General features: G+C 47.2%; 1 protein-coding gene across 1 annotated transcript; it reads left to right on the top strand.

Moving 5' to 3' along the window:
- Nucleotides 1-30,774: 30,774 nt before the first annotated feature.
- Nucleotides 30,775-46,751, top strand: LOC117872979 (antigen WC1.1-like; the record flags this gene model as incomplete). Its single annotated transcript, XM_034761948.1, has 9 exons — nucleotides 30,775-31,171; nucleotides 31,251-31,565; nucleotides 33,914-34,228; nucleotides 34,797-34,859; nucleotides 34,946-35,260; nucleotides 35,685-35,720; nucleotides 38,938-39,033; nucleotides 45,456-45,539; nucleotides 46,651-46,751. Coding segments are annotated over 9 exons (1,722 nt in total), but the record flags the coding sequence as incomplete, so codon positions are not given.
- Nucleotides 46,752-72,089: the final 25,338 nt, after the last annotated feature.

Here is a 72,089-nt window from a genome sequence, read left to right as displayed (position 1 = left end):
CTCAGAATTGATCAGAGTCCACTTGGAGGTAATCGGCTTGATCCCATCCGTGGCATGTAACTATTCATACTTGGAAGTGGGGGGAGGACCCCGCCCGCTCCCTGTCCTCTGACTTCTCCAACCCCTACGCACACCCCGACCCCTTGACAGCCGCCCCGGGACTCCCACGCCTATCCAACTGCCCCCTGCTCCCTGTCCCCTGACTGCCCCCGGGACCCCCTTCCCCTTCCCCAACCCCCCTGTTTCCCACCCCCTTACCATGCTGCTCAGAGCAGCAGGAGCTCATGCAGGAGCTCACAGCCCCGCCACCCGTGCTGCCTGACAGGATCAGTGCGCCAGAGCGCTGGTGATGTGGTGTGTTGAGGCTGCGTGGGAGCGGAGACAGTGGGGGAGGGGCCGCGGGCTAGCCTCCCAGGCCACTAGCTCAGGGGCCGGGCAGGACGGTCCCACGGGCCGGATGTAGCCACAGTTTGTCCACCTCTGATCTAGCCTGACCAATCTAAGGCAGGCCACAGGACTCCCCTGAATAAATTCCTGTTAGAGTGGAGCCTAACTTTAACAAAAACATCCAATCTTCATTTTAAAATTGTTAACAAAGGAGAATTAACCACAACCCTCGGTAGGTCATACCAATAGTTAATTATCCTCACTATTAAAAAAACAGTGCCTTATTTCTAGCCTGAATTTACTAACCTTCAATTTCTAGCCATTGGATCCTGTTATACCTTTGTCTGCAAATTTAAGAGCCCCTTGCCAAAGTTTTATTCTTCATGTAGGTTCTTGTAGACTGTGATCCAGTCACCCTCTAACATTCTCTTTGATAATCCTTCTTAAATATTGGGCACCAGAACTAGACACAATTTCTCAGGCAGTGGTAGAACAAGTGCCTACTACAGAAGTAATATAACTCTGCTCCTACTCAATATTCCCCTATTTATACATCCAAGGATTGCATTAATTCTTTTGGTCACAGCATCACACTGGGAGATCATGTTCCGCTGATTATCCACCATGAGCCCCAAGTCTTTCTCAGGGTCACTGCTTCCTAGGATAAAGTTCCCCCATCCTATATGCAGGGTCTACGTTCTTTGTTCCTAGATGTATAACTTCACATTTGGCCACATTAAAACACATATTATTTGCTTATGTCCATCTTACTAAGTGATCCAGATCATTCTGTATCAGAGACCTGTCCTACTCACCCAGTCTGTTGTCATCTGCTAACTTTATCAGTGATGACTTTATGTTTTCTTCCAGGTCAGTGATAAAAAAGGTTAAATAACATAAGGTCAAGAACTGATCCCTGTGGGGCCCCACTAGAAACACACCCACTCAATGATAAATCCCTGTTTACAGTTACATTTTGAGACGTGTGTTGACCTGTAACCCCAACCTGATCTGACTCTGCAAGATTAGATTATATCTCACGTATGAAGGCATATTAAAATGCTTGAAGATAGTAAAATAGACGCTTTTGGAGCTGTAATGCAAGAGATGTAAGTAGGTTTACATAAGAATCTGTGTAACAACTAAGGTGGGCTTAACAATAAGCTGAGGCCTGGTGGGCCTGTTAGTAGTTATGATAGCCTATGTAGGAAAGGCGTTAGTATGACTGCTTAACCTAATATTATAGGATTTAACAATAGTTTGCAATATGTATCTTGGGATACACAAAGACACCACAGAAACTGGAAATAATGGATTTCTAGGGGCTTTGTGGGGATTTGGAGAAACCACATTTATGTATTGAAACCATTGGAAAAAGAATGACACAAAAAGAGCTAATGCTAGTACGCGGAACCTAAATTATAGGCCCTTCAATGACAAATATGGGCAGCCGGCTGAGACCTCAATCAAAAATGGTCCCAGATGTGTGGGGGACATAAGGAAAGGGGTATAGAAGATGTTTGTAGATAAAGATATTACCTCACCTGCCTCATCCCTTTTATAAACAGATGGTCAGACCAACGCCTAGCTGAGACATCAGGATGGGGGAAACCAAATCATCACTCCCCATTTCTGGTGCTCTCCACATACTGTTCTCTTCATCTCTAACAGTTGCTATAAGATTGCAAATACGTGAGACTTGGCGATGTTTTGTTTTATATATATATATATATAGAGAGAGAGAGAGAGAGAACCGCTAGTCCAAAATAGGTCTAATGCTTAGACCTAGATATCAGTGATTGCAGCTCTGCACCATGTAACAAGACTCCTAATGGAATCAAAATTAGCTCTATTATTACACAGTGGAGAGAAGCAGGGTCAAGGTAGCACTTGGGGGCCCATACTGCCAGGTACATATACCTGTCCTCAACCTTTGTCAGTTCACTAGCCTTTGGAACCCATGTCCCTTGCCTAGCGAGTGCTACTTAATTGAGGACTCGTCCCACTGTCATAAAATGACAAGTACAGTTCTACTGTTCTTGATTCACATAACCAGGACAACAACACTTTATTACTCCTGCCCCAATAATAAAGAGACTGGGGATTCCATAGCAGCCAAAGTGACCATTTGGGCAAGCAGCCCCATCATGCTAGGCGGGGTGGGTGTTCCCATGCAAACGAGATCAGCCTGTGATGTCCTTTTCCACAGCTCACCACCAGATGTCACGGTACAGCTCCTTCTGACTCTGCATATATATGTGTGTGTGTGTGTGTGTGTGTGTGTGTTTATGTGTGTATGTGTGTTCGTATAATTATGCTTATGCTTGGATTTATTTGGATTTTAAATACATTTAAACAAAGTCTTCCTGTTCCTATTTATGTGATTCATCAGTCTCACTTGATAATAATCTTAGGTAGCTCCCTGAGTAAGGAACCTGTTATTAGTGACCTGTTCAATTTGCACCCTAAACTTATCAAAGACTACACCTGTCAGGTAGCCATTTTTTAATCCATAATCAAGTTGAACCTTATTTATCAACAACATTTGTAATCTCACCAAAAAGGGACATCAGGTTAATTTGACAGGATCCATTTTCCATAAACCCATGTTGTTTGGCATTAATTAAATTATACTCATTTAATTCTCTATTAATTGAGTCCCATATCAGAAGTTCTATTATTTTGCCTGGAACCAATGTCAGTCTCACAGATCTATAATTACCTTCAGGGGTTCTCAAACTGGGGAGGGCGTGACCCCTCAAGAGATCGCAAGGTTATTACATGGAGGGTTGCAAGCTGTTAGCCTCCACCCTCAAACCCCACTTCACCTCCAACATTTATAATAGTGTTGAATATAAAAAAAAATGTGTTTTTAATTGGTGAGGGTGATCACACTCAGAGACATGATGTGTGAAAGGGATCACCAATAGAAAAGTTTGAGAACCACTGACCTAATTCATGCTCTTTACCCTTTTTTAAATATTGGCACAACATTACCTTTCTTCTAGTCTTTTTGGAGTTCGAAGAGTTATTGAAAACCAATATTAATGATTCAAGGAGCTTCCCGGCCACTTCTTTTAAAACTCTTGGTTGCAAGTTATCCAGACCTGATGATTTTAACATGTCTAAAAGTAGCTGCTGTTTAACATTCTTCTGGGTTTCTGCTTCATCATCATCCTCAGGGCCGGCTCCAGAGTTTTTGCCGCCCCAAGTGGCAGGAAAAAAAAAGAAGCCGCGATCGCGATCAGCGGCAATTCGGCGGTAGCTCCACCGTGCTGCTTTCTTCTTCGGCAGCAGGTCCTTCCCTCTGAGAGGGACTGAGGGACCCACCACTGAATTGCTGCTGAAGAGCCCGACGTGCCGCCCCTTCCTCTTGCCCGCCTCAAACACCTGATTGCTGAGCTGGTGCCTAGAGCCGGCCCTGACCATCCTTATCCTCATGTGATACAACTACATCATCTGACTGTCCCAAATACAGAATACAAATATATAGTGAACACATCTGTTTTTCTGCATTGCTACTGACAATTCTACCATTTCCATATAGTAATGGACCAATACCGTTTTTAGGATTCTTTTGTTGCTAGTATGCATTACAATTCCTTCTAATTGTCCTTAATTCTGCTAGCTATAGATTTCTCTTTGTATGCCTTTGCTTCCCTTACCAATTTTCCACAATTCCTGACATCACGTAACCTGTCTATCCACTTGTTATATATATATATAAAATAACAAGTGGATAAATAGTTTACGTGACATAGAAAGATACTTTATTTTTTATAGCGGCCTTCACTTCCCCTCTAAGCCAGGTTGGTTTATTTTTAACTGCTGCAGCCTTCTTCTTTCTTCTTTAAACCCCATGCTAATAAAGCAGGAGATTGATTAATTATTAATTATTATTATTAATAAAATCATTATTACATTTATATTATTGAGGCACCCAAAGGCCCATTCAGGTCACATATATAGACACACTCCCAGCTCCAGAGACTTGACAGTCCAAAAGACTCAAGAACAGATGCAGGATTGGATATGGGAGAAATAACGTAGAAGCAAATTCACATGGTGATGACTGGTGAAATTTCTTGTTTTGTCGTTAGTGTTTGTTTAAGTAGGGGGAGGGCCAAGTGAGGGGGAATGGCAGGATTGGGGCGGGGAGGTTGGTAACAATAAGGAGAGGGAAGGAAGGGGAAGAGGCACAGCCCCACCTCCTCCCCTGCCAAGCTAGTCACTGTCAAGGGTTTTTCCGGAATCACAACAGAGGGAGGGATCTCAAGAAAGGATATGAAGGAGGATCAGGTGTTGGCTGCACAGATTTTTTCAGATAGTTTTCTCCATACAGAAAGGGCAGCATGGAAGAAAATGCAAAGGTAAAGAGTTAAAGATGTTTCCCTTAATCCAAGTATTTGTAACAGTTCTCTTGAGGAAGAACAGGAGGTAGGTCTGGTGTCAGCCAGTCATTATTCTGTGCTATATGCCCTGTGCCTTGTGCCTGTTCCTTTAATTGTCTCTGTCCCAAGAATCAAGGAAACTGGTTTTCAAGGAGCCCTCCCCCTACTGACAGCAGCATGGTGTGTGCAGGACATCCTGCTACTGCAAGAGAGGGTCATGGCCTACTCAGGAAGCCCTAAGATCTGCCACCACCACTAAGGATCATGGTCTAGGCAGGAAACCCCAAGGTCTATTAGTAGAACAACTGTCAATATTACAGGTGGTGCTCGGTAATTTCTCTTGTACAACAGGTGATCTGAGTGACACAACCTGGTTCTAGTGACTTGTCCTTGTCTACAATTGGGCATGTCCTATACTGGGAATTGGTCTTGTAATGATCACCTTTGGCAGAGGAGATTTCTTCCCTAGTTTATAAAATAACCAGCCTCTAATGTCTACCAACTGATGTCTAATACGATATAGAATCTATGAGGGTGAGAAACAGCGCAGATACCTACAGTTTGTACAGCAGTTTTTCTTCCTGCACCGGGGATTGGGGGTTACCTGATGATCTGAGGCTGTGGTAAACCTGACGTCAGGAGGGGGCTCATCACTCATATATGGTGATGTTTGTTGCTTTTGAGTTTTATTGGATGTTTTAGCTACATAAAGTCACAGATAAAACCACTGATAATAACTAAAAAGGCAGATGGGTTTGCTATTGGTTCCTTCCCACAGCTGATGCCAGCCTCTGAATCTATATATTTCCCTTCCACTGCTTTGTTGTCACTTGTCAGACACAGAGGAGCCCTGGCAGGTGCCTAGGTGCAGCCAGTGCAGTGTGAAGAGGGGAAGCAAGTCAGGCTGGCAATGAAGGGACATCTCTCCACTCTGGTGCTGTGGCTTCTTCTCCTCACAATTCAGGACATAGCAGGTAAGTCTTGTCTGTGTTTCACTAGGGGAGCCGGGTTAACTGGAACTAGGTTGGTAACTTTTGCAGTCAGCTTTTTACCATACATGTCTGGCTTGGAGGTTGTGACTTTTCCTTTCGGAATTGGACCTTACCACTGTTACTGAGGCTTTTGTTACCTTCAGATTGGACTATTGCAGTGACCTCTGTGTGCGGCTGCATCTTAAAACCTTTCAGAGAACGAAGCTGGTGCAAATGGCAGCGACTCACTGTGCAGGGCATCTCGCTGGGAGCATGTTACAGCCGTGCTGCAGGGTCTGCACTGGCTGCCCAGCTCTGGGTGAAGGTTAAGGGTTTGATGATTATTTATAAAGTCCTAAATGGCCTGGGACCGGCCTCTCTGATGGATCACCTCTCTCCCTTTGCCGTATGGCCAGAGCTGTGGTTAGCAGGGGTTCCCAAGCTGGTTCCCCCTTTTATAAAGAAGAGGGGTGGCTGTCAGGATGCTCTCTGTGAGGGCTCCAGGACTCTAGAACTTGCTCACCCTTTGGGCCAAAAGAACCCAAATTTGGTGAAATTTTGGGCACACTGCCAAATACACTTGTTTGAGGGGTGGGGGTTGAGAAGGATCCAGGCTGTGTGTCACATAATGAGAAAGGGGTGGGAAGGAGATTCTGTAGCTGTCTGGCTGGCTGAGTTCCTGTTGAAATGGTCACTTAATGCTGCAGGGAGTTGAGTGTGTATCAATGCATCTGGGTGCCTAGAGTCTTGGCTGGGCATCACTTTAGTGTTTTAAATCCCAATAAATACATTGATAATTTGGGATCCAACAGAAATGTCTGTTTGGTCCAGAATCCAACAGCTCCAAGGGCCAAGGCCTGGGTCCTCACTCCCCCATTCACTCACTGAAACCAGTGGAAGTTTTGCAAATGTGAAATGAGCAGGATTTTCCCAAATAAACCCGGAGCTGATTCCTGCCACAGATGGGGTGGGGGTGAGGCAGGGTGCAGTGTGCAATGCCCTGTGTGCATGAGGGTACTGGAAGCTCTGCCAGCAGGAAGATTTATCCTGCAGGAGCCCTTCCTGCCTCCCCAAGGGTTTCTGCTGGAGCAGAGAAGCTTTGAATCCTAGCTGGAGTCTAGAGAAGCCCGACCAGCATAAGCTGCATGGCAGAGGTGCTGTATCAGTGCCTCTCACGACCACACTGGTTTCATTCCCTCAAGGCCGCCCCTGCCCAGTTTCAGAGGGTGTTGCAGGCTCTTTGCCAAGCAGTGTCCCAGCTCCAGTTAGACTTAACACTAGTGGGGAGACCTAGTCCATGTGTTACAGCAGCAAGTGCTGGTGCAACACAGGGAATGAATCTGGCCCAAAGATTCCAAAACTGATTAAAAATAGGATTAAAATTGAATGTGGCTCCCAGATATGATTTAAATAATACAGTGATTGGAACCTGTTAGGCTTGTATTAATAGGATGACAAAGATCCAGGTGATTGGCGGGGGAGCGAACTCCTCAGCAGTACCTGGTTCGTGGGAACCCAATGTGCTGCTGCACCAGCCTGAGAAACTGAAGTTGAAGCTGATAATGAGAAATATCCGTCTAAATTATTGCATTAGAGAAAAGCCTGCCCTAATGTGTATTTCACAGGCAGCTCAGTAACTGTGCGGTGATTAGGGGCCTGAGACCCAGAAAATCCTGAGCAAACCAAACCATCTAGCAGGTTACTTGGAATCTATATTTCAAATTCCCAAGAAGTTCAGATATGATGTGCTGGAGTTAAGCTCATGATACAGCTGTACATGACCGGAAATCAGGGAATTCTGTGCTGACTCCTGGGCGATCAGACTGATATTGCAGGGGATGGACAATTGTTGCTGTGTGAGGGATAAATAACTGCATGATTGTGGGACAGTGTCATATAATGATGCCAAGCACATGTTCAGCTCAATGTATTTTTGTTGGATTTATGAGCAAATGTGCATCATCCCTTAGATATTTTTTATTTTCTATGGGAAATTTGAGTTTGCTTCACATGAGGCAAACACAGTGATGCAGGGGAGTATAGAGGATAGGGGATATCACCATGTGGCTATTTTTCCTTTTCCTCAGTGCCTCAATCCCCCTCCATTAGACCTGAACAGAGGCTAGGTCAGTCTTTGCCAGAAGATGTTGTGCAATGCACCCCATATTCATCACAGTGATATTATTATAATATGATCATGACATAATTATGATGGATTTTATCCAAGATAAGTCATGTGAGATATCATTGGAAAAGTTATGATTTGCTGAATATGATTATCCTATTCATATGCATGTATTCTTTTTTGTATCTGAAGTTATGAATACTGACTATGTATTGTGACAGGATCAGGCCAGATGGCTATAGGATCCTATTGGGATCCAGGAAGTGGGAAGGCGGAAGCCCACCCACTGCTAAAGGACCTCTCCCCAGCTTAGTGGGAGGATCCACAGGTCTGGGATTCCACATAATTGCAGGGGACAACTAAAGATATAATAGGAACAGGAGTGAGGTCACAGGGCTAAACAAAGGGAACCTGACAGGGACACCCAGCAGAGAACTCTGGACAGTGCCCACTGCTCCTCGAAGGTGTCAAGGGAGCCAGCGGATGCTGGCCAGAGGAACTCCGCCCAGATGCCTGAACAGACTGAGGAGCGAAAATAGGCCCCGCAGTCACAGGAAACCCCATCAGCCAACCTCCCTGCCCTGGTTTTGTAAATGGCCATTTTGGCCAGGGCTAGGAGGAGGTTGACAAGGAGGTCCCGTTACTTTGTGGGGCCACAGAGAGGGAGTGCATTGATGAGAAGGTGAGGGGGAAAGTGCAACCAAAAATGTAATAATAAATCTAGGAGGGGCTGCAGCCTGGCCCACTCCAAGTAAACGTGTGCCAGGGTCTTCCTCATGCCGCAGAAAGGGCAGGTGTCCAGGATGGGGGTGAACCGCGCCAAGTACACGCCCGTGCTCACGGCTCCATGAAGGAGCCACCAACTGATATCCCCGGTGGGCCAGCCTATATTCCACCCCGATCCCGAGGCCCTCCGGGGTTCCTCACCTTCCAGAGGTGGCAGGAGGTTCCTCCACTTTGCATTGGGGTGGGACGTGAGAGTGAGGATGTGAAGGGTGTGGAGCACAAGCATGTATAGATGTTTCCTCGGCACGGTCTGGAAACTAACCGGCTGAAAATCGTGCAGCCAGCTCACGGTGAAGGGGCGGGGGGGAGGGGGGCGGTCGGGTCCATGAGCAGAGGCCTGATGAAAAGGTCCGGAGGGCCTGGGGTAGAGGGTGGGCGGGGCATGCCCGCTCACAGGACCCGGTTCAGGTAGGTGCGAGCAACGGGAAGTAAAGTGGCCCTCACCTGCTGAAGTATGCACCAGGGAGTACAAGGTCTGGAGAGCCCCATGCACCGAGCAAGTGTCAGGGGATCCAGCCAGGCTCCCCAGTCGTAGTCCAGGAGGTCTCCAACTCTGGTAACTTCTGCCAGAACCAACTTGTGGCGCGCTGAGGGGGGCTCCGCCACCTGCACATGGAGCTGGGGGTTGTATAGCAGGGGCTCCGCGATGGCCACCACGGACCTGGTCACTGAGAACAGTTTCCAGGCCCTTCAAGCCCTGCCCTCCCTCCTCCAGGGGCAGGTGGAGGACCCCTGCAGAGACCCAGTGCATTCCTGGCCAAAAGAACTCCAGAATCGCCGTCCGGAGGTTGACCAGGAAGTCTGAGGCTGGGACCAGGGTGTTGAGCTGGTACCAGAGCATGGACAGGACTAGTTGATTGAGCACCAGTGCCCTCCCTCGAAGGGAGAGGCACCGGAGTAGTCCTGTCCATTTCTGAAGCCGATCTGTCACCCTGCCCTCTAAACCCTGCCAGTTCTCCAGCAGAGATGGATGCGTGGCAGAAAGGTAAACGCTGAGATAGAGTAGCGGACCCGCGCTCCACCAGATGGCCTGAAGCGCGGGTGGGAGGGAGCTCGCCCGCCACCTGTCCCCGACCACCAGGCCAAAGCTCTTGACCCAGTTGACCCGGGCGGAGGAGGCTGCCAAGTAGATGGCCTGGCAAGCCACCACCTGTGCCAAGTCACCCGGGTCCTGGACCATGAGGAGCACGTCGTTGACATATGCCAACAGGACCAGCCGTAGCTCCGGCTCTCGCAGCACCAACCCCGTCAGCCTCCAACGGAGGAGACAGAGGAAGGACTCGATCGCCAGAGCGTACAGCTGGCCCGAGAGGGGACATCCCTGCCGCACTCCCCACCCAAAGCTGACCGGTTCCGTCAAGGTCCAGTTCAGCCTGACCAGACACTCTGCGGAAGCATACAGCACCTGGAGAAAGCCCACAAACCGGGGTCCGAAGCCTAATGCTCGCAGAGTGCCCAGGAGATACCCGTGGTATCCCTGTCGAATGCCTTCTCCTGATCCAGGGACAGGAGGGCGAACGACAGACCATCCCTAAACCCAAGCTCCAAGAGATCCCGGACCAGATACAGGTTATCAAAGATGGTACGGCCCGGATCAGTGTAGGTCTGGTCTGGGTGGACCACCTCCACCAGCATGGACCCCAGCCGTAGCAAGATGGCCTTCGCTATGACTTTGTAGTCCATGCTGAGGAGCAAGACGGGATGCCAATTCCGTAAGTCATGGAGGTCCCCCTTCTTTGGCAATAAGGTCATTATTCCAAGTTGGGGCACAGAAGTGGTGCAAGCATATGATAGGTGTAGTATGTAAATGTAATTGTTATCCTGAAAGGTGGTAATGGCTGCCATCATGGGGTCTTGGGTCGAAAGTGAATCACAGAGCTCATGAAAGCCAATGCCTGGGCCAAGCACACTCTATTAGGCTCAATAGACAGAACCATCAAAATCCTTTATGTAGTAAAAACATCTGCAGACAGTGGGGGCTACCACACAGGGCACTGGCCACATGATCAGGGCAGAGCTAGCTAGGGATTTCCCTTGTTACCAGTGCAGGGACCAGGATATTGATGTTGGACTACGTCTCTTGGAGGGAGAAGTCAGTGGAAGGAGTTGTGACTGGAATCCTAGAAGGGAGCAAAGAACCAAAGCCGGTTGAAGCTCGCTGGAGGGGCAGACTGGGGATTTCTGAGCTTTGAAACTGTCGGCTGTTGTTAGGTTCAGCTGTATACAGGGAAACAGAACTTTGTGTGCACTTAGCCTTGGGTCCTATCACGAGGGAATGTCACCGAGTTAACCCGATTGAAAAAAGCCTCTTTTTGTCTAGTGCAGACCAGGCCCGAGGGGTTTCCTTTGGGACTGGAATGAACAGAGAGGCATCTAAATAACCTTCCCTATGGATTGCAGCAAAGTGACCATTTTGTATTTGCTTGGCATTGAAGGAGCAGGATGGTCTGACCATGTACTGGTGTGAATTGCACTGTTCTCTGAGCTCCATGGAGGCTCCATAAACATGGAGTTCCCAGATCAGCCACCCACTGCTGCAACCAGCCTGTTCCAGGGGTCACAGTGGAACTCAGCATGTAGCCATAGCTCCTAGGCGTAGTAATAATGCCTGTACTTGCTCCCAGTCTCAGGGACAGTCCTGGGTTCTCAAACCCTGTCCTGGGGGCCAGTTCTCCCAGGCAATATCCGAGGACTGTGTGGCAGGCAGTGGCCCCATCCTCAAAGTCCCTGTGAACTGCCTCTCTCCCAGCAGCCAGCTTTTCCTCTCCACAACCCCCAGAGATGCAAACAGCTGTAGAGACAACTGGGGGCCGGGGGTGGAACTCAGAGCTACTGGGAAAAAAGCAGCTTACAGGGAGTGGGGGCAGAGTCTGCTCCTCACCTGGGGAAGGAGCAGCCTGTACACGCAGGGCAGAGAGGCCAGGTAGAAAGGGGAGAAGAGGAGGGGGAAGAGCCCAGGGGAGGAGGGTGGGAAGAGACCAGTGGAAGAGGGAAATGTGTGGGGCAGGTGGGGAGAGGAAGCTCCGATAGGGCACACAAGGCTGTAATGCCAAGCGCCACAGAAGAAAAATTGTGAAGTTAAAAAAAAATCCATTTTTTCCCATCTGTCTTTGGACTGTAGAACCCCCCTCAACCCCTCTGCCAGGGTGGGGGTGAGAATCGCAGGCTGAAAAGTCACCATTTAATGCACCCAAACTGCATGACTCCCCCTGGCTGCTCAGCTGGAGACTGCGCTTACCCTCCCCTCAACCCTGAGACGGGAACTGCCGCCCATTGCCCAGCGCTGCCTTCGCTCTCCCCTCCTGGTTCAGTTCCTCTGACAGACGAAGGGCTGGCTGGGAAAGAGCTTGACAGCCACTGAGCTAATTAACGCAGCGTGGTTCACACTCACACTCAGACTTCTGTTACTGGTCAGGGGTGAGTTACAGACAGATACTGGAGACCTTCACACTGACATCAACCATTCACATCAGCTATAATGTCACCATAACATGACGGGATTTGTTTAGCCTTTTGCAAACAGCAACACTTCCCTGGCTTCCCCCACCCCATCCCCTCAACTTCTCTGTCGGAGGCTGTGAAGCACTCTCCCCACAATCTAAAGGCCCCTCCTCTTCCCTTGCCTCCCTCCAGCCTCCTGTGCCAGACCCCCTCCTCCTCTCTCCACCCTCCCTACTGCCTCCTACTCCAGTCCCACTGCTCCCTCATGCCCCTCTGCTCCAAACCCCCACCTCCCTGCCCCTTCACTCCCCCACCTCCCTCTTTCTGCCTCCTTTTCCAGACCCCTCCGCATCCCCCAGCTCTCCCTCCTCCACACTCTAGACCCCCTCCTCTCCCTACCTCCTGACCCAACTTTCCAACCCCCTCCCTTCCCATGGTCCCCTACTCCAGACCCTCCACCCTACACTTTCTACTCCTCCTTTCTGCTGACACAGCACCTGCACCCCATTCCCTAACAACCCCTGAATCTGCCTCCTGCCCCCAAGTGCCCTGCTCCCCTCACTCTTCCCATCCTCTTTGCACAGGGTGTCTGCTGCCCATCACAGTCCCTGGGTCCTGTCCAGTCGTCTCAGCCATTCAGGGGAAGTCACATTCCCTGTGGGCTTCAGTCTCATTGAAAACAGTGGGAGGTGGCAGCCAACTTTACTCAGGGCAGCCTCACTCCCACATGTCGACAGACTGTAGGGAGATGGCTGCGTCTCTCTGGCTTCAGCCCCAGTGACAGTGACAGGAGATGGCACCATTTGAAATAAGGGAAACTCCGTGAGTTGGCGCCTTTTATCGTGTTCTCGCAAGACAGGTAAAAACACCCCAAATCGCCAGAGTGGGGATAATACGGTGAAAGCTGCAGCACTGACAGCCCTGAGTGTGAGGCCCTGAGACGGGATCAGTTGGCGCCATCAGGCAGCTCTGGGCATGTCCCATTCTCATGGCTCTGGGCGTGGAACCCTGCTGCCGGGTGCGGACTCTGCTGTGATAATGCTGGGGAGGGGACTCCCTGCTCGCTCTGACCCTGCTCTGTGTCTCTCTTTGAAGGTATCAACGAGCTGAGGCTGGCGGATGGAAGCAGCCCCTGTGCCGGGAGAGTGGAGGTTAAACACCAGGATCAGTGGGGGACAGTGTGTGATTTTATCTGGGACATGGAAGATGCTGAGGTGGTTTGTAAGCAGCTGGGATGTGGATCTGCTGTCAGTGCCCTTGGCCGGGCTCATTTTGGAGCAGGATCTGGACCGACTTGGCTGTATCAAATTGATTGTGATGGTGACGAGTCAGCTCTCTGGGACTGCAGTCATAGAGGATGGGGTGCATTCCAGTGCCCTCATTCTTTTGATACTGGAGTGATCTGCTCAGGTAAGAACTCAGCCAACCTGCCCTGTAGGAAACTCCCTGTGAGGGAGAAGGGACTGAACCCAAAGTGTGTGACATTCCTGGTGCCTCAGAACTGGACTGTGCCCTGCACTGGGGTCAGGGTGGAACTGACCAGTCTCTCCCTGAGCTCCTGTGGGCAGACTGGGGATGAGCAGCTGTGCCATCCTCTGGGCCACTAGCAGGGGCAGCTGGGGCAGTTGTTGTGGGGTGTGGTGGCCCCATTAGCAGGTCTGTGCTGATAGGTGCCTGTGTGCAGCAGCCCAGTGTCTCCCCGGGGCAGCAGCAGCAGTTGTGACCCTGCCTGTGGCTGAGGGAGCTGGGATAGGAGCTGTGGGGTGGGGGCGAGTGCCGCAGACTCTCAGCTGATCCTGGTGTAACTGACTGAGCTGCACCATCCTTATTTCCACTGTTTCTATACCAGAAATACACAAGTGTAGAGAGGAGCTCCTTTGCATAATGGGAGGAGCCAACAGTGGGAGCCTTGCAGCCACATCCCCATTTCCTGCTGGGCCTGTTCTTGTCTCTTCAGGTGTGTGTGTGTGATTTCTGCCATGGTTTCCCAGCCCTGCTCAGGCAAATAGTGCGGCCTGCGCCCCTCCCTGCGTGGCAGCTGCTGGAACCTGTGAGCTGCAAGCTGTGCCCCACGGGGAGAGGCAGGAGGAAGACGGGAGCTGCAGGGATGGGGCTGCTGCTTTCCGGGAGGGGAGACTGAGGGTAACAGGGTGAGTGGGGGGGGGGGGCTGCCTGGAGGATGGGGCATGACTCGAGTGCTAGAGGCAGCCAAAAATGTAAATTGTGCCTCCCCCACCCCCACTATCAGCAGCTATGGGTTGTCTCTGCCTGGGATTGTAAACCGTGAACTTCTGGGCTGTTCCCTGCTGCTTGGGGATTTGGGGAGTATCCAGAGGGTTCAAAGGAACTCGACCGGCTGCCTGGGAACTAGGCACAAGCAGTTCCCAAGGCAAATGCTGAATAAATGCAAAGTAGAAACCAACCTGTCTCAGAAACCCTCACTCCAGCCATCCCACTCCAGTGTACCCAGGGGTGAAAGTAACTTAAAGGACTTACCGGTACTCCAGAGTCCTTGGGGAGTGGGGGGGACTCAACCGGAATAGGTGAGGCCTTTAAATCACCATCCAAGAGGGCTCCCAGCTGCCGCCGCTAGCCCAGGGCCCCGGGCTCTGGCAGAGCTTTAAAGGGCCGGGGCTCCACTGCAGTATCACCGCTGGAGCCCCGCTGCTGCTACCCCATGGCTCCAGCAGCAATTTAAAGGGCCCAGGGCTCAGCCACCACTACCGCCCAGGCCCTTTAACTTGCTGCTGGAGTCCCGCTGCCGCTACCCCAGGGCTCTGGCAGCAGGGCTCTGGGGACGATTTAAAGGGCCTGGAGCGGTAGCTGCGGCTGGAGCTCCGGGCCCTTTAAATCGCCACCTGAGCCCTGCCGCCACTACCCCAGGGCTCCGGCAGCAGGGCTCTGACGGCAATTTAAAGGCCGTCTTAAAGGCTCCCAGGCCCTTTAAATTGCCGCCAGGGGAAGCCAATCCACCCCAATACAGCATACCGGCTCTTGCTTCTTTCCTGTGCTTCTTTATCAGATTTGGGCTGATGGGCTACTTGGCTCTTTATCCACCCAGCCTGCTAGCCTTCTTAGCTAATTACCTCAGTCAGCTTTCTTTGGGGGACTAATTGATGTCTAAGAGATCAGTGTCACACTGTCTGGATGGGCTCATGATTGTGAGTGTCTACCTCAGGGCAGACTGTCAGAAAACAGGGTAGACACTGCAAACTGGTGGTGTGGTCTATAATTAGATTTCACCAGGCCAGTAACAAATGTGAACTCCTGGATTCTTAGGAGCCGACTCTGTGGAAAAAATTAGGACCCACCAACAGCCAAGCTCCCTCCTTCCCCCAAGCGTGCCCCATTCCTGCTCCTCCCCCTCCCCCCTCAGCGCCTCCTGCCTGCCAGCTCAACCTCCCCCTCCCTCCCAGTGCCTCCCAGCCACCACGATCAGCTGTTCTGCAGCATGCTGGAGGTGTTGGGAGGGAGGAGGAGAAGCAGGGATGGGGCGCACTCGGAGGAGGGGTAGAAAGAGGCGGTGTGGAGGGGGCATTTGGGACCGGGTAGAGGGGGGGTTGGACTGGTGGCGGAGCAGGAGTTGAGCACCCCCCGGGACAATTGGAAGCCAGCACCTGTGCCTGGATTACTATAAGAGTCTTGCCATGGAGTCACAGACAGTGCCCTTAGACTCTGCAGTCTATTTTGCCCGCCAGAAAAGCTGGCCTATGCAATAAAATGATTACTTAACACCAAAAATCACACCACATTCAGTTTGCTCCCAGTGCCAAGAGACCAGTCACTTTACCCTAAATCAGTTGGTACCCTAGATCTTACACCAAAGACAACTCTGGTAGCCAATTTGATAGTAAACTAACTAAAGATTTGTTAGCTAAGAAAAGGAAATGAGAATTATTGAGAGGTTAGAGCAGGTAAAATATACGTACAGGTGAGTCACAGTCTATAATTGAAAATGGTAGCAGAGATGTAGTCATCTGCCAGTTTCCCAAAGATCTCTCAAGGCTATCCAGAATAACTCTGGGGATCTCCATCTTTTCGTTCACTTATTCCACCCTGTTAGAATCCAGACAGTCCAGAGATCAAGGCTCTTTCCTTGAATCCAGATCTACAGCTTCTTCTCACAGAAAACAAGCCAACAGGGTCACTATCCATGTGGACTCTTCCTCTGATGACCAAGAGTGAGGAATGCATTTAGAGTGGTTGCCTTCAGTCATCACACACAATGACCACTTGCTTTGAAATTAGCACTTTTCTGTGAAAAATTCTTCATTTGCATTCCACAAGGCTTCTTTCTCCTTTGATGGGTTATTTAGTTACAGGGCTATACACAGTGTAAATGTTTGTTGTTGCATTATAACAGGATACAGATAAGTGAGAATAATGCTAATAACATCCTGTTAGTTTTCTTGAAGATTAAACACTCTTATACATTTACACATTTAATAATCACTTTGATCAATACTAATACACATGCGAATTGGCCTGGCTATCCATTTGTAAGCATTCAACAAGACCTGGGGCTTGGCATGAGCTGGCACCTGGTTTGCCAGCATTACAATCCGAGTGCAGGGTTATCTGTCACTCCTGGCACTCTGTCCCAGGGAGACTGTCTTCCCCTATTGGGCCCAGGCAGTGCAGAAAGGAAACCACCTGAATTGAATGTTGAAGAGACCAGAATCAGACCAGGATAAGAGGAGGAGAGTAGATTGGGACAAGGAGCCTGTGGGGTGGCCGGGGGACAGACAGACATTCTGTGACTGAATACTGGTGGGAAGCGAGAAACTGGGACTGGGAGTGAAAGGGAGAGATGGGAACTGGCTGGGCAAGGAGACTGGTATAGGGAGGAGGAAGAGGGAAGAGACTACAGTATTACTGCCTAGGTAGGGTGAACAGAGCAAGAGTGGGGGTTAGAAACTGTGACTTGCTGAGCAAGGAGATTGGGAGGTGCAGGAGACTGGGACTGACTGGACAAGGAGTCTGGGACTGGGAACCAGTGGTGTGGAACTGGGGGTGGGTGAGGAGAGACAGACCAGATAAGGAGCCAGAGTGTGGGGAGAGTCTAAGGCTAGGTCTATACTACCCGCCTGAATCGGCGGGTAGAAATCGACCTCTCGGGGATCGATTTATCGCATCCCAACGGGACGCGACAATCGATTCCCGAATCGGCACTCTAACTCCACCAGCGGAGGTGGTAGTAAGCGCCGCCGACAAAAAGCCCCAGAAGTCGATTTTGCCGCCGTCCTCACAACGGAGTAAGTCGGCTGCAATACGTCGAATTCAGCTACGCTATTCACGTAGCTGAATTTGCATATCTTAAATCGACTCCCCCCGGTAGTGTAGATGTACCCTAAAACTAAATGGGCAAAGAGACTGGAATAAGCAGTCAGGGTGGGGTGGGGGAGACTGAGAGCTGATCTACATGAACATTTAGTTTGTGGCAAGCTGGGGTGTAAATCTACCCTGCACTGTCTTGCCAGAGTCCACGTGGACTGTGCTGCCGTGCACTAACTGTTCCCTAGTGTGCTTTGATCTACTCCCATTTCACAGCACTAGGGAAAGGTTAGTGCACAACAGCAGGGTCCACACAGACACTCAGTGTGCTGCAGACTAGTGCGGGGTAAATTTACATCCCAGTTTGCCACAAACTAAGTGTTCGTGTAGAGAAGCCTTGATATTGGATAAGGCATCCAGGGAGGGAAACTGGGGCTCCGAGCAGACATGACGACCCAAGGAAAGGGTAAGAGTTAGAAATAGATCAGATGAGGACCCCAGAGGAGAGGGACAGCACAGAGAACGGGGGGAAACTGGGACTTCGCTGGGGAAGCCAGAAGTGAAGTCCAGGACTGGCTTGGCAAGGAGACTGGGACTGGAGATGAGAAGCTTGAGGAGTGGAGACTGGAACTAGGTAGACAAGGAGAATGGGACTGGGACACAGAGCAAGGGATGGGGAAGAGACAGGACTGGGACAGGGACAGCTTGGAGGGGATGGGGCAGAAGGGGCTAGGGGTTGGGGGAACAGGGGAAGAAGAGTCTGTCAACACTAGAGCACAAACCTAGAACCTAGAATGGAATCCCTGAATGTTACCATTCCCCTGCTCTCAGCAAATATTTGTCAAACCCTCCAACAAAATCTTCTGATCCCCCTCTAGTGCTGGTCCACAAAGAGGATGACAACCTACTACTGCTGTCAGTTACTCTATTATCGCAAGTGGCAGAGGTTTCAAACCCTGCTGATGACCAGTGTGGGTATCAATATGATTCACATCTTGGAACTTCAGTTTTTTCAGTGTTTTTTTTTAAAAACCTAGGCAATTATGCACAAAACATTACTTTTAAGGAACATAAAATTGAGCAATAAAAAACAAGAAAAGGGCAGAATTAAAGTTGTCTTTGCAAATTTATTTTGCCCATTTGTACATATGCATTAAGATATAGTCTTTCATTACATGATGACATGCTATTTTCTCCACAGGACCCCCTGCCTCATTCAGTGCACAGGACAGACACTGCCCTGAATCAGGGCTGTGGAGTGAAGGAGGTGGTTGTCTGTAGGTCCCCTGCCTCATTTGTTGCAGAAACTGTAAAGTGTGCAGTGTGTGAGGCAGGGGTTTGCAGAAAGAGAAATATAGCAGTGCAGACTCACCTCTGCAGTGCCTCCTGCTGGTCTCTCAGGGAATTAGCTCAATTTCCAGCCAGAGCACCCTCTGCAGGCTGGTGTCCCACTGCCAACTGGCCCCCGTGTCCCTCCCTGGACTCTGGTGCCCTGTTAGCTGGGGTGCTGCCCCCTGGCAGTAACCCCTTTCTCTCAGGGTATCCCCTTCCCAGGGAACCCCCACCCACTATCCCCACCTCGCCTCAGTATAAGGCTACTGCCAGTCATCCTCTAGCCTCACGCCCTGGGGCAGACTGCAGTATCAGCCTACTCATCACTGGCAAGGTTGGGTTTGGACCTGCTGCCTTGACCTACTCCTGGGCTGCCCTCTGCAACCCCCAGTACCTGTTGGCCTTATGCTAGGCCGCAGCCTGGGGCTTTCCAGGCTCCCCAGCTCCTCTGCCTTTCCCAGCCCTGCTCCACTCAGGTACCCTGTCTCTAGCTCCCTGCAGCCAGGCCCTTCTCCTTCTACAGGCAGAGGGAGACTGCTGAGCTCCTGGCTCCCAGCGTCTTTATACAGCCCAGCTGCGGCCACTTCCCCAATCAGCCCAGCTTTTAGAGCTGCAGCCCTCTCCAGGGCTGCTTTCAGACCTTTCCAGGCAGGAGCGGGTGTCCATCCCGTTACAAGAAAGGAGGGTCTCTTGTTAAAGCAGGTGAATACTGCCCTTGGGAATTAGATTCTATCTCTGCCTCAGTGTTCCTATGTGATGCTTGGCAAGTCACTGAAACCAAAAGTTTCACAGGTGGTCATTAGTTGTGTGTTCCTCATTTTATGGGTGGCCCCCTTGTAACCGTGGGGGTCTGATTTACAGAAGTGCTGAGCACTCGCTGCTGTAAACTGAAGTCAGTGGGAGCTGTGCTGTGTAAGGCTAAGTACTTTGAAAAACCAGGGCCTGGATGTTTCAAGTTGGGCACCAAAACTTAGGGACACTTTTGATAATTTTGGTCATAGTGTCTCTGGACTTCCATTCCCCACATGTAAAATGGAGATAACACTTCCCTACCTCCCAGGGGTGTTGTGAAGAGAAATTAATTAGTCTTTGTAAAGCACTCGTTTAATATAGAAATTAGCACTACAGACAATCTCATGCAGAAATTAATAATTCAGTTTTCAGATTAGGGTTTGGATGACGTGCAGGACATCATGGCCACACATTAAAGAGTGAATATAAAAAGAACTATTGACCATCTACCCATCTGTGAGCACCGTGTGTCCTCTGCACTGAATGAGGGAGGGGTCAAGTGGAAAAAATAGCATCTGATCATGTAATTAAAGATTGTATCATAATGCATAGTCACAAAAGGGACTAATGAAGGTTTCACAGGTAAGTACAAGTCTGGCATTCAGAATGTTTGAGTGCTTCACTTTGCAAATTTTACTTTCTTTTTGATTCATTTCATTATAGGTTATAGGGCCAGAAAGGAGCTTTAGATATTCTAGTCTAACCTCCTAAGTAACACAAGCTATAGCATTTAATGCAGTTACTCCTGTACTGAATCTAATAACTTGTGTGACTAAAGCACATCTTCGAGAAGGCATGCAATTTTGTTCTGAATACTTCAGGAGGTGGAGAATCTTCTGCTTCCTTTGGTAGTTTGTTTCAATATTTCATCACCATCATTCTGAAAAATGTATGCCTTACCTCTAATTTATCTGGCTTTAACTTCCATTCATTGGTTGGTGTTATGCCTTTCTCCACTAGACTGAGAAGGCCTTTAGTATGTAGTGTTTTGTCCCTGCGAAGGTACTTATACACTGCAATCAAGTCACTTCTAGGTCATTGTGATGTTCTCCTGGTGTTATCTGGACTGGTGATCTGCTAGGTCACCCCAATCCTTGACTCTGGGAGCCAGCCTTACCCTGCTCTGCTATGAGAACCCCCACTCCTAGGCTGTTCTCGCACAGCCTCTGGCATGTAAGCTGCTCCTTGGATTGTGCAACCGAATGACACTAGCCATTACCCCCGGTCCCAGACACAACCCTAGGAACCTCCGTCTTGCAGTGTCCAATTATGCCCACTGGATGCTGCAAGCTTATATGAGTTCGTCAATTTAACAAAGAAATTGGTATGTACCAGGCTTGTTATCCCAAGGGGAGTCCCTGACATGCTCCAAACCAAACACACTGCTTCAGGTAGAATAAACAAACAGAAGTATTAACTATAACGATAGATTTTAAGTGATTATAAGTCAAAACATAACAAGTCAGATTTGGGCAAATGAAATAAAAGCAAAACGCATTCTACGCTGATCTTAACACTTTCAGTGTCCTTACAAACTTAGATGCTTCTCACCACAGGCTGGCTGGTTACTCTTCAGCCAGGCTCTCCCCTTTGATCAGCGCTTCAGTCGCTTGGTGTGGTGTCTGTAGATGTAGGTGGAAGAGAGAGGAAGAGCATGGCAAACATCTCTTCCTTTTATCATGTCCTTTCCTCCCTCTTGGCTTTGCCTCCCCCTCCTTCAGAGTCAGGTGAGCATTACGGAGTCTCTCCAAGCAAGGTTGAGCAATTCCCCTGGTGTGGCATGATGCTGGTGAGTCATTGCATTGTAGCTCCTTTGCTGGACAATGGCTGTTGATGGGTTGTTTGCCACCGCACCGAGCGTTGGTTACTTTCCTTGCTGTTGCCTCTGGGGAGCTAATATCTGGCTGATTCCCCCAACTTACAGCATGTTTTAGTGACAACCATACTACACAATTCTCATAACTTCATATGCATTAATGATATACATATATGGATAGAGAAATGACTTTTGGCAGATCATAACCTTTCCCATGATACCTTACAAGGCATGCTTTATACGTAAGATCACGATTATATGAAAGTGAGGAATATGGGGGTTACAGCACATTACCCCAAGGTATAGAATGTCACAGTCATCTTTTTGATAAAATAAACAGATTGACCTCCATAAATCTCTCACTGCAAGGCACATTTTCAAGCCCCCGAATCATTATTGTGGTTTTTCTCTGCACCCTTTCTAATTTTTTAACATCCTTCTTAAAATATGGACACTAAAACTGGATGCAATATTGGTCTCACCAATGGTGTATACAAGGTAAAATCACCTTCCTACTAGAGCTGGTAGGAAATTATCTTGCAAACCAGAATTTCATTGGAAAATACAAGTTTGTTGAACTCAACATTTATCATGGAACTGAGTTCAGTAAACTTTCTCAAAACCACAAGGGGGGTCTGGTGGAAACCAACATGGATCCCTGCTAGCTTCCCTGGTCAGTTCCTGTTAACCCTGTCACGTAGATTGTTCTAGAATTGGAAACTCTGCTCTTTCTAGGGTCTGTACCTCCAGGGCAGCCCTGCCAATGCTTTCAGGCTCTCTGCCATGGGAAAGGAGACTGAAAGCCCTGGGAATCCCAGCTCTAACCAAGGATCAGATCCAGGGTCTGCATAGCAGGGCCTGGAAGTCCTGGATGGGTTCTGGTGTCCCAGGGTCTGCGGTTCCGGGGCAGCCCTGCCTTGCAGAATGGGCTGGATTGGGCTATTTGCCTGCTTAGGCTGCCAGCTGGCCAAGGGGTCTGGAAGCCAGGGGGACCCCAGTCCAGGGCAGGCCACATGATGAACCTGCCCCAGAGCCCCAGCAGTGGCTGTGAGAAATTAACATGCTTGTCCTGGTGCTAACAGTGGTGAAACTGACAAGGATGTCAGTGTCACTCCGCATCTGTTGGGGTTCCTGGGCGCAAATTTCAGGTTGGATACACCATGGGCTGGAGTTTCCAAAACAAAATTTTAGGGTCATTTCCAGTTTACAGGACATTTTAAAATAGTGAAATTTCCTGTACACTAGAAATCCTGTATTTCAGCCAGCAGTACTCATTGCTCCCGTTTATACATCCAAGGATCATCTTAGTCCTTTTAACCACAGCATCACACATTGGGGGCTCAAGTTCAGTTCTTTGTCTAGTATGTCCTCTGCAAAGAGCATGGGCTACATCTGTATTTCTGTGAATATTATGTGTACCTCAGTTCCTTTTATTGCTATTTTCACATTTCCTACCAGGGTTCAAAGGGTATCTCCCGTCTGAGCTCCCCATATGTCCCAGGAAGGCAGATAATGGCTCTAGGGAACCCAGTCACTGGTAATTAACTGACAATACAGGTGTCAAGGCCTTTGAACTTCTTCCTCTGACCAAGCTGAGCATAACCACACCTTGTTGGGGAGGAGCCCCCAAGGTAGAAATCTTAAACAGAGAGCTTGGGAATTGTTAAAAGGAGAGCCCTGATAAACAGAGGGGATGATGCAGGATCTGTAGGGAAGGAGATTGAAACTCGGTCCCCAGAAGCAGGGATACCTGGGATAAGTTATCAGCCCAGTTTTGAGGGAAATGCTGAGCTTTAGGTAAAACATAGGCCTGTAGACCTTCAGTTGCTTTATCCCTTTTCTCTGTGATTGCTGTGTCCCTATGGATAAATAAATAATAGCACTGTCCTGAGTCTGGCACTATTCAATGTTTTTGTTAATGACTTGGATGATGGAGTAGAGAATAAATTGATAAAATTTGTGGATGACATCAAGCTGAGAGGGATCGCAAACTCTTTGGAAGACAGGATTAAAATTCAAAATGATCTTGATAAATTGGAGAATTGGTCTGAAATCAGTAAGTTTCAATTCAATAAAGTGCAAAATACTAGATTTAAGAAGGAAAAATCGAATGCAAAAACACCCCCCCCCCCAAAAAAAAAAAACCCAACAAAATAGGGAATAACTGACTAGGCAGCAGTACTGCACAAAACGATCTGGGAGTTATAGTGGATCACAAATTGAAAAGGTGTGATGCTGTTGCGAAAAAGGGAAATGTCATTCTGGCTTGTATTAACAAGAATGTCATATGTAAGACACAAGTAATGGTGCAAGTATGGTGGTACGGTCCAGTATGCCGTACCAGTAAGATATTTATAGCTGTATGGCATATCAGAAAGACACAGGAGGATCCCACCCCTAGCCCTGTCCCCAGCCCTTCCATATAGCTGCGTCCCCTGAGTCCTCCTGCCTGCGGTCTGTACAGCAGATATGTTTATTGAACACTTCTGCCTTTTCTGCATCATTATTAAAATTTTAACCATCTCTATTTGTAATGTACCTACACCAATGTAAGGATTTGTTTGTTTGTGTGTTCCTAGTATACTTAAAAACTCCTTCTTGTTGTTCATAGTCCTGCCAGTCATGGATGTTACCCTGATGTCTTTAGCTTCCCTTATCAGTTTTCTACATAGCATAGCAATCAATATACATTAGAAGTTATCTAAATCCCCCTTTTCCCATTATTTATACCTTGCCTTTTTAGTACTATTGTGGTTTGGTGGCCAAGTGAAGGCAGCAATGAGCTTTATGTCAGTGAAGCATCCTAACTCCTAAAGGCCCATTTATAATTTTCAACCTTCATTGACTTTCTAGGACACATTAAGCCTCGGCTGGTTGGAGGGGACGGTGCCTGCTCAGGACGTGTGGAGATAATACATGGAAACACTTGGACCACAGTCTGTGATTCACACTTTGATCTCAAAGTTGCCAGCGTTATCTGTAATGAACTTGAGTGTGGAATAGCTGTATCTATCCCAGGAGGAGCTCACTTTGGAGAAGGACAAGGAAAGATCTTGACTGAAGAATTCCAGTGTGTGGGGAATGAGTCTCTCCTGCTCTCCTGTCCCAGGAAATTACAAGAAAATCAGATGTGCTCACACACAAATGATGCTAGTGCCATATGCTCACGTAAGAACTCAGCACAATGTCTTTAAAATTCCAATGATGTGTATTCTAGATTAGGGCCAAGCAATGTACTGATCTCACTGTGTAGGGAGCTGGTTTGGATAGGGTTGGATCAAAAACCCAAACAAGCCAAGATAATGAAAAAGAGATCAATGCCCCCTGACTTTCCTTTCTTTAACTATTTGGTATAAAATAGTTCCAAGGCTCCCTTTCTAAACCCCTTCTCCCTTCGGCACACAGGGTTCCGGCTGGTGAATGGCAGCACAGCATGCTCAGGGAGGGTGGAGATCCAGGTTCTTGGTGTCTGGAGAACCCTCTGTGATTCACGCTGGGATTTACTGGATGCCAATGTTCTCTGTCATCAGCTTGACTGTGGATTCGCTGTATCAGCCCCAGGAGGAGGGTATTTTGGGAAGGGAACTGGCTCTGTCTGGACAGACACATTTCACTGCAAAGGGACTGAAACCCATTTGGGCCATTGCCCTGTTACTGCTCTGGGGGCCTCTCAGTGCTCACACGACAATGATGCCAGTGTGATTTGCTCAGGTAAGTGCAGGAGAAATGCTGGATTAAGGACACCTGCCCGTCAGTGTGTGACACTGCTCCCAGAGCAGGGGAACCTCAGGGCACAGCAAGGGGAGGGGGAGCTAGATTCTAAACCACACATAATGATAGTAAATATATTAAACACAAAATTAAAGTAAATAATATTATTACAGGAAAGCCCTGGATTTTCCAGGAAGAGCTTTAGTCAGCAACTCTGTCCTTATGCAGGGCAGCGGAGCAGGGGCAGCACTTTGCCCCTTGGGTTACATAAATGTCATCAATTCATTGGCCCCATCCTTCTCCAAATCACTGCTAAAGTAATTAGAGGGGGCGCTAGTAGCAACCGCCAATATAGAGGTTGCTTCACAATTTCTATTATAAAATATTCTCGACGGCTTTGAGAAGCTCTCGTGCCTTCATTGTTTGCAGCAGGCCTTTGCAGTTTGGGAAGGGGTCAGTGTGGGGCCAAGAATGTTCCTCCACCTACTCCAGTGAAATTCCTTCCATTTTGGCTGAACTATAAATTGCTGAAAATGACCATTTCCCTTCTCTCACTTGAGTTCCTGAGGGCATTTTTGGTAGCACACCACAGAGAAAGTAGCACCTTATCTCAATTTGTATTTTTTAATTACCTTTTTTCACATCTTTCCAGTTAAAAAAAAAAACACAAAAAATTTCCCCCCTGCTTTATTACACTTTTTAACTTTTTTCTAATGTTTTAAGGTGGAAGAAAAGATGAAACAATAGAAAGGGGAAGGAAGGGGAAAAACCTGTAAACCCAAAAACTGAAAAGGAAAATTGAAGGTTTAATTTTCCAAAAGTTGAAATAAATCAACATTTTAGTTAGAATCTAAACAAAAATTCTCATTCCATTTCCACATGCCAATATCTCGGACCTGTTTAAAAACTGAAATACTGCATTTGAAATACTTGTGGGTTGTCGACAACCTCTAATATTTACCTTACATAAAAATAAAAATAAATCCTTAAACAGTCAAAGCCAAATGCTCAAGAATTAGGAAATAGCAGTGTTAAGGTTACCCATGTAATATTAAGTCAGCTCCCATCCCTCCCTTGTGTGTATAAATTATGATACAATCTAATTTCATGCACACATCCTATTATTCCCCCTACACACACACACACACACACACACACACACACACACACAAGGTTGGGGCTCAGGGGATGAGGGAGTTGTTAAATATTTCCTTTTATCTCATCATTCAATATGCGATCCAGGGCCTTATTTACTATACGTACCATACAAACACTGCACAGCATACAGACATTAATTTCTTCATGGGCTTTTTTAGGGTGCTCATCACCATAGTATCAGAGTGCACCACAGACATGAATGAATTTGTCTTCATAACACCCTGGGAAATAGCACCATTATTATGCCCATTTCAGAAGTGACTTAGACACTTAGAAGTCCAAGAATAAGATTTTCAAAAGTGCCTAAGTGACTTAGGGACTTAAATCCCATTTTTTCGAGTAACGCAGGAGCCGAAGAACCATGGAGACTTCAACCTCTTGTTGCCTAAGTCACTTCTGAAAATGGCACTTAGGCTCCTACATTAGTTAGGTTCTTCTGAAAATTTTACATAGAATGATTAAAACCAAAATTCCAAACTTGTTACTTATTTGGGGTGATTGGGCACCAACCTGTGACACTCAGGGCCAGATTCTTCAGAGTACTCACCATATCTTGGATTCAAAGAACTGTCCAGACATTAATAAACCTTCACAAACTCCAGGGAAGCAGGTGGGTAAGTATTATTATTAGCTCTGATTTACAGATGGTGAAACTGAGAGAGAAAAGCAAAGTGACTTGCCCAAGGCCCCCCAGTGAGTCAGCAGCAGAGCCAGGATAAAATTCAGTATTTTGACTCACAGCCCTGTGCTCATCCCCCCTCCCCCCCACACACACACACTCACTGCCTGACTGCAGAGGAGCTGAGTAGCCACATCTTGTCTTGACCCTAGCAGCAGTTGAGAGTGCTCAGTACTTCTGAAACTCACACTGCATAAAAACTGGCTTAAGAGACCTGCTCAGCATCACCTGTGAAATCTGTGACAGAATCAGGAATAGAACTGAGTTCTACTGAATGAGGGTCACTGCTCTTAACAAGATCATCCTAGTTCTTCCTGCGCTCCCCTGCTCATTCTCTACAGGCCTTCCAGTTTCTAAAGTGAATGAGGCAGGGGTTGTACAGGCAACAGCCTGATTCTGCACAACCCTGATTTATCCATCCTGGGCACTGAAAGTGGCAGGGGCCCTGTGGAAAAAAATAATTCACTAGAAAACTTAATTTTAATGGCTAGACAATCTGGTTCCCTTATGGCTAAATGGAGCGCATCTTCTGGGTCTGGGTCATAGATCCACAGAGTTTTGAAACACAAAGAGGTCATTGTGATCTTCTGCTTCTCCCCTCACCAAAGCGACCCCTCCTGCTTAATGAAGTTTGCAGCTCCCCTCTCTGCCTCATCTTCAAATCCATGTACAGTGTCTCCATAGGGCTTCTTGACTGGCCGGTCCTGAGACTGGTACTACGATCCTTACAGAAAAACTTACTGGAGAAGCCCTGCATTTAAACCTTCTTCCTAATAATGTACATGTAGCTTCCAGGACTGTCTCCCACAGAGCCCAGTGTCACTGGTAACATTACACACCATGACTAAGCCTACAGGGTCCTGCCCATCATTCAAGGAAAGTGTGGGCCCCTTACTGAATGAGAGAGGCAACCTAGTGACCGAAGATGTGGAAAAAGCTAATGTACTCAATGCTTTTTTTGCCTTCGTCTTCACGAACAAGGTTAGCTCCCAGACTGCTGCACTGGGCAGCACAATATGGGGAGAAGGTGACCAGTCCTCTGTGGAGAAAGAAGTGGTTCAGGACTATTTAGAAAAACTGGACGTGCACAAGTCCATGGGGCCGGATGCGCTGCATACGAGGGTGCTAAAGGAGTTGGCGGATGAGATTGCAGAGCCATTAGCCATTATTTTTGAAAACTCATGGCGATCGGGGGAGATCCCAGATGACTGGAAAAAGGCTAATGTAGTGCCCATCTTTAAAAAAGGGAAGAAGGAGGATCCGGGGAACTACAGGCCAGTCAGCCTCACCTCAGTCCCTGGAAAAATCATGAAGTAGGTCCTCAAAGAATCAATTATGAAACACTTAGAGGAGAGGAAAGTGATCAGGAACAGTCGGCATGGATTCACCAAGGGGAAGTCGTGCCTGACTAACCTAATTGCCTTCTATGATGAGATAACTGGCTCTGTGGATGAGGGGAAAGCAGTGGATGTGTTATTCCTTGACTTTAGCAAAGCTTTTGATACAGTCTCCCACAGTATTCTTGCCGCCAAGTTAAAGAAGTATGGGCTGGATGAATGGACTGTAAGGTGGATAGAAAGCTGGCTAGATCGTCGGGCTCAACAGGTAGTGATCAATGGCTCCATGTCTAGTTGGCAGCCGGTTTCAAGCGGAGTGCCCCAAGGGTCGGTCCTGGGGCTGGTTTTGTTTAATATCTTTATTAATGATCTGGAGGATGGTGTGGACTGCACTCTCAGCAAGTTTGCAGATGACACTAAACTAGGAGGCGTGGTAGATACACTAGAGGGTAGGGATTGGATACAGAGGGACCTAGACAAATTAGAGGATTGGGCCAAAAAAAACCTGATGAGGTTCAACAAGGACAAGTGCAGAGTCCTGCACTTAGGACGGAAGAATCCCATGCACTGCTACAAACTATGGACCGAATGGCTAGGTAGCAGTTCTGCAGAAAAGGACCTAGGGGTCACAGTGGACGAGAAGCTGGATATGAGTCAACAGTGTGCTCTTGTTGCCAAGAAGGCTAACGGCATTTGGGGCTGTATAAGTAGGGGCATTGCCAGCAGATCGAGGAACGTGATCGTTCCCCTTTATTCGACATTGGTGAGGCCTCATCTGGAATACTGTGTCCAGTTTTGCGCCCCACACTACATGAAGGATGTGGAAAAATTGGAAAGAGTCCAGCGGAGAGCAACAAAAATGATTAGGGGTCTGGAGCACATGACTTATGAGGAGAAGCTGAGGGAACTGGGATTGTTTAGTCTGCAGAAGAGAAGAATGAGGGGGGATTTGATAGTAGCCTTCAACTACCTGAAGGGGGGTTCCAAAGAGGATGGAGCTCGGCTGTTCTCAGTGGTGGCAGATGACAGAACAAGGAGCAATGGTCTCAAGTTGCAGTGGGGGAGGTCCAGGTTGGATATTAGGAAACACTATTTCACTAGGAGGGTGGTGAAGCACTGGAATGCGTTACCTAGGGAGGTGTAGGAGTCTCCTTCCTTGGAGGTTTTTAAGGCCCGGCTTGACAAAGCCCTGGCTGGGATGATTTAGTTGGGCAGTTTGAGCAGGGGGTTGGACTAGATGACCTCTTGAGGTCCCTTCCAACCCTGATATTCTATGATTCTATGATTTCTCCACACCAATCATGATTTTATAGACCTCTAGCATATCCCCCGAGTCATCTCTTTTCCAAGCTGAGAATTCCCAGTTTTATTAATCTTTCTTCTTAGCTGCTGGAAGGAGAATCCCTTCTAAGTAAAAACACCTGGTCCCTTCCTTACGAGTGCCATCTGCCCCGATCCCATCTGCCCTTCCCGAGGGCCTGTGGTATCCAGTTTTAGCCATGAGTCTCCTCGGAAAGCCCCAAATCTACTCTCTTCCCTTACACTACACTAGCTGCATGCAGGCATTCTCCTGCCCAGTCTTAGGGCTAACTCCTGGCTCCGTTGAAGTCAATGAAGGTTTTACCATTACCTTCAGGGGGCCAGGATTTCACTCTTAGCCTTAAAATTTTATTTGACTACCAAGATATTTGAGCTGTTTGGATCCAGTGCACACACACTGCACCCATCAGGTTGCCATACTAGTACATACTGTACCTGACACAGACAGTGCGTGCGCCCTGCACTGACTCTGCTCTTGTCTTTTACCATTGTCAGTGTCTTCTGGCTGCACCTGGGTCTGAACTCGGTGAGTAATTCCTAACTTACCACCTTGCTGTAGGACTCATTGATTCTTTGACACACACAAACACTGAGATTCACAACCCAAGGGAGTCACAATATTCACCAACAGAGAATGTCTCCTTCCCCGCCCTACACACAACCTGCTTAGTGTGGTGTGAATTGATCAGCTGGAATCTCACATTGGGCTCAGAGATGACACCACACTTCAGGGGACAGCTCCAGTCAGAACCATGAGTGCTAGGAACTGTCTCACACTAAAAGCTCCTGCACTGGATCCAGGTGAACCAAGAAAGTTGCCACCTACTGAGCAAAGATCAGAGGGAACTAAGGGAATTTACCAACAATAACCCATTGCTGACCACCGTGAACCCTGCTCTTCCACTGGCCAAACTGCCTCAAGGCAGACTTGCCTAAATCACTCATGACCCACCTGCTAAGTGCTTGTGCAGACACCATTCACTGGCTTCCAGGCATTTAAACCTGGATAAAGTGACTAAGACTTCAGCAGCCATTCCACCACCACACACAGAGACTTCAGGAATTCCCTCACTCACTCATTTACCGGGTCTGCTGACAAGCCCTGCTGGCAAGCTCAGCGTGTTACAATCCTTATAGCAGCTTCACTTAGAGATTCAAAAGAGAAAGTTTCTTCTGACAGAGGTTGTTCCATTTAACACTGTGACACGCTCCAATCATTGGGTGTTAACCTTCTTATTGAGAAACAGTCCATAATTTCATGCACACTCTGTATTATTTCTAGTGTATAACAGGGAGTGTTATTCAGTGTATTTCCCATCTCTCCTGAGCCCAGGTCGCTCTGAATCACTCAGACTGCTGAATGGAGAGAGCCGGTGCGATGGGACAGTTGAGATTTCCCTCCATGGTGTGTGGAGCAGAGTGCTGGATGACCAGTGGGACATGACCAATGCCAGTGTGGTGTGCAGGCAGCTCCAGTGCGGAGCCGCTGAGAAAACTTATAACCCCCGTAAGTCTCAGCGAGGAACGGGCCCCGTGGGGCTGAGAAGTGTCCAGTGTGCAGGAAATGAGACTCGTCTGACTCTCTGTGACAACTCCACGTCTGAAATAGCCCAGCCAGGAATTGCTGAGGACGTTGGTGTTGTTTGCTCAGGTGATTCATTTCTAAATCTCACAGACATTCTCTGTTGAGTAGGAAAATACATATTAACAGCTGGGATCTATCCCTGCAGGGAGCCGGCAGATCAGACTGGTGAATGGGACAGGTCGCTGTGCTGGGAGAGTGGAGATTTATTACAATGGCAGCTGGGGGACAGTCTGTGATGATTCCTGGGATCTGTCAGACTCCAATGTTGTTTGCAAACAACTGGGATGTGGACACGCCATCAATGCAACTGTCTCTGCTCATTATGGGCAAGGATCTGGGCAGATCTGGCTGGATGATGTGAACTGCTCTGGGAATGAATCCGATCTCTGGGCGTGTCCTTCCAGGGCCTGGGGCCAGCACAACTGCAGACACAAAGAGGATGCGGGAGTTCTTTGCTCAGGTCTGTTCTGTGAATGCTTTTGTTTAGACTGGTTACCAGGCAATTTAATTGAGGGGACAGATTTTAAGGAGATCGCTGAGAATGATACTCTCCCTGACTGTCTCTGCCTCCCTTCCCTTGTGTAACTACCTACCAGGGTTACCATTAGAAAGTCCTCAGCTCACATCCAGAGGTATTGGAGATATTGCAATATTTCCCTAATGTTAGAATGCTGCATCTCAGGTATCTGAAGGAGGCTGTATCATGGAAACCAGTGACTGTGGCTCCTAGTGGATAAATAACTGAACATGAGCTCCCATGTTCCAGTGCCGTTGTGGCAAAACGGGCTAATGCGAACCATGGATGTATAAACAGGGGAGTAGTGAGTAGGAGTGGGGACTAAATTTTACTGTTGTATATGGCAATGGTGAGACAGATACTGGAATACTGTGTCCAGTTCTGATGTCCACAAAAATTGGAGAGGGAGCAGAGAAGAGCCACAAAAGTGATCTGATGAATAAAAGCCTTACGGTGAGAGATTTAAGATGCTGAATCTATTCAGCTTATCAAAATGATCAAGAGGTAACTTGATTACAGTGCATAAGTTCCATCACAAGGAGAACATACACTTACTAAAGGGCTCTTTAATCTAATGGAGGAAGGCAGAACAAGAGTCGATGGCTGGAAGCTGAAACCAGACAAATTCACATCAGAAATAAGGCCCAGGTTTTTAACAGGGAGGGTGATTAACCATCAGAACAAACTACCAGGGAAATGGTGCATTCTGCATCTCTTGAAGTCTTCCTGTCTAGACCGGATGCCTTTCTGGAAGCGATGCTTAAGTCAAACTCAAGTTATTAGGCTCTATGCAGCTGTTTTACAGAAGGTCAAACTATTTGTTCTCATGATCCCTGTCACGCTGTCTGGAGTGGCTCACGGCTCTGAGTGCCCACCTCAGGGCAGATGGTGAGAAACAAGGCAACACCCCGAACTGGTGGTGTGTTCTCTAATTAGGTTTCACCAAGACAGTAACAGATGTGAACTCCTGGACCAACGTTCCCTCTATTTTTTACATCCATGTGCGGAATGAATTTTCTTATGTGCATCAGTATAGAGGTGATGTGTGGCGGGGTTGCCGCCGAGGGGTTTGGAGTGTGGGAGATGTGAACTCCTGGATCACTATATCAATCTTACCATGGAGTCACAGACAGTCCCCTTAGACTCTCCAGTCTATCTTGCCACCCACACAAACTGGACTTAGTGATAATTGGTCACTTACACCACAAATCACACCACATTCAGGTTGCTTCCAGTCTCAAGAGTCCAGTCACTTACCTCAGATCAGTTGGTACCCTAGATCTTACATTGAAGACAATGCCTGTAGCCAATCCTATAATAAACCATATACACATTTATTAACTAGGGAAAGGAAATAAAGGGGTTATTTATAGATTAAAGCAAGCAAACATCTACACACAAATGAGTTGCCATTTACATCCTAGGAGTGACAGAGTTGTAATGATCTGTCAGTTCCAAATGTCCTTCAGCGCTGACCCAGGGGTAACCCCTTGGGGTCTCTGGCTTCAGTTTGATGTCTCTAGCCCTGTCATAGTTCAAACAGCCAAAAAGATGAAAAATCCTCATATCTACCATTTTTATTTCCCTCTTCCAGCCTTCAAAGCTATGGGACGAGGCCTTCTGCATGTGCTGCTCCCTGGGTGCGATAAGGCCATTAACCAATCCTGTATATTGTGATGATCCTTGATGGCCCATCTGGTTTTGATAGTCCTTGGGGATGGATGGGGGCATGATTCCTGTGCCTGAGTACATAATTTCAGAGAAAACATTTTCAAACTTATAAAGCAAAACTTACATATTTTCTTGTAGCATGGACCACAGACATTACCAGTGAGATTAATGCCTGCAGCAACTAACCACCATTTCATAGAGTCTAAACACTAAGTACATTCTTACAAGACTAACACCTGTTTCGAGCAAAACAAACATACAGATGACCTCCATGGATGTGGAGATGGTCTCCAGTTACAAGATTGTCAGTTCTCAGCTAATGCCTGCAGCCTTGGCTGGACATTGGCATCTGGCCTGCCCATGTCTCAATCCTCTCTGGCCTTAATCTATTACAATCTGTATGGATTTGCTGGTAAATGGTGGCCTTCAAGAGATGCCCTCTGTATTTCTAAGGGGCCTGTGGGCTCTAAAAGAGTCTCTGATTCTTGGAGTGCTTCTGACACTTGCTCCTGCAGAATGATGCACAGGATTGTTAGCAATTGCTGGGATTTCACTCTTCATGCCCCAGTTCATTTCAGAATCAGATGATTTAAATTCCCTTTTTGTGCATTTCCTTCTAGAATTCACAGATCTAAGGCTGGTGAGCGACAGTGACTGTGCTGGGCGGCTGGAGGTTTTCTACAATGGGACGTGGGGCAGTGTTTGCTCCAATGGGATGTCTAGAGTCATCGCAGCAATTGTCTGCAAACAGCTGAACTGTGGAGATGGAGGGCAGATTGAAAGAGAATTTGAATATGGAGCAGGTTCTGGTCCCATGTGGCTGGACCATATTGCATGCGGTGAGCAGCACAGCTCCCTCTGGCTGTGCCTGTCAGAGCCCTGGAATCCAAAATCATGTGATGACCGAGCTGACGAGACCCATATTTCTTGCACTGGTAATTCTGAAACTAGCTGCACGTGTGCGTGCAAAACACATATACATGATGTGTTTAATTAATTGAAGGATCAGGATAGAACTTGTTGTTGTTCACATCTCAGTGTAGACAGATGTAAATTCTCAACACAAGATACAAACATATTTTCACAGTCTTTTATAGGAATAAGCATTTTTCTGATTAACAACAAACATGGAAGTTAATCAATTAATTATAAAAGAGACCCGTGTTATACAGTGTGATAAGGCAGTGTGAGATCCTAGAAAAGCCTCTCCCTAGAGACCGTCATTAGGCAGCTCTGTGGTTATTAATCCTTTTGGGATGAACAATCAGAGATGGGCCCAGGCTGTGCAGTTTGTGTCAAGACTGGAATCCCCCACAAGTCTATGTGCATGTCGGCCTGTGTGTCTGAGTAACAGCTGAAGAGCAAATTAATTAGGTATGAAATGACCTAAAGTTCACATTTCAGTTCATACAGTGCTGAAATTAGGGGTTTAAAATACAGATAAATTCTACTCCCACATCACACACAACCCAGTGCATTCACCTCGGCTTTTTCTCTCCATAGGAAAAAAAGCAAAACCAACTCAGACCCTGTTTGCCGAATGCCCAAACTCTCCAAGCTGCACAGGTATCTCTGCTTCTCACTGTCTCACTCTTGATCCCTAAGGACTTTTCCAGCTGTCCCAGTAACATGTGAGGTTTCTGCATTTCCAGACCAGGAGAAGTTACGTGTCATGGGAGGAGAGGACAGATGCTCGGGGAGAGTGGAGGTTTGGTACCATGGCTCCTGGGGAACAGTTTGTGATGACTCCTGGGACATGGCGGATGCTAATGTTGTGTGTAAACAACTGGGCTGTGGATCTGCTGTATCTGCCCCGGGCGAGGCTGCATTCGGTGAGGGGACTGGTCCCATCTGGGTGGAGAAGCTGAACTGCAGAGGGACAGAGTCATCTCTCTGGGACTGTCCTGCCAAGCCCTGGGGTGAGAGCAACTGTGGTCATAAGGAAGATGTTGCAGTGAATTGCTCAGGTGAGTGACAGGAGATGTTTCTGTTACATGCTGTAATTTTCAGGAAGGACGATGGATCAGACCACCCGCTATCCATTTGGTCCCAGACCAGGCCCTCCCATCTCCTGTGTGCAGGACCATCATGGATGCTATGGGGTGGAACCTTTGTGGGGTCAGATTGGCTCAGGCATCAGCCCACATAGCCCCTGCATCCATCACAGGCCCCAGTGTGCTGGTTTGTTACTAGAGTCCTCATTGCTGCACAGAGCACAAGGGACTTGGGCCCTAAATCACTAACGAACAGGCCTTGTGCTGCTGTGAGCGAGTTTGCAGAGGTGACAGCTGGGGACAACCAGGGACTCTTAGTGGTGAGGTTCCCCCGGGGAACAAACACGTCACCTCCCCCTTGCTCCAGGCTCTAACTCTCCTCCCTTTCCCTTTGCAGGTCTGACAGAGAGGACAGATTACCCAAATACGCCAGGTAAGCATCCCCCTCCTCCCATCAAGGGTTACATTCCCCTGGGGCTGGGTCACAGAGGAGGAGCTGGAAGCTGCAGCCTGAGGGAAGGAGCTCCTTTCCCTGGCCTGTGACATCTGAGGGCGAATGACACCCGGGTGGGAGCTGCAGGCCCTGCTGAGCAGGATGATTCCTGTCTCTGGCTCCAGCTGACAGGGCAGGGCCCATGATTTAAACAGTCCCCTGTGAGCTGCCCCCATGGAGCACAGACTGTGTCCCAGCCCATTACCCTCTTGTCCTGGGCCATGCAGTGAGTGACTGGGGAGAATAATCTCTCCCTTTTGCATGCTCATTTCCATCCAGCTTCCCCGCACCACCCTCTAATTGACAGTTGGAGAGTCATGGTACCTGTGGTCGTCTGCATTATCCTGGGGGCCCTGCTCTGTCTGGTCTTAATCATCTTGGGGGCACAGGTGCAAAGTGCCAGGGCACAGCGCAGAGGTGGGTGCTGATTGGTGTCACTGTGTGAAATGCCTCTGCTATAGCAGGGGGGCTGCAAGGTGTCAGAGTGAGGGGTGATACCAGGCTGGGTGGGGTGGATGAGGGTGCCTAACTCCTCTCTCATTTAATATTTCATTAACTATGGCAGTGGAACAGCCCAGCCATGAAATCTGGAGATGATACTAGCTAGGGAGCATCACAGTTTCAGAGAAGCTGCATCTGTATTCCCCCCACCCACCCTCCGGTGATCCACTCCAGGAGTGCCTACTCAGGTCTCCAGCCATCACCCCTCTCTGGGTGGGAACCCCCTGTCCCATCTCCTTGTGGTGTTTAATGCTGTATAAAAATTGAGCTGTGGTAAATAGTTGTGAAGAGACTGATCCAGTAGAAAAGACAATCTTAGGAAGGAGAAGTGCGGGAAAGGAGCATTATACTGTATTGTACTGAAAGCTGGCACTTATAGAGGATTTTACATCTATAACACACATACAAACATTAGCTACCAGCTCCTTGGGAAGAAGATAGAGAATGGGATTGTCATCAACATACACGTAACATTCACAACTTTGCAGTAAGACAATGACTATAATCAGATCTCATGCTTCAGGGCTTCATCCAGTCACCTGCCTGGGTCAGGATGGAATTCTGGGAAGGCCCATATTTGTGTTTTGTTTTGTTTCTTGCCCTCCTCTTAAGCATCAGACATTAGCTAATGAGGGAGCTGTGACACTGAATGGGCTGGACCAGCGCTCTGAGGTGCTACAGAGAAACCTCTTTCTAAGATCTCTGGCTGGTGTGTCTTTTCCACATGCTCAGGGTCAAACCGATTGTCAGATTTGGGGTCAGGAAGGAATTTCCCCCCAGGGCAGATTGGCAAAAAGGGACCTGGGGGCATTTTCATCTTCCTCTGAAGCATGGAGCATGGATCGCCTGCCAGGATTATCTAGGCATCTCTCACCTAGTCAGTTCCCTGCCATTGCAGGGGCCTTGGCCTTTGGTGGTACCTTCGTCGCTCCTGCTTTCTGCCTGTCGCACACAAGAGCTTATTCTACTGAGGACTGAAATGCTTTAGTCTAAGTGCATCTTTGGACTCAAACCTACGGGTATCTGGGTGAAATGCAGTGGCCTGTGCTATACAGGAGGTCAGACTAGATGTTCTAATGGTCCCATCTGGCCTTAAAGTCTATGAAAAAAAAGTGTTATCACCATTTTGCAGATAAGTATCAGGGGGTAGCCGTGTTAGTCTGTATCTACAAAAACAACAAAGAGTCTGGTGGCACCTTAAAGACTAACAGATTTATTTGGGCATAAGCTTTCGTGAGTAAAAACCTCACTTCTTCGGATGCATAGAGTGAAAGCTACAGATGCAGGCATTATATACTGACACATGGAGAGCAGGGAGTTACTTCACAAGTGGCGAACCAGTGTTGACAAGGCCAATTCAATCAGGGTGGATGTAGTCCACTCCCAATAATAGAGGAGGAGGTGTCAATTCCAGGAGAGGAAAAGCTGCTTCTGTAGTGAGCCAGCCACTCCCAATCCCTATTCAAGCCCAGATTAATGGTGTTGAATTTGCAAATGAATTTTAGTTCTGCTGTTTCTCTTTGAAGTCTGTTTCTGAAGTTTTTTTGTTCAATGACAGTGACTTTTAAATCTGTGATAGAATGACCAGGGAGATTGAAGTGTTCACTTACTGGCTTGTGTATGTTACCATTCCTGATGTCCGATTTGTGTCCATTTATTCTTTTGCGGAGGGACTGTCCGGTTTGGCCAATGTACATGGCAGAGGGGCATTGCTGGCACATGATAGCATATATGACATTAGTGGATGTGCAGGTGAATGAGCCCCTGATGGTGTGGCTGATGTGGTTGGGTCCTCTGATGCTGTTGCCAGAGTAGATATGGGGACAGAGTAGGCAACGAGGTTTGCTACAGGGATAGGTTCCTGGGTTGGTGTTTCTGTGGTGTGGTGTGTAGTTGCTGGTGAGTATTTGCTTCAGGTTGGGGGGTTGTCTGTAAGCAAGGACTGGCCTGCCTCCCAAGGTCTGTGAGAGTGAGGGATCATTTTCCAGGATAGGTTGTAGGTCGTGGATAATGCGCTGGAGAGGTTTTAGCTGGGGGCTGTATGTGATGGCCAGTGGTGTTCTGTTATTGTCCTTGTTGGGCCTGTCCCGTAGTAGGTGATTTCTGGGTACCCGTCTTGCTCTGTCAATCTGTTTCCTCACTTCCCCAGGTGGGTATTGTAGTTTTACGAATGCTTGATAAAGATCTTGTAGGTGTTTGTCTCTGTCTGAGGGGTTGGAGCAAATTCGGTTGTATCTTAGGGCTTGGCTGTAGACAATGGATCGTATGATGTGTCTTGGATGGAAGCTGGAGGCATGTAGGTACGTATAGCGGTCAGTAGGTTTCTGGTATTTTGCAGATAAACACCAGCGTAGGGGAAGAATTATTTAAACTGCTCCAAAGGGGAATAACCAGGAATAATGGGATGAGATTAAAAAGGGAACATTTAAGATGAATGTGAGGAAGCTTCCTGACAGCGAACTAGCCCTGGGAACCATCATCAAAGGGCTGTTATGGAAAGAAGCCCTGTCACTTGGCTCAATTAAATTCCAGCAGTGGGTATGGGCTGTAGTTTTCAGGCTCGCACTAGGCCTGAGGGGGAGGGGCTGGATGATCCCATAGTGTTTCCCATCTCTGGTTTCTATGATCCTGTACAAACCCTGACCTTTGTTTTCAGGTTCCAGAAGACCCTTGGATCCCTTCTCTGAGGCCGTGTACGAGGAGATTGATTATAACCTGATGACAGAGAAGCAGGAAATGTTCAGTCGCTCAGGTCTGTGGGTCTCACTCTTAACAGGGAGCAGATATATAGTGCCCTTTCTATCTGACGCCCTGACCCAGAGTTCAATCACTGCAGCTTCAGCCCTGGGAGCTTGTCGTTGGAGCTGGGCACAAGTTTTCATTACAAAATGTTGTGGTGAAAAATGCAGATTCAGAGACACTGAAACATTTTACAAATTCCTGTCAATTTCACCCAATTGTTCCAAATACACACCGAACAATTCATTTCATTTCAACACTTTCTAAAGAAAACATTTTGTTTGTTCAATTTGATATTACTTTTCCATTAGAAAATTTCTTTAATTTTATCTATAAAAACAAACAAACAAACAAAAATTAACTAATGTCCAAAAGAACACTTTTTTTAAACTTTTACATTTGCCAAAAATTACCAAAAAAAGAGTCATTTTTGGCTCAGTTCAAAACAATGTTGTTGTTTTTTTCCTTTTTTCCCCAATGGCCAGAGAACCAAACCATCTGTTGTTTTTTTTTTTTTTTTTTTTTTCCAGCTCTAGCTGTGGGGGCTGGGTCTGTGGTGAGACCAGCAGTTACTCGTGTAGACTGAGGGAGACGGGCTTCCTTCCCACCATACACTGAGTGTCCCTGTTCTAGGGATGGTTAATGTCACTCTGCCTGTCCTGTAGCCTTGGAGTCTAACCAGTGAGGGGTCAGGAAAGTGATTGTCTGGGGCCAGGCTAAACTATCATTTGAAAACTGCCCTGGAGTACTGGTGCAGGGGATGTTCTGTGCCCCCCTCCCACCACAGCCCCTAGTCTGCTGGGTTGGCTCCCTCCTGCCTCTGAAGCAGAGAGCTCAGCCCAGGAGAGCCTCATGACTTTGAGTCATGGCCCTTTTATCCTTTGTGCTATTTTGTCTCAATGTCTGATGGGAACATCCTGCCCAAGGGCTGTGCTGTGGTGGGGCTCTGGGAACATGCTCAGGGCAATCCCAGCACCACTGCCAAGATGGTTACAGTGAATCACAGACTCTGCTCTGGGCTTCTCTTGCCCTAATCTGGGAACACCATGGAGAGGTGATTGACTGATTCATGAGGGAGGTGAGTATTTATCCTTAAGAAGGAGGAGTCCCCTCTGTGGCTGAGGAGGCCAGGACTATTGTGGAACTTCCCTGGACCAGCAGCCGGAGACGTTCCCTTCACTCACCCCAGCATCTTTCAGGTCAGATTGTAGCACCCCTCAGTCACATTTACCACAGTGACATGGAGATTTCTCTTGGGGACTCTGTGTCAGCCTCTCACCACTCAGAGTCGCTGTGAGTCACCATCTCGTGTAAAAGAAGGAATAGACTGAGGGTATGTCTACACTACGAAATTAGTTCGAATTTATAGAAGCCGGTTTTATTGAAATCGGTTGTATACAGCCGATTGTGTGTGTCCCCACATAAAATGCTCTAGGTGCTCTAGTCGGCGGACCGCGTCCACAGTACGAGGCTAGCGTCGACTTCCGGAGCATTGCACTATGGGTAGCTATCCCACAGCTATCCCACAGTTCCCACAGTCTCCGCCGCCCCTTGGAATTCTGGGTTGAGATCCCAATGCCCGGATGATGCAAAAACAGTGTCGCGGGCGGTTCTGGGTACATGTCGTCAGGCCCCTCCTGCCCCGTCACAGCAACGGCAGACAATAGATTCGCGCCTTTTTACCTGGGTTACCTGTGCAGACAACATACCACGGTAAGCATGGAGCCCGCTCAGCTCAGCTGAGCTCACCGTCACTATATGTCCTCTGGGTGCCGGCAGACGTGGGACTGCATTGCTACACAGCAGCAGCTGCTAACTGCCTTTTGGCGGTAGACGGTGTAGCATGAGTGATAGCCGTGGGGCTGGCAGCCGTAGGGCTGCATTGCACCAGCCCCTTGCCAGGAGATGGTATATTATGACTGGTATCCGTCATCGTCATACTGGAGTGGCTGTCAATCATGGCCACCTGGGCAGACATGCTACTGTTTCGATGATGATGGCTACCAGTCGTATTATACTATTTTCTGCCAATTGCCCAGTATTGTCTGCTAAGCACCCAGAAGAGGCCGAGGGCGATGCTGGGTGCTGGCGGACGTGGGGCTGGCAGACGTGGGGCTGCATTGCTACACAGCAGCAGCCCCTTGCCTTTTGGCAGACGATGGTATATTATGATTGGTAACCATCGTCATCGTACTGCAGAGGCTATCACTCATGCTGCACCGTCGGCTGCCAGCTTAAGATGTAAAAAATAGATTTGTTCTGTATTCATTTGCTTCCCCTTCCTCCGTGAAATCAACGGCCTGCTAAGCCCAGGGTTTTCAGTTTAATCTTTGGGGGGACCATTCTGTGTGACAGTTGTTTGTGTTTCTCCCTGATGCACAGCCATCTTTCTTGATTTTAATTCCCTGTTCCTGTACCTGTACGCCATGTCGTCACTCGGCCCTCCCTCCCTCCCGCCCTCCCTCCTTCTCCTGGTCCATCAGATACTAGTTTCGCGCCTTTTTTCTGACCAGGCGCCATAGCTAGCACTGGGATCATGGAGCCCGCTCAGATCACCGCGGCAATTATGAGCACTATGAACACCACGCGCATTGTCCTGGAGTATATGCAGAGCCAGGACATGCCAAGGCGAAACCCGGACCACCCGAGGAGGCGATTGCAGCGCGGCGAAGAGAGTGATGAGGAAATTGACATGGACATAGACCTCTCACAAGGCACAGGGCCCAGCAATGTGGAAATCATGGTGTCACTGGGGCAGGTTCATGCCGTGGAACGCCGATTCTGGGCCCGGGAAACAATCACAGACTGGTGGGACCGCATCGTGCTGCAGGTATGGGACGATTCCCAGTGGCTGCGAAACTTTCGCATGCGTAAGGGCACTTTCATGGAACTTTGTGACTTGCTTTCCCCTGCCCTGAAACGCCAGGATACCAAGATGAGAGCAGCCCTCACAGTTGAGAAGCGAGTGGCGATAGCCCTGTGGAAGCTTGCAACGCCAGACAGCTACCGGTCAGTCGGGAATCAATTTGGAGTGGGCAAATCTACGGTGTGGGCTGCTGTGATCCAATTTGCCAGGGCAATGAAAGACCTGGTGATAGCAAGGGTAGTGACTCTGGGCAACGTGCAGTCAATAGTGGATGGTTTTGCTGAAATGGGATTCCCAAACTGTGGCGGGGCCATAGACGGAACCCATATCCCTATCTTGTCACCGGAGCACCAAGCCACCGACTACGTAAACTGCAAGGGGTACTTTTCAATGCTGCTGCAAGCCCTGGTGGATCACAAGGGACGTTTCACCAACATCAACGTGGGATGGCCGGGAAAGGTACATGATGCTCGCGTCTTCAGGAACTCTGCTCTGTTTCGAAAGCTCGAGGAAGGGACTTTTTTCCCGGACCAGAAAGTAACCGTTGGGGATGTTGAAATGCCTATCGTGATCCTTGGGGACCCAGCCTACCCCTTAATGCCATGGCTCATGAAGCCGTACACAGGCAGCCTGGACAGGAGTCAGGACCTGTTCAACTACAGGCTGAGCAACTGCCGAATGGTGGTGGAATGTGCATTTGGACGTTTAAAAGCGCGCTGGCGCAGCTTACTGACTCGCTCAGACCTCGGCGAAAAGAATATCCCCATTGTTATTGCTGCTTGCTGTGCGCTCCACAATATCTGTGAGAGTAAGGGGGAGACCTTTATGGTGGGGTGGGAGGTTGAGGCAACTCGCCTGGCCGCTGATTACGCGCAGCCAGACACCAGGGCGGTTAGAGGAGCACAGCAGGGCGCGGTGCGCATCAGAGAAGCTTTGAAAACGAGTTTTGTGACTGGCCAGGCTACTGTGTGAAACTTCTGTTTGTTTCTCCTTGATGAACCCTCCAACCCCCCCCCCCCCCCGACCCGGTTCACTCTACTTCCCTGTAAACCAACCACCCTACCCCACCCTCCCCTCCCGCTTGCAGAGGCAATAAAGTCATTGTTTTTTCACATTCATGCATTCTTTATTAGTTCCTCACAGAAGTAGGGGGATAATTGCCAAGGTAGCCTGGGATGGGTGTGGGAGGAGGGATGGAAAAGGACACACTGCATTTTAAAACTTTAACTCTTATTGAAGGCCAGCCTTCTGATGCTTGGGCGATCATCTGGGGTGGAGTGACTGGGTGGACGGAGGCCCCCCCACCGTGTTCTTGGGCGTCTTGGTGAGGAGGCTATGGAACTTGGGGAGGAGGGCTGTTGGTTACACAGGGGCTGTAGTGGCGGTCTCTGCTCCTGCTGCCTTTCCTGCAGCTCAACCATACGCTCGAGCATATCAGTTTGATGCTCCAGCAGACGGAGCATTGACTCTTGCCGTCTGTCTGCAAGCTGACGCCACCTATCGTCTTCAGCCCGCCACTTGCTCTTTTCATCCCGCCATTCAGCCCGCCACCTCTCCTCTCGTTCATATTGTGCTTTTCTCATCTCCGACATTGACTGCCTCCACGCATTCTGCTGTGCTCTATCAGCGTGGGAGGACATCTGCAGCTCCGTGAACATATCGTCCCTCGTCCTACGTTTTCTCTTTCTAATGTTCACTAGCCTCTGCGAAGGAGAAACATTTGCAGCTGGTGGAGGAGAAGGGAGAGGTGGTTAAAAAAGACACATTTTAGAGAACAATGGGTACACTCTTTCATTACAAGGTCGCATATTTCGGCTTGCAGGCAGCCATGGTAGGCCACAGTGTTTTGGCTTTTTTAACCTTCTTCACATGCGGGAAAGGTTGCAAACAGCAGCGCATTTCCCATATCAAGGATGAATTGGGTTGTCCATTTAAAATGGGTTTTCAATGTAAAAGGAGGGGCTGCGGTTTCCCGGTTAACATGCGGCACAAACACAAGTAAACCACCCCACACACACACACGCACGATTCTCTGGGATGATCACTTCACCCCTCCCCTCCACCGCGTGGTTAACAGCGGGGAACATTTCTGTTCAGAAGAGCAGGAACGGGCGCCTCTGAATGTCCCCTTAATAAAATCACCCCATTTCAACCAGGTGACCGTGAATGATATCACTCTCCTGAGGATAACAAAGAGAGATAAGGAATGGATATTGTCTGCATGCCAGCAAACACCGGGACCATACGCTGCCATGCTTTGTTATGCAATGATTCCAGATTATGTGCTACTGGCCTGGCGTGGTAAAGTGTTCTACCATGGCGGACGGGATAAGGCAGCCCTCCCCAGAAACCTTTTGCAAACGCTTTGGGAGTACATAAAGGAGAGCTTTCTGGAGATGTCCCTGGAGGATTTCCGCTCCATCCCCATACACGTTAACAGACTTTTCCAGTAGACGTACTGGCCGCGATTGCCAGGGCAAATTAATCATTAAACACACTTGCTTTTAAACCATGTGTAATGTTTACAAATATTTACAAAGGTACACTCACCAGAGGTCTCCTGTGTGCCCTGAGGGTCTTGGGTGAGTTCGGGGGTTACTGGTTCCAGGTCCAGGGTCACAAACATATCCTGGCTGTTGGGGAAACCGGTTTCTCCGCTTCCTTGCTGCTGTGAGCTACCTACAGTACCTCCATCCTCATCTTCCTCGTTCCCCGAACCGTCTTTCCTGTGTGTTTCTCCAGTGAGAGAGTCATAGCACACGGTTGGTATAGTGGTGGCTGCACCCCCTAGGATCGCATGCAGCTCCGCGTAGTAGCGGCAAGTTTGCGGCTCTGCCCCGGACCTTCCGTTTGCTTCTCTGGCTTTGTGGTAAGCTTGCCGTAGCTCCTTAATTTTCACACGGCACTGCTGTGTGTCCCTGTTATGGCCTCAGTCCTTCATGGCCTTGGAGATCTTTTCTAATACTTTGCCATTTCTTTTACTGCTACGGAGTTCAGCTAGCACTGCTTCATCTCCCCATATGGCGAGCAGATCCCGTACCTCCCGTTCAGTCCATGCTGGAGCTCTTTTGCAATCCTGGGACTCCATCACGGTTATCTGTGCTGATGAGCTCTGCGTGGTCACCTGTGCTCTCCACGCTGAGCAAACAGGAAATGAAATTCAAACATTCGCGGGTCTTTTCCTGTCTACCTGGTCAGTGCATCTGAGTTGAGAGTGCTGTCCAGAGCGGTCACAATGAAGCACTGTGGGATAGCTCCCGGAGGCCAATAACGTCGAATTCCGTCCACACTACCCCAATTCCGACCCGCAAAGGCCGGTTTTATCGCTAATCCCCTCGTCGGAGGTGGTGTAAAGAAACCGGTTTAAAGGACCCTTTAAGTCGAAAGAAAGGGCTTCGTCGTGTGGACGTGTCCAGGCTTAATTCGATTTAACGCTGCTAAAGTCGACCTAAACCCGTAGTGTAGACCAGGCCTGAGACTGGAAATCCTGCTCCTGGCCCCAGATGTGTTCCCAGTCCCACAGTTCTGCTGTTCTCACTGTGATGAATTTCTGGTTCTCGTCTCTCCAGTCTCCTATTCAGGTGACTCAGTGAGGAAGCTGCAGTATTACACCGGGGACAGCGAGGGGGAAAACGATCCTGGATCAGAACAAGGTAACGGGGGAGGGGCAGACTGAGGCTGAGAGACCCAAATCTGGGCAAGGAACAGAATTTCTATGACACTTTCTGTAATCGCAGCTATTTCCCCTCCCACGGTTCCCAATGTACACAGTTGGGTCTAATCCCATTGAACAGGATTTCTGCCAGAATCTCAGGATGGGAACATGTGACCATCTCCTGAGCACAGAGCCCAGGGAGTGGCTCCCAGTGACCTCCCCAGGTGAGGAGCTGGAGGAGACGGGTCAGTCGCTTTGGGTGGAAGGCGTCAGTGCCCAGCAGGGCTCGTCTCTCACCTCTGAGAGAGACAAGAAGATTGTCCTGTGTTATAATTACAGATGGGCTGAGTCCAACTCACTGATCCGAACGCAACAGAACATTGTGGGTGGGGGGATTTGCAGATTCTGACCCCAGCTCTGGATCTCAGTTTTGGGGCTGGCACCTGTTGCTATAACAGGCAGAAGCAAACCCCTGGATGTGAACTTCCTGGCCTGGGCCCATCTCTAGTTATAAACAGGGCGGCATTTCTACCCCAGCTGCTCTCAAAGGAGTCCATGATTTGGGCCCTTTGGGAGTTTAGCCTGTGGCTGGGGGAGGAGACACTGAGCAGATGAGCCAGTTCTGCTGAGAAGCTGGAGCGCTGCCAAGCTGAGCCCTGGGCTGCCTGAGAGGCTAGTGGAGAACAGGAGCTCACAAAGGATCAGGCCAGTGACCTCCCAGCGGGAGCTTTAATTCCTGCAGAGGGGAGGTTCCCCCTCCCCAGTGTAACAGGAAAATTCAAACCCGTCTGCAGAGATCAGCTGGATTCACACAGGCCGGCTCTGGCCTGGCAGCGCCTCCCAACCTGTTATCTCAGCACAAGCCCAGATCCTGCTCCCACTGAAACACATAAAAGAGCTGCTGTTGGATTCTGCAGGGACAGGATTGGCTCCTAGTTATTTCTGGGACTCAGGTTTCACTGTAGTTCTCTGACTTGTGCCCTTCTCACCATGGGCCCCTGCGACTTCCCCTCTCATGTGCCATGATAAACAGCTCTAGTTATATAGGCCACCTGTGCTGAAGAGACCCTGCTGGTGCCATGGACTGAATGTGGTGTTTGCTGTTCCAGAGAGAGCTTCCCCGGGGGGGTCTCAGATGGATTATGATAACGTGGAGGAGCCTGAGTTGAACGACATCCCCCAGTCTCCAGATGGCCGAGGTGAGGAGTGAATCCTCCTCCTGAAACCAGTGTCACCCTGTCGAAAAACTAAATATGTTTCCCAGTCGGAACAATAATGGTTTGTTAAGAAAACCACAAAGTTCACCCACCAGTATTGTCTATTGGCATAATGCTGGGGGCACTGACCAGGTGCATTCCAAGAGCTGTGTGGAATCCCAGGGGTAGGGAAAAAGAACAGGAGTACTTGTGGCACCTTAGAAACTAACAAATGTATTAGAGCATAAGCTTTCGTGGACTACAGCCCACTTCTTCGGATGCATATAGAGTGGAATAAATATTGAGGAGATATATATATACACACATACTCAATATTTATTCCACTCTATATGCATCCGAAGAAGTGGGCTGTAGTCCACGAAAGCTTATGCTCTAATAAATTTGTTAGTCTCTAAGGTGCCACAAGTACTCCTGTTCTTTCTGAGGATACAGACTAACACGGCTACTACTCTGAAACCTGTCATTATGCAAGGGGTAGGGAAGCGTGTGATGTTCTAGGTCATGACAGAGGCCCATTGCAGGATGGAAGGAGCAATGTGTTCAGGAACTGCCCACGCGGTACTTGGCTCAGGTCACTGCCCTGGGAACCTCACTGCCATGAGCACTAGGGTTACTCACCATTTGTAAAGAGGGCACATCGAAGCAGAGATGTCATCAGTGCTGCAATATTCCCTGCCAGCCTTTCCTGGCACATGTCTATTCCAGCTTATATACATCTGTGTCAGACACACTGGGACAGGGGGGTGGGTGGGACAGAAATTTTACACCCAAGGTCCCACCCTTATTAACCGGCTCAGGTCCCAGTGGTGTCAGTACGTTTGAGCCTGATGGCAGTTTATGGGGTAAACTTTATCAGGAGAACGCATTGAAAAGACATTTTAAAAATAATGTCAAGTTTAGGAAACCGGGAACAAACTCTGGACAATTCCAAGTCATTTACATTTGTAATTATTGAAACCAAATACCTTGTGGAACAATCCCTCTGGACTAGATCCCAGTCACCTCTTTCTAGAACTCCCCGTCCCCTCATCATCTGGGAGCTCTAGGATCCACTCAAGCAGCTATTGAAATGTATCAGATCAATGTGATATGTAAAACCCCTCAAGCTGAGGGTTCCAGAGGAGGACTCCTCTTCCTGCTCTGAGGGTGGAAGTTAATTGCTGAGAGATCCCCAGGGACTAGTGAGGCTGGTGCATCTGCAGCTTTTAGTTTATTTCTACCTTCACTGTGAATATTCTCTTAATTACTTCACATCTTCACATCAGATACCCCAGATGTCCCAGGGGATGGTTATGATGATGCCAGAGAAGTGTCTGACCCTGAAGAGGACCCTGCTTTGGGGCAGAATGATGAGCAAGGCACTGGGGCAAGCGACAGGGACAGGGATTCACAGACAGGTGAGTGGAGAACTGTTTGCACTTCACAGTGTCTCTGCAAAGTGGGAGGGCTGGAAATGTGGGGTACACAGCAAGGGAACAGCCCTGGCCAAACCAATGCCTGTGAGAAAATCTTTCCTTCTCTCATCTCTCCATTCCCTCAAATCAGAGGCATTAGTGCCTGCCATGGGGAGAGGAACAGCAGGGTCGTGGTCAAACCAGCAAGATACCTAGGATCCTTCTGCCTCTAGGTTCCAATCCTTGTGTGGCTGCCACACCTTGGATGTGCTGGATTCCCACCATTTCACTGGGCGTGTATCTTTTGGGCAGAATCCTATGAACCAAAGTCCTGTTGCTGCTGCACCAGTGTTAAAAAGCCCATGACACGTCCTGTAAAATCTGGGATGGGCTTTGCCCATTGTCCTTGGCCAATATCTCCCCTCTCTTCCCCATTGTGTCATGAGCAGAGACACCATCAGCCACCCCAAAGGAGGTGCAGTGGTGATGAAATGTGCATTGATTAGTACTTGATAAGAATAAAGTGCTAATGCTCATTGCTAGGGCAGAGGGAAAGTTATGATGTTCTTAACTAAGCGCTCCTTGCTGGTAAGTGTTTGGGTTTTGTACATGAAGTGACAGGTAGCTACAGCTGGTGCTTGGCAAGTTTACCTGCTCTGGAAACCAAAGGTTTTAATTTCCAGACTATGTATAGAGATGATGGATAACACTTGTCATAGACCCAAGACTGAAGCGGGAACAATTCCCAATCTGCACTGTAGAGCAGAGGTTCTCAAACTGGGCAGCACAGAATATATTCTGGGGCGGTGTGAGAAGCCAGAGCACAGAGCGGTGGCTCCTGTCTGGGTGCCCAGTTTTGAAGGCAGCACTGCCACCAGCAGCAATGAAGAAGTAAGGATGTCATGGTCTGGTGTTGCCACTCTCACTTCTCAGCTGCTGCTGGCAGTAGTGCTGCCTTCAAGCTAGGCAGACGGAGAGCTCTTTTTGACTCTTTTTCCTCTACTGTTTTTCATATTCAGTGAAAGTTGCATGTTAATTTTTTTTAATTGGTATATGTACTTGTGTGGTGGGGAGGGGAAGTGTCAGTTAGTACGGATGCAAAGAAAGGGGCCACAATCAAATAAGTTCAAGAACTACTGCTGTAAAGTGCACTCCATCTTGTTCTGCAGCCGAACATAACCATAGAATGGATCCACTGACTGTATGTCTCCCCCTTGGTATTTTCAGGTTGGAGTCTGCGCTCGCTAAGGGGTGAAGTTGTCTCTGGGATGGAGGAGGAAACCCCGTCCCTGCCTCCTGGAGACACAGATTATGATGATGTGGGACACGATGACTCTGGGGGTTCAATATCATAACAGTTTGATTGGACAAAATAACCCTGTAATGATGTAAATGCTTCACCTCTTTCTCTCAGAAATGATGTCCCAGAGAAAATCCCTTCCTGGTAGATAGACAAAGCAGGTGTTTTAATAGGATTTGTGTGAAGTTGCAGGAAATACAAGAGTGAGTGGGAAAAGGTTCATAAGCTTTCTTTGTATAATTTTCCATTGTTTGGAGGGGATGGAAGTTTCCTGCTTTTTTATGCCTATCATTTCTTCATTTCTTCAGCTTGACTTTGCCTTTTTCATATTAAATCCTTTCTGAAAGTCTCCCCCTTAGTGGACGTTTTTCTTGCCAGATGAATTGTGCAATTTCCAGGACTCACCACAGGGAGAGGCTGAGATACAACAAACCAAGAGACAAGGGAAGGCACCTGTGGGTATGGCTGGCTGTTTGATAGCAGGCTGGGTTTACACATCAGGCATGTGGTAAAAGTGAGACACCAGCAAGAGAACATTCTGAGATGAGCAACATGCTTGTTCCTGAAGCAAATTCAGATTTTAAACTTTCATTGACTCCAAGGAGATAATTGGGAAATTCTCCCTGGGTAATTCACGCCTGAAATTGAACAAACTGTGAAAAGATTTCCTGATTAGCAATAAATGCAGAGGATGAATATTTCTGCTAGGACTATAAATGAATTCTATAGAAAATAATGACTAGAGGAGGGTTAATAAGAATCTGGGTTTCCACTGAACCAATAAGGCTACAACTAGAAACCCCAGTAAAACTGATCATGTTCACACAGTGGCATGTTTATTTCCATGACAATCTACAAATATAGTTTAAAATCAATGCTGAGCTGAGAACTGACCAGTGGAGAAGCCAGAAGTGTTCTCTGGATGAACCCTCAGTGAAATCAGCACCAGAACACGCACAGAGTACATCACTGTTTCACACAAATGTCTGTCTTTTCTTTACCACAAATCCTGCATTCAGTTGGGTCAGTTCATCTCTAGAAGTATAGATTGGAAATAGAAATGTCAAGAGAAGGTGCTTCCAATCATCTGCATTCAGCAGGACCAGGAGTCATATAAAGAGACAGAACTACAACAATTTACTTTTGAAAGGAGAAAAATAAAAAGACATTAGGAAGACGTGTAATAGGGCTTACTGACCCTTGGAGACTGAGGAGTGAAATCTCAGGGGCTGTGCTACCCTGTTCCAAGGTTTCTGTCCTCAAGACAGATTTGTGGGACAAAGGAAATCACCACAGAGAGAAGAAGTGGGCCCATTGTGGGTGTTTGTTCTTTGGCAGGGAACCCAGGCTGCTGACGCTACCTAGGGACTGGGACTGGAGCCTTATAGAGAGAGCGGATGAAGGCTCTTCTCTTCTATCAGGCTGAAGGAATCCTGGCAAATGTTCCTGGGTTTGGCCAGTCCATTCAGGGGGGTCATATCACTCACAGGCAAAAAGAGGAAGAGAACTCCCCCTCTTATGACACATCTGTCCATATTTCCCCACTTTCTTTTTTAAATTCATATGGGCCCGCCCTTGCTGGCAATTCAATGGGTTCAAATTTCATCAAACTCTATGGGGATTTGCATTGAGGGAATAAGGGAGTTTCCTAGCCCATGTCTTTCTGTCATGTTAGATTACGATTCCTACAGAGGACAGCTTGTTTACTTACCATATCAGCAATCTGGGTCACCGGTATGGTTAGAAGTTGATTGATGTTTGCCTGCATGTGTGTGTTCCCTCTGTGTGCCACCCCAGCAAACCACCCAATGACCACAAGATCTGTTAAGGGACAAAGGCACCCAGCAAGGTTTATTGTTGACAAAACACGGTATTAGTATCCCACAGACTCTACCAGACCACTAATACATGTATGCCTGTAACAATGGACCAGCTCAGTGAATGGCAGGACTTTCCCTTCCTCCCTAAGCCAGACAAAGATACTCCCTCTAAGATACATTTTTATACCCTGATGCAAAAAAGTTACATATTGCCTCTGGCATAGTTAATTACTGCCCCCTGATGTGGCTCATTATTATCCATCACCTTGTACATGTTGGTTTGATTAAAACATCTTTATTACGTACTAAGCAACAGAGGGTCCTGTGGCACCTTTAAGACTAACAGAAGTATTGGGAGCATAAGCTTTCATGGGTAAGAACCTCACTTCTTCAAAAGTATTGGGAGCATAAGCTTTCATGGGTAAGAACCTCACTTCTTCAGAAGCAAGAAGAAGAAGTGAGGTTCTTACCCATGAAAGCTTATGCTCCCAATACTTCTGTTAGTCTTAAAGGTGCCACAGGACCCTCTGTTGCTTTTTACAGATTCAGACTAACACGGCTACCCCTCTGATATTTATTATGTACTGTTATCCTGACCTTATCTTTTAGGAGAGTTCAGTGTGTTCCTGTTATCCTTGGGCAATGTTTTTGTACCATCCTTAATAGCAGGATGTTCTGCTACCACTTGATATTGGATGTGCTTGCGTGCATACTCTGTGCCTGGCATTTCTGAGAAATGTGTATTTCTGCAATATCAGCCCTGTTCTTGGCAGATACTGTGAGCAGGTCCTGCCTCTTGCTCACAGCTCATTTTTGCTTTATATCAGTAAAGCTTTGATTACTACTTTAGCCTAGACCTCAGGCCTCAAACCAGGCCTCTGGTACAAGGGCTTATGTCTTAGACTCTCTTCCTAATACACCTGTAATAAAAGATTTGCTGGTATTGTTGATTCTCATGATGCAAAATTTGTTGCTAATGATTAACATTATAACAAATAATTTGGTACTGATGGTAAATCCTTTGTTCTGAGTGAGATTTGTACTTCATACACTGGAGGTGATTTTAAGTGAGATTTAAGTGAGGTGGCTGGAAATCAGTCAAAGAGGTTACCAGTTTGTTATTTTCCATTTGCTTATTTTGGGCACAGGAAGTAGGGACAGAAAAGCAGGAAAATGAGTGAAAGTGAAACTAGTAAGGAGCTGGAGCTGTGCAGATTGCAGGCAGAAGAGAGTGAAAAAGAACACGAGATTTATAGAATTAAAATGGCTGGAAACTGAGACAAAGAATGCCAGACAAGAAGCCGCACACCGAAGAGCCATGGAATTACAAGCCAAAGAAATGGAGGAGAAGGAAAGAGAGAGGAAGTATCAACTGGACTTGACAGAGAAGCAGAACCAGAGCCCCCATGCTCCAGTGAGTCCCATCTCTCCAAAAATCCACAAATGGGTACAGTTGTGTCCTGCATACAGTGAGACAGGGGACATTTCTGAATATGTCATCACCTTTGAGAGGCCGTGAGTACTTCACCAGATTCCTGAGGAACAGAAGATGCCCACTTTGGTTTTCAAGTTGACTGGTACAGCTCTGGATATATTCAATAAGATTCCAATTGAAAATGCTTGAGATTATTGTAAATTCAAAGAAATGATTTTAAAACAGATTCAGATTATACCTGAAACATCTAGAGTAAAATTTAGAAGCTGTAAGAGGGGGTATTGAGATTACTAATGTGGCATATGTAAACTAGATGAAAGATTTGATGGATAAGTGGGTAAAAGGAAAAGGTGTTACAAGCTTTGAGGGAATATGTGACCTTGTTGCTTAGTAACATTTCCTGAGTATATGTAAAGATAATATAAAAGAGTGTTTATGGGACTAAAAAGTGAAAACCGTGGAAGAACTGGCTACTGTAGCTGATCAGTTTGAGCAAACTCAAGCATCTGCTGTGTGGAAGGGGAAACTGGGGCACCCTGCCTCATGACATTGATGGCTAAATGCCAAGATTCCTGCATTCTAAAAGATACTGATATCAGCATTATGTTAACAATGCTGCATACAAAAATATTTTCAGACAACCCAGAAAAAGGAACACAGAACTTTGCAAGAACACCTGTGGGTGACACTAACATACTTGGTACTGCTTGGAAGGAGTATGGCGAAAACCTAAAGACAGCATAGGGTGCACTACTTTCCCCAGGGGGGGGAGGGATAGCTCAGTGGTTTGAGCATTAGCCTGCTAAACCCCGAGTTGTGAGTTTAATCCTTGAGGGGGCCACTTAGAGATCTGGGGCAAAATCACTACTTGGTCCTGCTAGTGAAGGCAGGGAGTTTGAATCAATGACCTTTCAGGGTCCTTTCCAGCTCTATGAGATAGGTATATCTCCATATATTTAAATTAGTCAGTGACTAACACTCCTGCAGTAAACTAAGGAGGGAGGTGTGACACCCTGGCACCCCCTTATTCCCCACTGTCATATAATTAGGATATGTTTTGCACGAAGTATGCTTTGTGAGGTATCATTCTAAAAGTCTTGATCTGCTAGACATTAATATCTGATTGGATTGTATGTGCTATCATCATATATGAAGTTTGGCTATGTATGTGTTACTGAAACATGTTGTGAGATTGAAAACACCTACAAGCAGCCTTTCAGGTAAAACAGTAAAAATGCCAAACAATGTTAATGGCTTATTGAGGAAATGCACACAAGCACAAGGATTACCCCAGGAACTGTGTACAATAGAAAACTCTCAGAGAAAGCACTACAAAATGGGAACTGTATGACCCAGGTCATAGCAAAAGAGCTTTCCAGCAAGTGGGACGAAGATATAAAAGGGGGAAATGACATTATGATGGTACCTCACTCTCCCTACAACAACACACCTGGAAACACCTGAGGAACAAAGACTGAAGTGGGGGAAGTGATGATCCCAGGCTAAAGAGATGTCTAACTTGTGTATAAAAACCTGAGAAACCCAGCTGCAAAGCAAAGGCAGCTTGTACCTTAAGAATTTGCCAGCCTGTTTATCACTCAGGGTGAGAATTTGCTAATTCATATCCTACCTATCTAATACGTTAAGCTCAGTTTGCATTTTTGTTTATTTACTATGTAATCTGCTTTGATTTGTTTGCTAGCACCTATAGTCACTTTAAATGTATCTTTTTGTAGTTAATAAACTTATTTTATGTTTTAATCCAAACCAGTGTGTGTTTGATTAAGGTGTCTGGGGAAAATTTCAGCTTGGTTAAAATAAGTGTCTATGGTCCTCTTCACATTGAGAGAGAGGCGGACGGGATGTTAAACCCATATACTGGCCAGATTTGGCCATGGCAGAATGGTACTGCTCTGGGATCCTAGGCAGGGAAGTTGGGGGGGTTAGAGATCCTGCATCTGTGCCCCTACCTGTATGAATGCTGGTGAGAGTGCAGGCTGGAAGGCTTTGCAGCTTGTCACAGCAGCACAGTGTGAGAGGGAGCCCAGGCTGGTGGGTCAGAGGGCTCAGTGTTACCCCAGTTCCAGGTGGCACCCCCGGGGGAACCCATCAGAACCTCATCACAGGGTCTCACACAGAGCTGTTCACTGTTTAACAACAAATTGCTACATTTGTTGGTTGAAGCAAATCTGCATCTTCACCAACCTGTAATTTAAATACACTGGTGCAATAGCCATTGCTGTTTAAGTCTGTCTTTATATATATATATATATATATATGTATGTAAAATCACACATTCGTGTGTGTGTGTGTGTGTGTGTGTGTATAAAACTTATAAGTGCTCCCCGGGGAGTTTCACTGTAAGTAAAAGTGCTCTTATAGTGGTGTGACAGGTTCGGTCACAGAGCTCCCTTTTGGCATAGTCATCTGATGTGCTGAAACCATCTCCGATCATGTTTTCTTTGCTGGCTTGGGATTTGAGAACCCTGTCTTGTTGAGCCAGATATGCTAGCCTGCAGCAACACAGACCCAGGGTCTGAACCACGCCCCCAAAGCTGCAGACTTAACTGAAAACAGCTCAGCAAATACTCCTGTCTCCAGCACCAAGACACCCAGCTCCCAATGGGATCCAAGCCCCAAATAAATCTGTTTTACTCTGTATAAAACTTATACAGGGTAAACTCATAAATTGTCCACCCTCTATAACACTGATAGAGAAATATGCACAGCTGTTTGCTCCCCCAGATAATAATCACTTACTCTGGGTTAATGAATAAACAAAAGTGATTTTATTAAATATAAAACATAGGATTTAAGTGGTTCCAAGTAACAACAGTCAGAACAAAGTAAGTTACCAAGCAAAATAAAACAAAACATGCAAGTCTAAGCCTAATACATTAAGAAACTGTTTACAGGTAAATCTCACCCTCAGGGATGTTCCAATAAGATTCTTTTACAGACTAGACTCCTTTCTAATCTGGGCCCAATCCTTTCCCCTAGTACAGTCCTTGTCAGTTCCAGCAGACATCTTAGATGGAAACTAGGGGTTTTCTCATGACAGGAAGCTCCCTTTGTTCTGTTCCACCCCCTTTTATATCTTTGGCAGAAGGTGGGAATCCTTTGTCTCCCTCTCTCTCTGGGTTCCCATCCTTCCTTCTAAGTGGAAAAGCACCAGGTTTAGGATGGATTCCAGTACCAGGTGACATGGTCACCTATCCTGTGAGACCCCAAGCCTCTGTTCTTCCAGGCCTGACTCACAGGATCACAGGAAGGCTTGCAAGTAAACAGAGCCATTTACAACCAATTGTCCTAGTTAATGGGAGCCATCAAGATTCTAAACCGTCATTAATGGCCCACACTTTGCATAATTATGTAACCCTTCTGCCGGTCTGAGCTGGCAGCAGCAAGGGCCTGGTTCAGTATCTAGGGGTTCCGTTTCCATAACACAATGCAAAACTGGCTCAAGCCCCCATCCAGTGACCTGGGACAATTACATACCTCCCCCGGGCACCTCTAACAGGCAATACTTCCCCTCTCAAAAGCACTGAGTCTGAGTGTGACAAAATCCTTTTACTAAAGGAGGGAAACAATGTGGCATTATGTTGGGGAAACACCACAAACAGAATTCCTAACACAAACCATGAGCAAAAAGACCCACCCCACCAAATTGGGCCGTGTCCTTTCCCTTTGGTTCTTGAGTCCAGCAACCCAAAATCATCCAAAGTCCCAAAAGTCCAACACCCCAAAAGTCTCTGTTCCTGGTCAGTGTAGCCCCAGAGTTCAAAAGTTCTGAAGATTTTACACACACCCCCGGATGGAGATGTGGGGGGAAAAGGGGGCATGCAGGGTGTTAAGGGCACCTTACGTGGTCCAAGGCTGACTGCCTCACCTCTCTGTGGGGTTCTGCTTTAGCCTTCACCACGAGATGCTCCGCTCCACCAGCCATCCCGTGAGCCACTCCAGCTGTCCCATGAACTGCTTCGCACCGCTAGCTGCTCCGCTCCGCTCCGCTGGCCATCCCGCAAACTGCTCTGCTCACCATCCTGTGGCCACTCCAACCATCCCACAAAACTACTCTGCCAGCCACTCTGCTCACCATTCCACAAACTGCTCAGCTCCCCTCAGCAATATGTCTTCAGGCTCCCCCACTAATTAATACAGCACTCAGTGATTTCAGCTTGTAGTAGGGGAGCCCCTGTGCTGGTGCACTATTGGCCCAAAGTGAATTCAGCTCAGCAGTCTATAATTAGACTCCTCATAGAATCAAAATTAGCTCTGACATTTAACAGTGGAGAGAGAGAAGCAGGTACAATCAATGTTTCAGGCCCTCAAAGGGGCCACATACCCTCAACTACAAATATCTATGCCCAGCCTCTTTTAATTCACTGGGTTTTGGAACCCATGCCCCTTGTCTAGCGAGTACTACTTAGTTAATGGTGAGTCCCTCTGTCATACAACAGTTCCACTGGCCTTGATTCCCATAATCAGGGTAACAACACTTCATTATTCCTGCCCCAATAACAGAGAAACTGGGGATCCCACACCAGCCAAAGTAACCACTTTTGGTTGCTGTGGGCTCATGCTAGGCGGGTGGGTGTGCCTATGCAAACAAGATCAGCCCCTGGAGTTCTTTTCCACACTCGCCATAATTCACCACCAGATGTCAGGGTAGAGCTCATCCTGACTCTGCTTACAATTACAACAGGACTTCAGAGTTATACTTGATGTTTCTAGATTTAGATACAAGAATGATACATACATACAAATAGGATGAACACGCTCAATAGATTAAAAGTTTTTTAATGATACCTTACAAGAGACCTTTTGCATGAAGTATATTTCAGTTAGCATATTTCCATAAAACATATGGAGTGTAACGTCACAAGCAGCATGAGCTCCTCATACTTTTAAAAGGACTCACAAAATTTCCCCTTGGTCTGTGATAAGCTTCATTCCCTGGAGATTGCATGAACCACAGAAAGGAGCAGGACAGGGAGAAAAATCTATGAATTTGTTTTCCTATTTGAACAAAATTGCTTTCTTTATAACCCCAGCCATGGAGGAAAGCAGGACGAGCAGGCAGCAAATGTACTGGGCCTGATTATCCTGTTACCTATGGGGGTGTAAAACTGGACTGACTCTGCTGAAATAAATGGAGTTTTACCTTAGTGAAAAACTGGTGTAAGTGAGATCAAGATCGAGCTTGGTGAGGCTGAAGGGACGATGAGCTTTCAGGTCTCCTGCCACCCACCCTGAAAATATATTTGGAAATGGCTGACACTGTAGTGCAATGTGACCTATTCCAAAGGCAAAAACATGCTCTTCGTAGTGTTTTTGAGCCTCAAGGGGAAGTCATCTCTGGTAAAACAGGTTTATCAACAGCCAGAGACAGGAAAAACTCTTCCATCAAAGCAGTTAGCATTCCAGAGAACGTGTATTTAATTGAAATGTACCAATGAGAAGAATGGTCTTATAACTAAAAGTATCAAGAGATGTGGGCTCTGCCTTTGCCTGCCACAAACCATCCGGATGACCTTGGCCAAGACACTTAGGCTGATGTTTTCAAATCTGGGCACTTAAAGAAGCAAAAGGAGCACCTCTGAAAAGCAGACTACTTGTTCAAGTGCTTCATTTTATGCCCCCCCCCCCATTGTCAGAAATGAAGGCCTAGAACTATTGGGAATGCAGGGATGGGTGGGTGCATCCCTGCCCACAGCTGAAGACCCCTCCCCCAGCATAAGGGGAGGAGCTACTGAACACAGGGCTCAAGCAAATACAGAGGACAACTAATGAAAAAACAGGGACAACAGGAAGGGTTACAGTTTCAAAAGCAGGGATCCAGAGGGGGGACACTGAGCACAGAACCCCGGACAGCACCCACTACTCCTCAAAGGTGTCTAGGGAGCCAGCAAACATGGCCCAGAGAAACAGCAAACAGTGCCAGGAGGAAGTTGATGAAGAGGTCTCGTGACTTCATGCGGCCATGGATGGGGTGTACGTATATCAGAAGGTACAGAAAAAAGTGCAGCCAAAACCTGAGGAGAAGGAACTGGAGGAGCCAGAAAAGGGGCTGCAACCTGGCACACTTAAGGTCGACATGTGCCAGGGGTCTCCCTGATGCCACAGAAAGGGCAGGTGTGGGGGAGGAGAGGGTCAACCACACCAACTACATGCCTGTGCTCGCAGTTCCATGAAGGAGCCACCAGCTGATATCCCAGGTGGGCCGTGGGACCAAGGTGGATTACAGGCTGGCCCACCGGGGTTCCTCACCCTTCACTGGTGATAAAAATTCCTGCCACTTAGTGTCAGGGAGGGACACAAGGGTGAGAAAATGGAAATATGTTGCATGAGTGGGTACAGCTGTTTCCTAAGCACGGTCAGAAACAAGTTGGCTGCAAGTCACACAACTGATTCACGTTATTCAGGGGAGGAGGGTTGAGGGGCTTGTGGGGCAGGGACCCGATAACAAGGCCCAAAGGGCCAGAAGTGAGAGGTGGGCAGGGAGCACCTTACCGCAGGACTCACTCAAGAAAGACCCAAGAGATGGGCAGTAAGGCTGCCCTCACCTCCTGGAGTACACACCTGAGGGTGTGGGGAGTGGAAAGCCCCAGGTGCCAGCCAAGTTCCAGGGGATCCACCCAGTCGTACTCCAGGAGGTCTCCAATTCTCATGGTTCCTGCCAGGACCAATCTCCGGCGCACCAAGGGGGAGTCCAACAAAGGCCTGCACCTATTGAAGTCCCAGGAAGGTGGGTGGGTGCAAGCCCCCCCACAGCTTTAGGCTCCTCCCCCAGCCTAAGGGGAGGAGTCACTAAACCCAGGACTCAAATGGATATGGGGGACAGCAAATTATAAAACAGGAATGGGAGTCAGGGTTACAGGGACAAAAGCAGGGATACTGGGGGTGACACCAAGCAGAGAATTCCATACAGTGCCCACTGCACCTCAAAGGTATATAGGGAGCCAGTAGATGTGGCCCAGGGGCACTTTGCCTGGATGTGTGATTGAAGGGAGGAGCGGAAATTGGTGCCACAGTCGCAAAGCATCTCCCCAGCCAACATCCTCCTCCTGATTTTATAGATGGCCCCTTTGGCCAGCACGAGGAAGGTGTTCACTAGGAGGTCTCATGGGGCCATGGACAGGGTGTGCTTATATCAGGAGGTGCATGGAAAAGTGCAGCCATAACTTCAGAAAAAGGTTCTGGAGGAGCTGGAAAAGGGTCTCCAATCTGGAACGAAAGTTGGTTCCTCACCCCCAACAGATGGCAGAAGGGCCCACCACTTAGTATTGGGGCAGGACACAAGGGTGAGGAAATGAAATGTGTGGAGCACGAGTGTGTATAGATGTTTCCTCAGCGCGATTCAGAAACGAACTGGCTGCAGATCCCGCAGCTGGCTCAGATTGCGGGGGGAGGAAGCCGGGGTGGGTCGCTTGGCAGGGGCCCTGTCAAGGTTCCTTCCCCACTCTGAAGTTTAGGGTACAGATGTGGGGGTCCTGCATGAGAAGCTCTAAGCTCAATTAACAGCTTAGATCTGGTCTGCTGCCACCACTCCCAATACTAACTCCCTTCCCTGGGTAGCCTTGAGAGACTTCTTCACCAATTCCCTGGTGAACACAGATCCAAACCCCTTGGATCTTAAAACAAGGAGAAATTAACCATCCCCCCTCCTTTCCCCCACCAGCTCCTGGTGGATCCAGATCCAACCCCTTGGATCTAAAAACAAGGAAAAATCAATCAGGTTCTTAAAAATAAGACTTTTAATTAAAGAAAAGAAAGGTAAAAGCAAACCCTCTGGGAGAGATTAGCATACCAGCTACTCTCACAGACAACAAATTCAAAACACAGAGGATGTTCCCCTGGGCAAAAACTTAGTACACAAATGAATACCCAATTTGATTATTCCTCTAATTGCACAAGACAAGTTACAAAGAAATAAACATAAACCTATTTATTTCCTTCAATAATACTCACTACTTAATAAGAGGCTGAATTCTGGAGCTTTTCCACTCCGGTCAAAAGTGAAACTGCCTAAACAAAGGAAACTTCCCGCCTTTCTTTTGAAACATCTTATCCCCCCATTGGTTCCTCTGGTCAGGTGTCAGCTAGGCTAGGTGAACTTCTCAACCCTTTACAGGTAAAAGAGGCATTAACCCTTAACTATCTGTTTATGACAGGCCCGATGAAAAGGTCTGGAGGACAAGGGGTGGGTGGGGAGGACCTGCAGGACCCACTGAAGGAAAGCCCAAGAGATGGGAGGTAAGGTTTCCCTCTCCTCCTAGAGTACATGTTGAGGGGTATGAGGGGTGGAGAGCCCCAGGCACCGACCTAGCACCCGGGGGTCCACCCAGTCCCCCCGGTTGTAGTCCAGGAGGTGTCCAATCCTGGTGGTTCCTGTCAGGAACAGCCTCTGGCGCAATGATGAGGACTCCAAGAAGGCCTGCCTATTGAAATCTGGGAGGCAGGTGTCTGAAGGCTCCTGCCCCAGGCTAAGGGGAGGCGCTACTAGACCCAGGGTTCAAATAATTACAGAGGACAACTAATGAATAACAGGGTCAGGAGTGAGGGTCACAGGTACAAAATCAGGGATCTGGAAGGGGACACCGAGCAGAGAAACTCAGACAGTGACACTGCTCCTCAAAGGTATCTAGGCAGCCAGCGGACACCACCCGGAGGAACTCTGCCTGGACAGGGGAACTGAGGGAGGAACAGAAGTAGCCCCCATAGTCGCAGAACCCTCTCGTCCAGCATCCTCCTCCTGCATTATAGATGGCCACCTTGGCCAGCGCCAGGAGGAGGTTCACAAGGAGGTCTTGTGATTTCAAGAGGATATGGACTGGGTGTACATAAATCACAAGGTGTGGGGGAAAGTGTGGTCAGACCCTTAGAAGAAGGTTCTGGAGGAGCTGGAAAAGAGGCTGCAACCTGGCACACTCCAAATAGACATGTGCCAGGGTCTCCCTCACACCCCAAAAAGGGCAGGTATAAGGGATGGGGGTGAACTGTACCAGGTACACGCCTGTGCTCATGAACTGCATGATGCACGAGCATCTACAGATGTGTCCTTGGCATACTTTGAAAACAAACCAGCTGCAAGTCATGCAGCCAGATCGGGTATACAAAGGGGGAAGACAGGGGAACTCATTGGGCAGGGGCCTGATGAAAAGGTCCAGAGGGCCAGGGGTGAGGGGTAGGCCAGGAGCACTGGCTCGCAGGACCCACTCAATAAAGGCCCGAGAGGTGGGCAGTAAGGCTTCCTGCACCTCCTGGAGTATGCACCGGGTTATAGTCCAGGAAGTCTCCGCTCCTCGTGGTTCCTGCCAGGACCAACCTCTGGCACAACAATGGGGACTCCAAGAAGGCCTGCAGCTGAGCCAGCAACTAGCTAGCTCAGTCTCCAAGCAGACCACTTAACTTTGGGCTACAGCAGAATCACCTGATTGGCCAAGTCCTGTGACTAGCTGAGGGGAACCAACAGGCGTGCTCTTAAGCCCAGTGGCACCAGGCTGCTGGCTACTCCATGCTTATGCCTGCAGTTGTAATTGCTCCTATCCCAGCCTTGCTCTCCTGATTCTGGCTCTGTCCCTTGGATCTGACACCAGGTCCCTGACTCCTGGCCCCTTGGCTCTGACTCTGTCTCCTGATGCCCGGTCCCTGACCCTTGACTTTGACACCACGCCCCTGCCTCCTGGCCCCTTAGCTCTGACTCTGTATCCTGATGCCCAGTCCCTCACCCTTGACTTTGACACCTGGTCCCTGACTAACACTGCTCTGACCACTAGGTATGACCACCCCTAGCCCAGTCACTGACACTCATGGACCTTAACCTGTCTGTGTTTCAATTTCCTCATCTCAAAAATGAAGATAATTTTGCTTATTTAACTCACTGGGGTGTTAGAACCTAAATATATCAATGTTTGTGAAGGTGGTAAAGAAGAGTAAAATGGTTTTGTATCTAGGAGGAGTTTTTTAAAACATAGGTGTAGTTAGGAGTTGTCATCTTGAGCCTCAGGGGACCTGCACCCATTGAACTAACTCTCATTTCCTACTGACTTCTCTGCCGAAGCAATGTGTATTATGTCATCCCAGCAGCACGACACTTTCCTGTCTCAATGACCTTACCCTATGAGTTCAAGTTATGTCAGCTGGTGTTAAAGGGTTAACGGCCTAAGAGGGTGATCTTCTAAGGTTTGAACCCCAAACCTCCTCCCAACACAATACAGATTCGCCCCTCCCTTCCCATATCTATCACTGGGGGTGACAGTGACTCTCAAATTACTAGGAGGCAGATATAAACGTTAGGGCTGTCAGTTAACTTATGCGATTAACTCAAAAAAATTAATTGTGATTAAAAAAATTAATCGTGATTAATCTCACTGTTAATAAAATACAATTGAAATTTATTAAATATTTTTGGATGTTTTTCTACATTTTCAAATATATCGATTTCAATTACAACACAGAATACAAAGTTAATTGCTCACTTTATATTATTTTTATTACAAATATTTATACTGTAAAAATGATAAACAAAAGAAATAGTATTTTTCAATTCACCTCATACAAGTACTGTAGTGCAATCTCTTTATCATGAAAGTGCAACTTACAAATATAGGTTTTTTTGTTACATAACTGCACTCAGAAACAAAACAATGTAAAATTTTAGAGCCTACAAGTCCACTCAGTCCTACTTCTTGTTCAGCCAATTTCAAAGAGAAACAAGTTTGTTTACATTTACGGGAAATAATGCTGCCCACTTAATTACAATGTCACCTGAAAGTGAAAACAGGTGTTCGGCATGGCACTGTTGTAGCTGGCGTTGCAAGATATTTACTGTCCAGATGCGCTAAAGATTCATATGCCTCTTCATGCTTCGGCCATCGTTCTAGAGGACATGCTTCCGTGCTGATGACGCTCGTTAAAAAATAATGCGTTAATTAATTTTGTCACTGAAGTCCTTGGGGGAGAACTGTATGTCTTCTGCTCTGTTTTACCTGCATTCTGTCATATATTTCATGTTATAGCAGTTTTGGATGATGACCCAGAACATGTTGTTCATTTTAAGAACACTTTCATTGCAAATTTGACAAAATGCAAAGAAGATACCAATGTGAAATTTCTAAAGATAGCTACAGCACTTGATCCAAGATTTAAGAATCTGAAGTGCCTTCAAAAATCTGAGAGGGGTGGGGTGTGTCGCATGCTTTCAGAAGCCTTAAAAGAGCAACACTCTAATGTGGAAACTACACAACTTGAACCACAAAAAAGAAAATCAACCCTTCTGCTGGTGGCATCTGCCTCAGATGATGAAAATGAACGTGAGTCAGTCCACACTGCTTTGGATCGTTATCGAGCAGAACCAGTCATCAGCATGGATGCATGTCCTCTGGAATGGTGGTTGAAGCATCGAGGGACATATGAATCTTAGTGCATATGGCATGTAAATAACTTGCCACGCCAGCTACAACAATGCCATGCAAACACCTGTTCTCACTTTCAGGTGATATTGTAAACAAGAAGCAGGCAGTATTATCTTCTGCAAATGTAAACAAACTTGTTTGTCTGAGCGATTGGCTGAACAAGAAGTAGGACTGTTTGGACGTGTAGGCTCTAAAGTTTTACATTATTTTATTTTTGAATGCAGGGGGGTTTTGTACATAATTCTACATGTAAGTTCAACTTTGATGATAAAGAGATTGCACTACAGTACTTGTATTAGGTAAATTGAAAAATACTATTTCTTTTGTTTTTTACAGTGCAAATATTTGTAATCAAAAATAAATATAAAGTGAGCACTGTACACTTTGTATTCTGTGTTGTAATTGAAATCAATATATTTGAAAATGTAGAAAACATCCAAAAATATTTAAATAAATGGTTTTCTATTATTAACAGCACGATTAATCGCGCAGTTAATTGCAATTATTTTTTTTAATTGCATGACTAGTCGCAATTACTTTTTTAATCGCTTGACAGCCCTAATAAATGTACAACCAAACGAAGTTTATTAAACAAAGGACCCCACAATCAATAACAGTGAACAACACTAAAGTTCTCTGATGTTAATACACAATTAGGCCTGAAGTCAAGAACCCCAAGCAATACAGCTTGTAGGTAGGTATATACGATCAAGAAAACTAATACATCACCATGTCACCAACGATCAAAATAGAGAACAGGACTACGCCAGGACTAAGGAGGCGATGCAAGAGTCAGGAACTCAGGAACACTGGATACATTCTGGAATCAGGAACAATCAGGATCAGTAGGTAGATAGGTCTTCTGGTCTCCTCGTCTGGTCTTCTGGTCTTCTCTCAGCATTTCAGCATCTCAGATTTGAGCACAGACTAGGTACTGGGCTGCCACTAGGACAGACAGCAACCAATCTCTGTGTGTCAAGTCCTTATATAGAGTTTTACACTGATCATGTGTCCTTTCACGCTCTTTCGGGTTACTGGGCTGACTTGCCAGCAGTATCCAGGCAGACTGTGTTGTCTGTTACTTACACAAACACCCCTAAAGGATTTCAAATACTAACACAGCTATAACTGTCCATTCAGGGACAGGTATCTGAAGAAAGGGTGCCAAATTGGCAGTACGGGGCAACAAGAAGCCCATCCAAGATGGAGGACAGACAAGGGTAAGAACAAACAAAATAGTGATTTAAGAATTGGCCCTACACTGGGTCTGAATGAGCTCTCCCCTGACATCTTATGATGAGCTGGAGGCAAAAGACTTCAGGACCAGACCGTATTTGCATAAACACACCTACTCTGCCTAGGGTTTTCAGCAGACGACACTGCATTGCCAAAGTGATCAATTTTGGCTGGTGTTAGATTACAAATCACTCTACATAACACCATCCAAGATCGCCTAGTGAGAGCCATCCCGCCACCCATAGGGAAGGTGGCCATGAACTCTGCCATCCCCGGAACTGACAGCAAACTGTGACTGAACATCATCATCACCAACGAGGACCAGATGAAGATCATTATAGTAGATGTCACAGTGCCCTTTGAGAACAGGACCCTGGCCTTCTAATATCTAAACTGTATCATTAAATGTATCTAAATTTGGGTTATTGTATGTATTTTATGAGTTTTTAAACAAACTTTATATTTGTGGATAATCTAAGCACTATACCCAGATGTACAGACCCTCTTTTCTCAACCTGTGTATTATATAATTTTAACATTAGCTTTAATAAAAAAAATTAAATTGAATGCAGAGGTGATGAAATGTTGTATGAGTAAAGGACAGCAGAACTGTGTTTAGCATGCCCGGATTGAGAGCAGTCACCCACAACTGAACTGCACTAGCTAAGCATGGGGTAAGGATGTCAAATTTGGTGGAGAGGGTGAGCAAGTGTTGTGGTTCATGTGGTTCAGTCTGGCCTGGTGTCTCGGATCTACCTAGGATCCTCTCTCCACTGTTTAAAGAGAAAGCTAATAAGACTCAATTGAGAGGCTGTTTTGCCAAGTGATTACTAGAGCTGAAATCACTGATAACCAGGTCTAGTTGCTGAGCCTTAGAGCTGGCGTGGGACAGTGCTGTAATAAGACTGCCCAGGCTGCACTAGCTATCAGATTCCCTGCTACCCACTAAAGTCACAGAGAGCTGGGTTAAGGGTTAACCTCAGAATGTGGCATTGCAAAGAGTGGTGGCAAGTGGCAGCGGAGAAGTGGCAGTGGTGCCGGAGTACGTTTTCTTTTGTTATACACAGACTCGGTACTTGCAAATGGGGAATTATTGCCTCTTTGAGATGCCCAAAGTGGTGTTATGTTTTCTCAGATTACTGGGTGGGGCTGGAGCCAGTTCTGGTTTATTGGTTAAGAGGAACCTGGCCCTTGCTGCTGCCAACGTCACCTGGTAGAAGGGCAACATTTATATGCAAGCCAAACCCATTGTTCAAGGCAGCCCTAGGGCTCTAGTCTATAGCTTTGAGCATTAGAGGTCATGGTAAGTGGATCTTGCAATTCCCTTTCCCTCGTGTCTGACTATTTAGAAACTAGGCTTCCCCCATTCCAAGTAGTACCCTGACCACTAGGCTGGTGGCTATCTCTGGGCTCACTATTCTGACCAGGAGCTCCATCCTGGACCTGAGAAACATTCCTGACAATTCTTGTCAAACCTGATCTGTTTCTGCAAAACGTTTTGGTTTTTGACAAAATGACTTTTGTTTATCAGAAAACAGTGCAACAAATCTCTTAGACCAGCTGTTATAAAGCCTTCACAGATAATGGCCTTGGTTAATTGAAAGGTCACTTCACTCAGTCATGCTCTCCCATGATAGCAGTCTTTTCTCTGAAACAATGAAACTGTGAATGGAAAGAAGTGGCTTAGTGAAAGGGTAAACACGCTTCAAATGTCCTCTAGAGAAAGCTCCAGACACTTGTTCCAATTCAGTTTTGCTAGAAGGAGCCAGCTTAGTTACTCAGCTGGGTTTGTGAAAGATTTCGTTTCCTTTGCACAGATTTATTTCAAACTTGGCTTGTTTTCTGGACCTTACTGCAACTTAAAAATAAAACAGTATGAAAATAGTGTACACTGTAGTGCCAGATACTGTATGCAAAGTTGCATAATAAATTCTAGCTTGTATCCTAATTACTATGATTGACAACTATTTCATAATAGAATAAAGAGAATGTCCATATCAAAATTCATACGCACAAGGAAGCAGACTTAAGCTTGACATTCACATCAACCAAAGCTAGAACTTTTCATAGAGTGCCCAGAACTCTGTAGTGCTCTACTTTTAGATTAATTGAAAAAGAAAGCAAAAAAGGAATAAAACTCTAGTATACAGGTACAAAATGTATTAATTTAAAGACTCCTGGGTCTGATTCTCATTTTCATTAAGGCTTCTTTACACCAATCTGGCAATGTAAAGTGTCATTATGAGTCTGAGGGTAACTGAAAATTAGGCTTCCTAAAACTAAGATGACAGGACCAAATTCCTTCAAACTGGGCTCTCTACTTAGATCTCAGTGAGATCTACCAAATAAGCCAAGTTTGAAATGTCCAGCTTCAGCCATTTGGGAATTATGAAAGCACAATTTTTCTGATATGAACATACAAGGAGCTTTTTCTTCATTTCTGGATAGAACAAACAGAGGTCAATAGTCGTTTTCTCCTAACCAAAGAAAGGTGATGGCTGAGAAGCTGAGAGCCTAGAATGAGATCTCTTAGTGGACCAGGGATGGGGAATACAGGTGCAGTTGCCCTGAACTATGACCAGGCACACTACTCTATACATACTAATTGAAAAAGTAAAGAGTATTTCCTTAAGGAAAAGCCATGTTGAGAAGATTGATTAATCTGTATGACACTGCCCCCCATATTCTTCATAGTGGTATGATTATGACATAATTATGCTGCATCTTGTACAAGATGTGTCTTGTGAGGTGTCTGTGGAAAAGTTATGATTTGCCGAATAGGATTATCCTATTTCTGTGCATTATCATTTTTGTATCTGAAATTATGAATATTGACTATGTACGTGTATTTAAAATGTGCTTACTCTGGGTGACACCCACAACTAGCCTTTCAGGTACAACAATAAAGAAGCAAGACAGTGCTGATGGCCCATCGGCAAAGACAATGGAACATGGAAGATCTTATCCTTCCGGTGAACGTTTCAGACAGCCCATGAGTAATGGCTGCTGTGACTCAGCAAGGGCATGTGACCAGACCACATGACACTAAACTCCATTTTGGTACCTGTATTTTTCCACAAGCTGGACAGGGAACTGAGTTTGGAACAAAGGGTTCCTGCCATATGGAAAAGCTATATAAGATGGGGAGTGACATCATCTCTTGGTCTCACTCCCTGCACAAGAGAACTCCTGGAAACTGAGGAAAAAAGACTGAACTGGGGGAAGTGCTGGTCCCAGGCTAAAGGGATTTCTTGCCTGTGTATGGAAACTTGGTGGACTGCTTGTATCCTCAGTCAGGGTGAGAAATTGCTAATTCAAATCCTATTTCTCATTTTAGGCTTAGTTTGCAGTTTTGTTTATTTACTAGGTAATCTGCTTTGATCTGTTTGCCATCACTTATAATCATTTAAAAGCTATCTTTCTGTAGTGTGCCTTTAAGTGAAGGGTCTGGGGAAAATCTCAGCTCTGTGGGCAAAGGCTGTTGTGTATCTTTCCCACATCGAAGGGAAGGCAAACTTTATTAAGGAGCTTACATTGTTCAGATCCCTCTGCAGTGCAAGACAGTATAATTTTGGGTTTATAACAGGGTGATAACAGGGCCTGGAGAGGCTGGCTAAATTTCCAACAAAGCAGTGTGGGAGAGGCCTGCCCAGCTGGGGAGTTGGAGTCCACAATGGTTCCCAGGGCTCCCAGACTGTACCCCAGGGTTGGCAACCTGTCACAGTTTGTGAAGTGCTTTGATATTCTTAGGTAGAAGGCAAGAGAATGCACAAAGTACTATTTTTTTTATATTTCTGAAATCATTGAATTCTCTCTCTTGCTCCCCCACACCCCACTTGTTTTTACAACTGGACTAACTGTGGCATAGAGAAGTAACTTGCCCAAGGCCACGTTGTCAGTCTGTGGCAGAGCCAGGGAAAGAGACCAGGTTTATGTGCCTTGAGATAGAAAGAGGTTCCTGTGGTTAAGGCAGAGGCATGGCACTCAGGAGACCTTGATTTTTCTGCCCTGCCCTGTCACTGACTTAGTGTGACCTTGGGCAAACCACTTCATATCTCCATGCTTCAGCTTCCCCATCTATAAAATGGAGATAACATTCCTATGAGAGAGGCAAGCCTTGTTATAAGGCTCAAATTCACTAGTGGTTTAAAAACCACATTGGGATACTGAGTGTAACTTCAAGGAACTAGATTAAGCTGGCAGAAGCAGGCTGTTGCATTTCAGTAGATAAATAACTAGCTAATCTCTTTTCCTTTTCAGTGCTGTTTCAAGTTGTCACTCTTGATACCAGTTTCAAACCTGTTCAGGAGAAGGTGAGTGTGACCAAAAGCAAAGATTGTCATAGAGTCCCCCTTGGCTCTTGATTCCTGGGATTCACTCTGCAAGCCACTGCCCTGGGAAACAGAGTCTGGGATAGTTCCTCCACCATCTCTGTAAGGAAGAGAGCCACTTCACCAGCTCCTGCACTCCCTTTAAATAGGGAGAGACCATGAGTTTAGTTTCTGTTGGCATTTAGTGATAAATATCAGGTGATAACTTTATGCAGCTGTCCAAATTATTCCCCAGTGTGACTCCATTGACCATAAAGTAGATATACCAGGGATGAATTTGGTCCAATACAGTTATGTGTAAGTGATAGCACAAATAATCTCTGTGTGTGCATGTGTGCATAGATGAACATTCTCTAATCTTTACAGACTGGCTTATCTTCACCCTGTGTGCACGGATTGGGCTTGCTGTCCATAAGTGAAGATGGGCACAAACCAGAGCCACAGGTCTAAACTCGGATCCAAGGCCATTGTACAAGCTTGTCAGAGGAAAATCAAAATAGCCAGTACAAACCCCTGAGATCTCCCCTCAGATCTGGATTTTGGACCAAATCATGCAGTGTACAGATCCATGCTTTTGGTCTTCCCATTATAGAGATATAGAATATGTTATATGCAGAGCTTGAGTCTGCTGTCACCCATAGACGGGTGTATATGAGGAGTAACTCCAGTTTAGTCAATGGAGTTACTCCAGAGTGGAAGGAGTGTACAAGAACTCCTCACCTAACGTTGTAGTTATGTACCTGAAAAATGCAACTTTAAGCGAAACGATGTTAAGCGAATCCAATTTCCCCATAAGAATTAATGTAAATGAGGGGGTTAGGTTCCAGGGACATTTTTTTCACCAGACAAAAGACTAGATAGATAGATAGATAGATAGATAGATAGATATACACACACACACACACACAGTATAAGTTTTAAACAAACAATTTAATACTGGTACACAGTGATGATGATTGTGAAGTTTGGTTGAGGTGGAGGAGTCAGAGGGTGGGATATTTCCCAGGGAATGCCTTACTGCTAAATGAACTAGCAATTGACTGAGCCCTCAAGGGTTAACTCTCACAACACTCTACAAAGCAGCAGGAAAGGAGGGAGGGCAAACAGAGACACACACCCTGGGTGAGAGAGAAAGAAATGCACATTTCCCCTTTAAGTAGCTGACCCCAGGCTTAAGTACACTGCCTTGTTAATTAAATCAATTTGCTGAGACCTGAGACAGCAGCTACTGCCTAGAAGCTCCCTCCCTCCATAGTGTGTCTCCCCTGGTCTATGGAAGATGGGGTAAGCGGGGTGCAGGAGCAGGGGGGAGGGGGAGACACCCTGACATTAGACCCCTTCTTCCCCCCTCCTCCCGTACAGCAAGCAGGAGACTCTAGGAGTAACTCCAAGGCAGAGGGCAGGAGTAGCACATGGCAGTGGGGGGAGGAACAGCTGCTGCACAGGGAACTTAGGAGAGTGGGGAGCTGATAGGGGGGCTGCTGGTCCACCCTGGTTCCAACCACCTACCAGCTAGCTGCAACGGGCTGCTCTTCCTGCAAGCAGTGGACAAAACAGGCAGCTGCCAAACTATGTTAGAAGGGAGCATTTCACAACTTTAAATGAGAATGTTCCCTAACTGATCAGCAACTTAACATCGAAACAACGTTAACCGGGACGACTTTAAGTGAGGAGTTCCTGTACTTGAGATCAGCATTGGGCCCAGTTCAGACGTGAGCATTTGGCACAGGATCCCCTGCAGTAATGAGGCAGGAGGAGCTGTGGGTACATTATTTAATGAATTATCTTTGGTTTGATTTTGAAAAATAATCTAACCCTTGAAGGTTAGCCATGCATATTCTACTTCGTTTCAGTATCCCTTGATCTCCCTTCAGGTGAGACATGTTCTTGTAATCCATTTATTTCTAAGGGTGGGATCCTTAGGACCTGACTCAGTCTCCAGGGAGTTTCATGTAGATAATAGGAAACTTCAAATACCCACGGGCTTGACTTAAACTGTTCTTATGCTTTATATAGATTAGATCAGTGGTTCTCAACCTACGGCCCGTGGGCCACTTGCAGCCCAATCAGCACACAGCTGCGGCCCATGTGACATCCTCAGGGCCATACAAGTAGTATTGGATGCAGCCCACAATGGTAAATAGGTTGAGAACCACTGGATTAGAGCTTTAGAATCCCATCTGCAGTGCAAGGAATTTCCAGCCCTATTGGGTGACTGCCATTTAATAACACTGAGTCCCTGTCAAAAGACCCTCCCTCTCCATAGACCATGTGGGGGATGTTCTATCCTCAGCCTTGTGCCAAGCCCATGTGAGCTCAGTTCACTCTGCTGTGGGTTGCCAGATACGTATATGCTAGAGAAAGAAGGGCATTTATCACTACTCTGGGACCTGCAATG

The sequence above is a fragment of the Trachemys scripta genome, chromosome 1 (genome assembly GCF_013100865.1).
Source record: "Trachemys scripta elegans isolate TJP31775 chromosome 1, CAS_Tse_1.0, whole genome shotgun sequence".
Taxonomy (NCBI): domain Eukaryota; kingdom Metazoa; phylum Chordata; order Testudines; family Emydidae; genus Trachemys; species Trachemys scripta.
This window is presented reverse-complemented; position numbering and strand designations above follow the sequence as displayed.